This window comes from Panthera leo, chromosome B4 (assembly GCF_018350215.1).
Source record: "Panthera leo isolate Ple1 chromosome B4, P.leo_Ple1_pat1.1, whole genome shotgun sequence".
Lineage (NCBI taxonomy): Eukaryota > Metazoa > Chordata > Mammalia > Carnivora > Felidae > Panthera > Panthera leo.
The window spans coordinates 3,416,263-3,488,351 of NC_056685.1; the positions used below are offsets into that span (position 1 = coordinate 3,416,263).

The 72,089-nt window shown below is 45.4% G+C and overlaps 1 long non-coding RNA gene across 1 annotated transcript; it reads left to right on the forward strand.

Moving 5' to 3' along the window:
- The first annotated feature begins 10,709 nt into the window (after positions 1–10,709).
- On the forward strand, positions 10,710–35,991 carry LOC122223810. Its single transcript, XR_006204493.1, has 4 exons — positions 10,710–11,578; positions 20,382–20,506; positions 22,798–22,898; positions 35,335–35,991. It is a non-coding gene; the product is annotated as an uncharacterized LOC122223810 (long non-coding RNA).
- The last annotated feature ends 36,098 nt before the right edge of the window (positions 35,992–72,089 follow it).

The window sequence follows — 72,089 nt, forward strand, 5'->3', positions numbered from 1 at the left end:
TTTGAGACAGAGAGAGACAGAGCATGAACAGGGGAGGGGCAGAGAGAGAGGGAGACACAGAATCTGAAACAGGCTCCAGGCTCTGAGCTGTCAGCACAGAGCCCGACGCGGGGCTCGAACTCACGGACCGCGAGATCGTGACCTGAGCCGAAGTCGGCCGCCTAACCGACTGAGCCACCCAGGTGCCCCTGTTCTCAGTTTTTAAGAGTCTCTTAATGTTTTGGCTCCCCTCCCTCTCTAACCTTTTTTTTTTCCTTCCCCTCCCCCATGGTCTTCTGGTAAGTTTCTCAGGATCCACATAAGAGTGAAAATATATGGTATCTGTCTTTCTCTGTATGACTTACTTCACTTAGCATCACACTCTCCAGTTCCATCCACGTTGCTACAAAAGGCCAGATTTCATTCTTTCTCATTGCCACGTAGTATTCTATTGTGTATATAAACCACAATTTCTTTATCCATTCATCAGTTGATGGACATTTAGGCTCTTTCCACAGTTTGGCTATTGTTGAAAGTGCTGTTATAAACATTGGGGTACGAGTGCCCCTATGCATCAGCACTCCTGTATCCCTTGGGTTAATTCCTAGCAGTGCTATTGCTGGGTCATAGGGTAATTCTATTTTTACTTTTTTAAAGCACCTCCACACTGTTTTCCAGAGCAGCTGCACCAGTTTGCATTCCCACCAGCAGTGCAAGAGGGTTCCTGTTTCTCCACATCCTCAGCAGCATCTCTAGTCTCCTGATTCGTTCATTTTAGCCACTCTGACCGGCTTGAGGTGGTATCTCAGTGTGGTTTTGATTTGTATTTCCCTGATGAGGAGTGACGTTGAGCATCTTCTCATGTGCCTGTTAGCCATCTGGATGTCTTCTTTAGAGAAGTGTCTATTCATGTTTTCTGCCCATTTCTTCACTGGGTTATTTGTTTTTCGGGTGTGGAGTTTGGTGAGCTCTTTATAGATTTTGGATACTAGCCCTTTGTCCGATATGTCATTTGCAAATATCTTTTCCCATTCCGTCAGTTGCCTTTTAGTTTTGTTGATTGTTTCCTTTGCAGTCCAGAAGCTTTTTATCTTGATGAGGTCCCGATAGTTCATTTTTGCTTTTAATTCCCTTGCCTTTGGAGATGTGTCGAGTAAGAAATTGCTGTGGCTGAGGTCAGAGAGGTTTTTTTCCTGCTTTCTCCTCTAGGGTTTTGATGGTTTCCTGTCTCACATTCAGGTCCTTCATCCATTTTGAGTTTATTTTTGTGAATGGTGTCAGAAAGTGGTCTAGTTTCATCCTTCTGCCTGTTGCCGTCCAGTTCTCCCAGCACCATTTGTTAAAGAGAATGTCTTTTTTCCATCGGATATTCTTTCCTGCTTTGTCAAAGTTTAGTTGGCCATACTTTTGTGCGTCCAATTCTGGAGTCTCTATTCTATTCCATTGGTCTATGTGTCTGTTTTTGGGCCAATACCATGCTGTCTTGATGATGACAGCTTTGTAGTAGAGGCTAAAGCTTGGGATTGCGATGCCTCCTGCTTTGGTCTTCTTCAAAATTACTTTGGCTATTCGGGGTACCTTTTAATTGAAGTGAAATCAGTCAGTTAACTAGTTAGCCACTTGTCAAAGGCAGGCAGAAGTCCTTTGGACCCTTGGCACTTGCTACTTGCAAGAGCAAATTTGCAAGTTATTGACTGAAGACAATGGGGCAGAGATAAGGGTCTCTCCGAATGGTGGAGACACACAGAGGCTCGACTCTGCGTTCTTTGCAGGACTTTCCAGCTGGAGACCACGCACTCTGGTTCTTAAATTACTGCTTTGCACCTTAGTGTACTTAAAGAATCAGTGATGTCTTTGGGACAAAGTTAGCCCGGGGGTATCTAGCTATACCATTTCCCGAGAGCCTGCAAAAGTGTGATTCTAGTAACATGTGGTTATTTGTTACTGCTTGTATTTTTTACCAGCTGACCTAAGTAATCTGGTATTCTTGTCTCCCCCAACAAGAAATAATGCAAATAAAACAAATCTGATATGGAGTCAAATGTTATGACTGGGTTTTCTTTGACCAGATTCCCTGGATGATTGACAAATCGTCAATCCTGCTTTGGCCACACAGAGTTGGTGAAGTGATAAGCGGCCATTCCCAACTATTCTACCATTCGTCGAGAGCCCGCTGGGTGTGGAGAAGGGAAGGAACTCAAGCCAGCATGTTCATTTCTGATTCCTGCTTCACCGGTTTTTACTTAATCTCTCTGTGCCTCAGTTTACTTCTCCAACATATGGTACCTACCTCATAGGGTTCTTGTGAGGATAAAGTGAGTTAATCCACTTCAAGTAATTAGAACAGTGCCTGGAATGCAGTAATTCCTGTATTTGCATTGACTTTTCATCTTTCCAATAATGGCAATAATAAAACTCACCATGTCCGAATTATCTGAGACGGTTTAAACATTAAATTTAAATCATAACACTTGAACGAATTTTCTGTGACGTGCCTGCTTTATTTTTTAATGGCAAAAATTTTATGACTGATGGTATCTTTCTAGCACATGTGAGTGGTTTCAATCATCTTTATTAGTTTAATAGTGCCTTGGAGTGCTTTCATGGCATTTCCACACCTCAGTGATTCCTTGGGAATTTTCTGTAGCCCTCTGGCTTGCACACAGCAGAGTCGCACGGATCGCCTTTAGAATCCCACCCAGTCAGCCATCCACCCTCTTGGGTTAGGCTGGGCAAATGGGATTCAGGGCCCGGTTTGGGGATGATCTCTTCTAGAATGAGAAATGCAGAGCATTCTCGCATTTTATTCGGCTTTAAAAAATATTCCTTCTAAACACAATGTGTCACAAATCCCTCCCCCCATGCTGGTTATTAGGGGGCTCAGAGAAGTGAGGGGCAGATAGTGTCCAGGGACTGAAGGCAATGGTAACACTGGTCTAATAAGCGTTACATTGGATTTCTAGTATGCTCACAATGCGTGTATTGTGTTATTATAATTTTATCAGTACCTATTCAAATGGACCGAGACAATTTAAATGCTGCAATGATGTGCATTTTAATATATTCCTTCATTCAACATGGAAGTGTGCGCTTGAAATGGACTGACCCATGGAGGAAATTCAAATAAAGTGAGATTAATCCAGGAGAGGCACTGAAGGCAGCTAGGGGCAGTTCTCTGCAGGAGAAGCATTGGGCGGAATCCAGGGAGGCCCCTGGAGAGAGCAAGGCAGTGTCTGGCGCTGTCCGGGCAGGTGGGGAGGTGGTGACATGGTCAGGGGTCTGTGTCCTTGCTCGATGGTGCTCAACCCCGAGGCTGGGGGAGGGGGGAGGGCGGCGATCCTAGGGTGAGACTGGAAAGGGGGCATGTGCCTGGCCCACTAAGCAAGGCCAGACTGTGCCTTAGAAGTGATGGAGGGCATCACTGCAGGATTATAAATGAAGAGACTGTGTAACCAGACAGGGAAAACACAGCAAAAATAAATATAACAGCAACAGAAGCAGTTTAGCGAGTGTGAGCGAGCCTCTAGAAGCTTATTGCCGATCTCCGCTCAGCTCATCTCAGAGGAGGCCCCCCTACATCAAGCAGCAGAATCCGTTTGGACCCCCTTGACCCATTTGTTGAACAATAAACCTGGAGCTTCTAAACGAGACTGACACAATGTGTCCTTGAATATGGGGAGGAGGAGGTGGGGGAAGGGACGAAACAAGGCTGTGGGAGTGGGGTCCACTTCAGACAGAAGGAACGGTGAGTGGCTGCGAACTCAAAACCCGATGAGAGATCTCTTCGCACCTGTCCGAGCGGCTGTCACCAGGGAGACAAGAATGACAAGCGTTGGCAAGGATGTGGAGAAAAGGGGACCCTCGAGCACTGTTGGTGGGAATGTAAATGGTGCAGCCACTCTGGAAAACAGTATGAAGTTTCCTCGAAAAATTAAAAATAGAATTGCCATATGATTCAGTAATTCCGCTGCTGAGTATATCTGAAGAAAACAAAACCACTAACTCGATCGGTGCCCCTGTGTTCGCTGCGGCGTTGTTTACAATAGCCAAGATGTGTCCATTGGTAGACGAATGGATAAAGAAGAGGTGGTGTCTCTACACAATGGGATACTATTCAGACGTAAAGAAGAATGAGGTCCTGCCACTGCAACAACATGGATGGAACTTGGGGACATCATGCTGAGTGAAATAAGTCAGACAAATACAGTGTGATCTCTCTTATATGATGTGCAACTGATAATCATATGTCAGTCACATTTTTATTTTTATTTTTTTTAATTTTTTTAACGTTTATTTATTTTTGAGACAGAGAGGGACAGAGCATGAACGGGGGAGGGGCAGAGAGAGAGGGAGACCCAGAACCCAAAGCGGGCTCCAGGATCCGAGCTGTCAGCCCAGAGCCTGACGCGGGGCTGGAACTCACGGACCGCGAGATCGTGACCTGAGCCAAAGTCGGATGCTTAACCGACTGAGCCCCCCAGGCGCCCCTGTCAGTCACTTTTTAAAAATACTAATCCTCTTTTGATTTTTTTCAGCCATTTAAAAAGGTAAATATTATTCTGAGATCGTGGTCATACAAAAATAGGCAGTGGGCTGGAATTATCCTGAGGGCTACAGTTTGCAAACCTTGGATACCACCAGGCAGGGAGAATAGGGCTGTGGTCTTGGCAATGATTCCACCCGTGATGCTCAGCGTTCCCAGAACAGAAGGGTAACACGTACTTGTTCACTGGAAGGGCCAATGAACTGGATGGTTGCTGTGGAAAATGCTGTTGGTTTTAAAATTATTGTTAGTTTTTTTTTTTTAATATTTATTTATTTTTTGAGACAGTGGGAGAGACAGAGTGAGAGTAGAGGAGGGGCAGAGAGTGAGGGAGACACAGAATCTGAAGCAGGCTCCAGGCTGCAAGCTGTCAGCACAGAGCCCGACGCGGGGCTCGAACTCAGACTGCAACATCGTAACCTGAGCCGGGGTCGGACGCTTAACCGACTGGGCCCCCCAGGCGCCCCAATTATTATCAGTTTTGTAATTCCAAAATACTGTTGGTTTTTGAAAGATGAATTTAAGTGTACTTACTGTTCCATAAAACACGCTCTATCCAGGACCAAGACTTCAGCCCTAACTCCTTAATCGGAGTCCTCAGGAACTGACCCTTGAATTCATCCTTAGTCCTCTAACGTGGACCCTCCTCAGCTCCTAATCATATTAGCACAGTCTGGAACCCTGCTCCCTGCAGGGCTGAGTCGGCTGAGCCCAAGAGAAATGGGGGTTTCGGTCAGCGCTCTGGCCAGTCAGACGCTAATGCGGGAAGCTGGCACCACACCAATCCAATTTGGTGCAAAAGCAAACGGAGACTCGAGGTTGGTCGTGCTGGTATCCGACATAGTCAAGGGGAGCTGAGACATACAACACCCCACAATCAAGCGCTGTCCCCAGCTGCACAGCCCATCCAGGAGAGCCCACGGTGCGTCAGCCAATGAGGAGCTGGAGTGCAGACTGATCCCCAGAGAGCCTCTTGGGAGTGCGCTGGATAGCGGGTTTTCTAGACGTTGCTCTAGCCGTTCTATGGAGATTCCAGAGCTATTTTAAGCTCGCTGTTAGAACAACTGAAATGTAGAACAGTGCCGTCAACGCATTACTATTCACTACAAGATACGGAATGATTCCTGGCCGTGCGCCAGGCATTTTGCTAGATGTTGGGAACAGGGTGGTAAGACAGAAGTAATATCTGCCTCCAGGAAGTTTACAATCTGCAAATTATCATTACTTGTATCTGCACCTACATATCATGTCTCTGTATCCGTCTGTATCTTTATCTATCTTTGTGTGCGGGCACAAAGTCATGATGATGATGTGTTATTTAAATTAAGGACTAAGATACAGTAATAACATTGAGTTATTTAAAAGTTCACAAGAGTAAGAATAAAAATATTTACTTTTTGGTATGTATACACAGAACATTTTCGGAGAATAAGTGCGCGCGCAGGCACACACACACACACACACACACACACACACATTAGTCTTGAAGGAAATGCACGGGGATATGGGCCTAGGGGGCCCTTGCCTCACTGCACAGTCCTCAATCTTGCAGTTTGAGGTGCACCTGCGAGGTTAAGGCGCACACAGCGACATGCTCGATGAAATTTTGGGAAAAGGCCCAGAAGTCCGCTTTTTTCACAAGCTTTCTAGAAGATTCTGTGGGAGGTGCTATAGAAGTCACATTTTCGTTTTCATAAGCAAACATTGTCTCCTTAGACTGACTTTGCATACAGAATTGTCTGAATATTTTTATCTAAAGTCATCACTGGGCTTTAAGCTGCATGACACCCAGGGATGGAAATTAGTTTTGATGTCATTTTAAAAATATCTTTCCTCTTATTGTTTCTTTGTTGTGTTTTTTTTTTAAGCGGAATTTTCAGTACAACCGGCAGATTTATTGTTTGCTATAGTGTAATAAGTGTTTTACTCAGTAATTTTAACACACATTATTATCTAATCAGTCCCTTGAGGAGTACTTAGTTTTAGGCATTTTTTCTTCCTTCTCTTTCATTTCTTGAGACATATCTGGGTTAACGAAACACTCAGAATAATCAACTCCGCCATTGAACTAGCCATAGCTGTTGAACTGAACCAAACTGGGATCTGGGGGGTTATTTAAATATGCCAAATAGCTAATTACTGTGAGTTCTGGTTTACAGAAACATTGGCCTATCAGATGTTATTGTTCACTGGAAATTAGTAGGGACTCCTGATTCTTGACATGGAAATATATCTGAGATAATGTCTCACTGTATATGATTTGTTTTTACTTCTATTATTAATTAATTTATTTTTGTATACGATTATTAAGCATGCTTTTCTCCCTGTCGACCTGCCCCTTGCAAACATTTCAATAGAGATTCCCGTTATCCTTAGAGATGTTAGTAATCTGAACAATTTTAAATACTGTTTTCCTTATTATTGAAATTTCTTCTTCCCTACAGGTCACGTATTTTCCTGTTTGGTGCGGTGGGCCTGTGTTAATCAGTAGAGTTCTCAAGTAGCATAAACGCTGGGGCCAGTATTTACTCTTTAGCTCATTTTCTCATAAAGTGATGCTTATGAGATTGATTTCTGTATCTGCTCATCTAACTGTTCGCAGCATAGACGGACTTTAACGTAATTTGAATCCAGAAAGAATGGCAGACAGTTGGGAGAAATGGGTATTTCATTTTTGTAAGTCCATACGGAGGAGAATTTTCTCCTCCACGTGATGCTAGATTTCCCACTGAAATTCGAATACACAGTCTGAGTCTGTCAAATCAGATTCTTCCATCAACCCTTTGACCAGAGTGCTTATGTACTAAGAATATTTAAGTATTGTGAGTTTTAAGTCACTTGAGGACATATCTCTTGAAAACTTCACTAATGACATTCTGCCTACGTGCAAGGCTTCAGCCCAGCCATGGCTATGTCTTCTGTTCCCCCTCATTGCCCCCTGCTTCATCCTCACCAGCTGTCCTGGGTTTGTGTCTGACATTGAATGGGCTGCACAGATAGACTATCAATCCTTTTTAAAAGAGAGTCTTTCATACGATGCAGAATCTTAGGCGTAGAGCTACACTTCATGATGGAATATTTTATTACATTACGATATGTGATGCCACTAAAGTTCTTCAGTAGTAATATCCTAACCAGATTTAGTCATTACAAATGATCAGATATCAAATAGGCTTTTACAAAATTTTATTAGAAATGGGACATGGTGAGCACCTGGGTGGCTCAGTCAGTTAAGCGTCCAACTTCGGCTCAGGTCATGATCTCACGGTCCGTGGGTTCGAGCCCCGTGTCGGGCTCTGTGCCGACAGCTCGGAGCGTGGAGCCTGCTTCGGATTCTGTGTCTCCCCCTCTCTCTGCCCCTCACCCACTCACGCTCTGTCTCTCCGTCTTCAAAAATAAACATTTAAAATTTTTTTTTTAAATTAGAAATGGGACATGGTGAGCGTGTTATTTCCAACATGGACTACTAATTGTTAGGCCAGCCATACGACCAGATAAGTGTTGCATTCATTTCACGGACTTGGGAGTTCTACGGCCCATTCATCTCATGTACTATATTTATTAATATCAATATTTTTTAATCCCTCTAAGAAACTTCATAAGAAGGTGAGATGGTAAAAAGGACGCTTTCACTGACTTAAGTTTTTATAACTCCAAAGTGATTCATAAATTCAGACCATCTCCCCCTGGGTACAAAACTGCACACATTCATTGCTTGGAAGTAAATACTCAAAGACATTGGTTGTTCTCTCTAGTGGTTATTTTTTCAGCCTGGGTTCTAATTTATATAAAACCCAGAGTCCGTAGATGAGCTCCGGGTGCTTCAAAAGGCAAACATACTGTTTTGCTTGGGGTCAGCTTTGTGATTTAATATAGAAATGACTAGATAAGAGTCAGTCCTCTAACATACCGAAATTGGATCATTGCTTCTCTGCAGCTTTGTTCCATCTTGATGTTAAGATATTTGGAAACAGATCAATAATCACCAGATGCCTCAAATCTACTGAAAAAATAATTACACAATAGTTAACTGGTGTCATAGAATGACAGAATGCTATTCCCTAAAATACAGAATGATAGTTATGTTACTATCTTTAACTCAAGACAGAGAGAGGAACCGGGCATCTCTCTCTCTATGTGTATCTGTGTGTGTGAATGCGTGTAACTGTGTATAACTGTAACTATGTATAATTTATATATCATACATAAAGTAGAATAATTTTATGTATGTTTTATATATAGCAAAACATATGTAGTACATATATATTTATATATTAAAGTATCTATTATTAAATGTAATATTAATACGATATGAATATAATAATAAATATATTACATTATATTTATAAACCTTTATCCTCTCTGTTCCATACTAATTGAAACAATTTCAATAAAAAAAATATAAGGCACCCTGAATCTAGAAAAGTGGCCGTGGAGATTCTAGGTAATTTCACTTCAAATTTACTGAATCAAATGATTTGCTGCTGAGTAGAAATGAACTATATCAGTAACCTTTATGAAATAGTGATTTAAGTTTTGGAAAATCTGTTAACTGGAACTCCTTATAGGGGTTAACCTCTCTACTTGTTTTGGGCGGGGGCTGGTGAATCTCTTTCTTCTTTCTTTCTTTCTTTCTTTCTCTCTTTTTAGAAAATTCTCGCTCAGCACTAGTCAAGGGGGAGATGCTAGTGGGGGGCGTCACGGAACAGGGGGAGAAAGTGTGAGCTGAGATTGTGTCACGTACGGTTTCACTGAGGGGCAATAAAACCACAAGAATGTCGCTGTTGACGACCATCACATTCCCTCGGCTTGCTGATCCAGTCTTACTGGCCATGAGGAGTTTTATGTTTTCCACAAGGTCACTGTCTCCCAGCGAGTTTACTCCATTTGCTGGAAGAAAATCATTGAAAGCATAGCACGTGTAATTTAAGTTGTATAACTGTGTACGACATTTCATATACACGTAAAATTACTAATCTGAAAAAAACCATGGGTCAGGTCGTTAATTTTATTTTGGGTCAGAAAGTATATACGTGATGGTTCAAGCGGCAGAGGAGGCTTTGGGAAGGCTCTCTTGCTTCCGTGCATGATGATCGCGTGTTTTTCTTTTGCATCTCTGGGTTGAAATGTTAACGTGGGAGCTTCTCTGGTTTGAATGAGTTTATCACCTGTCTTACTGAAGATAAAGATACTTTGTGTACGTGCCTGACTCTGGAGGAGTAGGACAGGGTACGCCATCAGTGTGATGGAGTAGGGGCATCCCAGAGAGGTTGGGGTGCCCGGGACTTCTCGGCACCCCACGTGAGGAGCACCTCTGGTCTATGGAGTCCTTTCGCGGCCTGGGTAAAATGATATTAAATCCTTACATTATGGGGAACATCTTGGCATGTTAGTCTAGCCCAATAGATGAATTTTAAATGAGATGCAAGAAAAAAAATAAAGTTACTCTGTTTTTGTCATTTTCACCCTTAAAACTAAGTGTTTCCAAGTCTAAGATAAGTTTCTGTAAAAGAGCTGGGGCACCACTTTTGTAGGTTTTCAGAGTAATCCAAATCATTGAAAAACATATTTATCTGGTCATCACTAACTGTTAAAACCTGCCCAGAAGGACATCTATAGGAAACAGCCTCTTTAAGAATCACTTTCGAGGTCCATATATGATTTTTGTTACCGTCTGTAAAAATGGTCATGGCCTTTAAAGATGCCAATGTTTGGTTCTGATGAACTATATCTTCTAGTAGTTACTCAAGGTTAAAGTCAATACTAGCCCGTGGACAGATCAGAGATGAGACGAGGCTCCACATCGACCCACGAAGCTGGGAGGCACATGGCCAGGAGAGGCCCACATGTGACCACAGACATCCAGAGTTCCAGGGACCAGCCGAGTCACAGGAGTGGGGTGGTAAGATTTCGCAGAACTCTTTCCGACAGCGCAGAGTTGAGCACCGAACGGCTCTCGCTTAAGTGATATTTTAACGAACGATTCAGTGACAGACACACATGATTTTACCCCTACAGCCTTCATAAAACAAACAGGACAATGGGTAGGGAAGCAAGTTTCTTCAAAAACAAGCTGTATGCGTTGCGGGTAAGGGAGTGCGATATACCACCCTATCACAATACTTGGCTTCCTCTTTAGAGGCTGACAAAGCTTCTATGTTTTCTTAAGATCTCCCAGAAGCAAACAGACAATGCCGGAGTGGGGGGGAGGGGGGAGGAGGGGAGAGGAGGAAGCTAAACAATGATTTGCTAAATTTGAAAGAAACCCAACTTTTCACATGATACCAAACCTTTCCCGAACGCAACATTCTCTGCCCCGTTCTGTTCTCCAATTTTCCAGCTGGAGCCATCCCGAGCAAGTGGTGTCATCAGCTCAATTAAAAATACTTCCTTCGTCTTGGCTGTACAGTGGCCTGTGGGCTTTCTGCATTTTGGCTGGATTTTACCAAAAGGAGTGACTCAGCCTCTTACAAGCCTTTGCTGTGAGTGTTACTATAGCTGATGGCTACGGAAACCCCTTTCACATGGGCTCTTTCGGGACCAGGAGTTCAGCTAGGTAAACCCCTCAGTGTCTTCGGGAAACAGAACGGTTATTGAAGCTCCAACTATGTCGGTCGGGTTAAACTTTGACCAACTCAGGTGACCGGTCAGTCGAGCTCAAAACCTGGCGGAATACTTCGTATCAGCCGAGACCACACACCCAGATTCCTGGAGCATGTCTGGTGTTTGTAATCAAACATAACCCCAGAATGTTTGCTCTCCTAAGTAGTGGAGACACGTTCTTCTCAGTTGAAAGCTTTGTGTCTTACTCAACAAGGTCTGTATCTGAACTATGTTAAAGGTGCATAGTAAAGGGATGACATCACAGGGCTGCTTTGGTTCTTTGAGCTCTTGTGCTGAGCTGAAGTTGAGCAGTGACAGTGAGTCATGTCGTCTTGTGACCGGCCGGGCACTTTCCCAATCAGAGAGACTGTTGAGATCTTAGACAATAGAACCTGGGGTTGTTTGAAGAGGAGGGATCCACAGGACCCGTATGCTTGGTGACACCAGGCTTGTGTGAGTAACAAAATACGTTCCTATGCCTGCTGAATAGCAAAACGCCAATGATGAGGTAACACTTAGTAAGGCTGACTCATTTCCTCATTTGCAGATGAAAGGGATTGTTTGAGAAATGACTGTCTCACAGGTACAGGTGATGCGTGGTGAGTCTTTTTAAAGCAAGGCTGGCCATGACCTCGGCTCGTCAGTTATCGGGTCTGTTGAAAAGCACATTTTGTTAGGAAATCATGTCAGGGGTTAAAAGCCAGGTCCATTTCAGTCCTTAACGGTGTGAGGGGGGCTGATGTCAGACAATATTCACGAGAAAGAGCTCGTGTAAAGCTTGTACAAATCACGTGTCAAGACGGTTGAAAATTGAAAACAAAAATGTGGACTCAATGCAAGGTTTCTTTTTATCTTCCACCAGACATGTTTTACTGGTGAGGCCGCAGCTATTACCCTGGACATCTGTGTAGGACATCTGTGGGCGGGTGCTGAATGGCCCCCTCCGTAGGTAGGGACGTCCCGATGGTACAGGGGCTGTGGGATTTCCAGCCGTGTCCTGTTGACTTGAGCCCGCTTGGCAGGCACTGCCATCATGGGAAACCGAGAACCCCCCTCCTCCCTGACTCGCTGTAATCTCCTGGGCTTTATAATCAGGCTGCCTTTACAAACACATTCCTCAAAGCTACTTTGGAGCGTACTTATTTTTAAAAATACGAGAAGCCTGTTGGGAGAAAAACATTAGATCAATGCGTTCCTCCCCCAAAGTCATAACTCTTTCCTTCCTGGCGTAGATTTTACTAGGAGGTTACCAAAATGGCAATAAGCTCTCTGAAGAGGATTTTGTTATTTTCATTCATTTGTAACGTGTGACTTGCCCTCGACCGCCTCCTTCCCTACTTGGTGTGCCTTCTTTTGAATTCTCGTGTAATTTCAAAGGTCGTACAACTCTTTTTGTTGTCGGGAAACCACAGATTGTGAAACACGTTAAATGGAGCACATTTAAAAATAACCTCGCCTTTTCTGCCGTTTGGGTAAGGCCGTTTGCTTGTTTGGGGTTGCTAATGGGAATAAGTGACCATGTGTGGAATACCTCCAGCGCCAGCTTGTTTGCTCAGAGGAAAGAATTCATTGAATGGCCATAGACTACATTCCAGAACGTTAGCCAACCACTTTGCAAAAGTGTACTGTTGGGTCACAGCAAAGCTCTCCAGCACTCCTCAAAAAGCAACGGCAAAGGTCCGCCCAGGGGACAGAGATCTCGTTGCAGGACATCCATATGAGCTCTCCTAGCAAGAATTTTTATTAGTGGTTCTTGCCTCCTCTTGGTTTCCTGATAAAAGGCTATTGGAATTTTTAGTCTCTGGGAATCCACGGGACTCTATTTTTTTTTTTTGTTTGTTTTTTTGAAGTTACCTCCTACGTTTTGCGATTAATTCTCCCAAAGAGCTCAAGCTAAATATTGTGATGCAGGGTGGAGGCAGGGATAATTTCAGATACTTCGGGGCCTAGAGTAGATTCGTCGCGTGGTATTTGTCTCCTTCCTCGCGCACAGAACACAATGCGAGGGCTCAGCATTTGGAATCTGAGAATCTGCAGAGCCATCTCGTGGGTCTCCAGAGAGGACGACAACGAACTTGGGGGGTGGGATGCTGCACGTCCCGACTCCCCCCCCCCCCCCGTTTATCTTTTTGAGGAATTGGGCAACTCTACTTTGATCTGCTTTCAGACAAGAGTTCTTTTTAGCACGAGTGGATAAATACATGCATTTCAAGGTTGTTTAGAAGGGAATGTCAAAGCCGACAGAGAAAGAGGCCGACGCACCTCATCTGGCCGTTCACAAGAGGAGTCAGGGCAGGGTGACGAGCCGGTCTGTCGAGGTGGCTCCTCCTCTGGATTCTCAGCACAGAACGGATCCTGTGCTGGTGCCTGGTATGCCCAGGTGGAGTCCGGACCCCGTCCTCTGCCCTCTTTCCCCCGTCCCTTCCTCTTGACCGTCTCTGTGCTATGTGGCCTTACAAGTGGTGGGACTCTGCAGGAAACCCACTTTCTGTGATGGGGACGGCTAAGGCGGCAGGTTCAGTCTCTCCCCGTGAGACCTCCCCGCCCCGGTGATGGTGACCTCTTCTCCCGAGCCAGTAAGCCCGAGATCCCGAGAGCCAACTTTCTTCCCTTCCCAACCCCACCACTCCCCCTTCCAAAGAGCAAATGGGCCTTCTCGGCGGCCCTCAGATTTGTCCACCCCAGCCTGCCCGTCCCCACGGCCACCGTCCTATTTTGGGCCTTCCCTATGTCAGGCCCATCTGTCTTCCCAACGTCTTCTTGCTTGGGCCACACTCCTCCCTCCGGCTCTTGTGAATGCTTCACATGACGGCCAGATGGGTCCTCAAATGCTGCTTCGAAAGTGTCACTTTTCTAATAAAAATCTTTCCCCCTTGTCTCAGGGTATTTGAATCCCGCTGACTCATTTATCTATTAGTTTACTCAATGAATATCAAAGCACTGCTCTTTCATTGTTGACCATGGTGTGCATAGAGCGGCCTGAATACAACCATTTTAACTCGACATACAAAGCCGTTTTAAATGTAAGGGCCAACGATGCCCTTCCTAGATGACGAGGACCAGGAGATACTTAGAGCACACGTCCGCGACACCCGTCAACCATCCTTCCTTCAAACCAGAGTGAGCAGCTGTGTGCCAGGGGCTGTGTCCCCTTGCGAGTGTGTGCTTGCGAGTGCATATTTCAGCAAGGGGCTGAGGGGGAGAATCCCGTCTGTCTTCCACGAGCACATAAGCCTCTGTAGGAGATCTCTCCCGTAGAGCAATCAAGTAATAAAGAACGACAACAAATGAGTTAGCTCATAGCTAACAATACAGTCTCTGGAAATCACATGTGTGTGAAGACAGAGATTATAACTCCCGTCTCTTTCATCTTTTCTGGGGGGTCATTTCGAGTTGTTTGGGTGAAAAACAAAGGCCCATCGAGGGCACGTGAACAAATTCTGGGGCTGGGGCCACCGGAAATCAGACTCCGAGGGTTTTGCACCCTGCAGTGTGACAGTAGTGGCCTCTGAGAAACGTGCACTTCATGCCTCTGAAGGAGACAGCCCAGACTCACTGTCGTGCAACCCGCATGACACTGACCCAGCTCTTCCGTGGCCCCCTCCAGCCCACGGGACTGCTGCAGACTAAATCACGTCCCTCCACAATTTACAGGTTGAAGCCCTAATTCCCAGTGTGACTGTATTTGGAGATGGGCCCTCTAAAAGGGTGTAATTAACATTAAATGAGATTATAAAGGTGGGACCCTGATCCAATATGACTGGAGTCCTTACAAGAAGAGGAAAGAACACCAGAGAGTTCTCTCTCACCCTCCTCCCTGTGAAGACACAATGAGAAGGAGGTGGTCTACAAGCCAAGAAGAGAGCTCTCCCCAGAACCTGGCCATGCTGGCACCTTGATCTTGGACTCTCAGCCTCTAGAGCTCCGGGAGATAAATGTCTGTGGTGTAAGCAGCCCGTCTGTGGGGTTCTGCTCTGGTGGCCCAAGCCAAGACAAGGTGTCTTCAACCACCATTACAAGGAGGGTGCTGGCAATGTTTTTCCCTCTTTGTCTCTGCTCCGTGGTGCTCTGGGATCCCCCACGGCGTGTGTGTTCTTACCTGCCCACCTTGATTAGAAGCCCTGCTGTTAGGACTCCAGGAATGGGTCATGTAATTATTTGTACCCTGGGGGACTAGCCAGATATGTTCTTCACACTATGAAAAGTAATATTTGTTGCCTGATTAACTGGTCTGCCAAATGACTAGCCAAGATGTACCTGGGTGTGCTGAAACAGTTTGTTTTTACTTTGGCTTCAGGATCGGCAACGAAATATTGAGAATATTCTGCACACAATTCTGGCTATTTTGAGATTTGAGAGTTGTTTATTTTCTCCTGGAATGATCCAGAGAGTTAGCTCAGTTCTGCCCTCCAACTGGCGTATAGACATAAAATAGGGCATCAGACACCAATTTCTATGAAAGGCTCACTTTAATTTTCTTTGAACGGGGAGTGTTTTATCAATAAAATTAAAACCCCCATTTCCATTCTCTGGTACTTGACCAGGGAGCTTCATCCTGAAGCCCTTTCTTTAAAATTATCCCATCTTGGGGCGCCTGGGTGGCTCAGTAGGTTGAGCGTCCGACTTCGGCTCAGATCACGATCTCGCGGTTCATGAGTTCGAGCCCCGCGTCGGGCTCTGGGCTGATGGCTCAGAGCCTGGAGCCTGCTTCCGATTCTGTGTCTCCCTCTCTCTCTGCCCCTCCCCCGTTCATGCTCTGTCTCTCTCTGTCCCAAAAATAAATAAACGTTTAAAAAAAAAATTAAAATAAATAAATAAATAAATAAATAAATAAATAAATAAAATTATCCCATCTCTTCTTAGTACAAAAAGGGAAAATACCTTTCCCTTTCACGGTGTTCCTTTCTTCATCCTGCATGAAATTAATTTCAAAGAAAGGAGGTGAACCCTTTGGCGCAATAGCAAGATTTTCAATTAACAGCAATAACCTGGACTGGATCAGAAAATAAAGCCATGTGGGCTGAAGCCACCCAGGATGGACACTTTTTAATTGTTCTCACAGATAGTGCACGTGCGTCGTAAAATAACCCCCAAAACCATTTTCATGTGCATTTCTAACCTAACATGACCCCGTGCGTGGTGCGTGATCCAACTGCTTGATGTGGGGCCACTGAAGCATGAGTTACCTTTCTGTTCAATTTCAAAAGTGATCTTTCATTCAGACCGCGTGTTAGGAATATTTTGCTTATTCGACAGTGATGTTCAGACATTTGTTATCCGCGAAGTTAACCGTTTCTATCTGAGCTTGGCAAATACATTTTTTAAAACGGTTCTGACACTATTTCATTAAATTACAACATCTGGGTCTAACGGCCACACGGCAAGCTAGTTGGGTGATGTCGCATGCCTGAGCCCCACCTCACAGATACCTGGTGCCTTCGGCTCAGGCTCCAGAAGTAAAGGAAGGGAAAGCATTGACTTCACTGCTTCAGTAATTGTAACGACTGTCCCCTTCGTCAGCAAGGCCAAACTGGCACTTGCAAAATGATCAGGACTGTTGATGTTATAAACGTTTTGCTCGGACTGTTTACCTAGTTAATTGCCTGGAAAACCTCTGTGTTGTCAACTTCCCCCTTTCCGAAATTACTCTACATAACTTCATGCCGTTGGGGTAACTTTCAGCTGCAAGTTACAGAGGGTACAATGAACAGAGATATTCACAATTGACCTCGTATTTAGTTCACATAAAGTTAAGTGCCAAGGAGGAGGATCTGGGGCTGACGGAACCTCTCAGTAACATCTTCAAAGATCCAGTATCGTTTTTCAATTTCTGATTCATCATCTCTGCTTTGTAGTTTTTATTCTCATGGTTCTAGGATGCTTGCTGCCTGTCCAGGCAGCTCCAGGTTCAGATTAGGAAAAGGGGGGAGATTGTTGTTCAATAGGCATAAAGTTTCACTTATGTAAGATAAATGAGCTCTGGAGATCTGCTGTACAACGTTATGTCTGTAGTTAGAAATACTGTGTCGTGCGCTGAACAAAGGGAGAGGGTAGATCTCACATTAAGTATTCTTACACCAATAAGAAAGAAAGTGAGAAAGGGAGACGGAGAGAGAAGAAGGAGGAGGAAGAAAGAAAGGGTGAACAGGGGCACTAAGAAACTTAGGAGGTGATAAGTATGTCCATTACCTTGATGGTAATCAATTATATAATTGAGTTATCAATTATTACTCAGTAAAGCTGTTAAAAGAGGAGAAGAGGGGCACCTGGGTGGCGCAGTCGGTTAAGCGTCCGACTTCAGCCAGGTCACGATCTCGCGGTCCGTGAGTTCGAGCCCCGCATCAGGCTCTGGGCTGATGGCTCGGAGCCTGGAGCCTGTTTCCGATTCTGTGTCTCCCTCTCTCTCTGCCCCTCCCCCGTTCATGCTCTGTCTCTCTCTGTCCCAAAAATAAATAAAAAACGTTGAAAAAAAAATTAAAAAAAAAAAAAAAGAGGAGAAGAGTCCAAAGATTTCTCCTGAAGAAACTTTCCTTTTTATCTGTTATCTTTTATCTTTTTTTTCTTTTTTTTTTTTTTAAACACATTTGGAAAGTATAGTCCTCCCAGGAAAGTCTGCCTACCTCTCACGATTGCGAACTTTGCCGTATGTCTGCGCCCCAGTTCAAAGGAGGCTTGGAGTCAGCTTTCTGGTCTGGACAGTGACTTGCATGGTTTCTGGGTAGCAAATCCAGCCCTCTGCCATAGCGTCTTTCATGTATGTGTTACGAGAGGCATCACAGAAAGTCAAGTTGTGGGTTCATCTCATTATTTGTTGACCTCACCCAAACAAAATACCAATAGAGAAAACAATGCCTGATGATTTTTTTTCTAATTTACTAGAACTAAGCATAAAATGAAATAAGCCACGTGGGACTCAAATTCTGTGCTATCTATCACCCACTAGCTGCATGATCTAGGCAAGATGCTTCCTGCCTATCATACTTGGTTTCCACGTTGGTAAAAATGAGATTATGCACTTGGTAGATTTCTGCAGGAACGGCCCAGTGCATTGCTCCTTTGGTATGAATTCCTCTTCTACATTGAACCTAGGCTTCACCCAGATTTTCTTTGGCCAGTCAGACATCAAACTACATGAAACAAGCAAGCAGAACACAACACACAATGGACAAGCTTGTGCAGGGGGCGAGGGCGGTGCGTTGGAGATTCCATTCTGTGAAGACGCTTGGCAGGAAAGACCTTCTGGAAAGACAGGCACAGATCATAGCCGTCCCCACTGAGCCCAACGTCTTTCCAACCTACAAGCTAAACGCAGCTGCGTGTGTAAGCACAGGCTAGACCTGCAGAAGGTCTGAGCAATAGACCCACAGATATGCTGAAGGACTGCAGGCACTGTTGGGTTAGGTCACGAAGCTCCGTGGCAGAACAAGGTTACTGATATTCACCAACTTTCCAATGGGATGATTTGCAAGGATTGCGAGATCCCGGGCACAAAGCAAGCACTCAAAAATACTGGTTGTTACTACTGTTGTTGTCATTGTGATTTTCATCGTACCCCATAGATCTGTGAAAAGGTCTTGTCAATTAGAAAGAAAAAAAACCCCTGCAGATGCCATCTTAACACCTGCAATCTGTTTAGCATCCTGTGCTGTGGGGTTTTCCTTTAAGAAGATTATATCCCGGCTAATCCATTTAAGATAAAGAGACAATGCGTTTGTTACCACAGGCTATAAATAAATAATAAGGAACCCGACTCTATGAAACATGTCAAATAAGTGAACATTCGGAGAATCAGGACATAATGGAGGTTTTCAGGGAACACTTTGTAAAACGTATCTCTCGGTCAGGGTCTTGAATGGAGGGAAATATTTCAAAAACGTGGATGCTAATGATACTGTTAATATCTACCTTTGTTGAGAGCTTCTTGTGTTCCGGATGTGAGACTAAGCACTTCAAAAGCAATTTCAGATTGTATCCTTACCGTAGCCTTATGAGGCGGTTTGATGCTACCCTAGTTTACAGACAGGGGCACAGCATGGGAGAGAAATTAAGAAATTTCCTGATCTAATACTGCCCTTCTGGTCAGTAATGGAGCTGAGATTTGCTGCCACGGTCGCCTGATTCCGGACCTAATGCTCTTTCTCTTTGCGCAGAGGCTGGCAGAGAAATTAAATGTATTTATACTCTTCAGAAAACTCACTTAGAAGTTGGAGGGAGACTTGATTGTTACCATTGCCACAAGTCTACCTTGAAGTATATTCTGAAGGGTCCTGAGTAAATGTATTAGCAGAAAGTAATTTTTGTGAATAAAAGGCATGTATTGTTCTAAAGCAAAAGAATAACAATACAGCAAAATCTTGGATTATGAGTAACTTGTTCTGGGAGCGTTCCACAAGATGAGCAAACATTTCTAATACGTTTTAACCTGATAAACGAGCGATGTCTTGCAATACGAGTCGTATGTGACGCTGAACGTCACGTGATCACAACTGAGTCTACGGCTCTTCCCTCTCTCTCTCTGTCTCTTTGCGGGATTGTGAGTGATCGTCTCCCATGCTCAGATGCTCGGTCTCAGGCCGTGGTGTTTGGCAGAAATCAGTGATTTTTCAGAATGATGGAAGGTGCCCACACCGGCACTGGTATGTTTTTGTCACTTCGGAGCACCTAGGGACAGTCCTTTGCTTTTCCAGACAAGAGTAAGCTTAGGGATGCTCTGCTTCCTTCTAGGTCAGGCTGCCTGCAGATAGAGACCCTTTCCTCTGCTGCCTTATTGCCAGTTACATTCAATACAGTACATGACAGGAGTTTATTAATACTACACTGTAGTCAACACCCATTAGTGATAGTGAAAGTCGTCCTACACAATAATCCTCTCTCTTGTCTCCCTCGTACCAGCCACGAAGGTTTTCAAAGGGACGTGCAGGTTAATTTGTTTATTCTCCTTTATATTTTGTATTTTCTTTATTATTTTGTGTTATTTAACAGTATTGTAATCATTTTTATGTGAATGTTTTTGAGCGATGGAGCAAATCATCTGACTTTCCATTATTTCTTATGGGGAAATTCACTTTGACAGACAAGTGTGTGATTACAAGCATGTTTCTGGAACAAATTATGCTTGCAAACCAAGGTTTTACTGTAGCTAGCATGTATATAGTGTTTACTCTGGGCCAGGAACTGATCCAGTGTTTTATGCATTTGGTAACTTTTTTTTCCCTCCCAACCAACATGTAGGTTCTTTTATTTTCCCCACTTATAGGTAATATAACGAGATTCAGAGACGTGAAGTCACTCTCCAAGGTCACAGAACTTTAAAAATGTTGGGTCAGTGGTGGGAATCCAGGCCCTCAAGCCCCATGCAGCTGAAAGACTGCTCCACACACGGTATGAGCCCTTCTAGACCTGAACTCAAACATCAGAGGAAGGAGAAAGTGAAAAGTCAAAGCTTGTGCATGCCTAGCTTCAGAGACTGGGGGTTTCTTTGTTACTACAGCATGATGTAGCTCGTCCTGACTGATACAAGTGGCCAGTCAGAAGGCATAACATTCCCACTAAAGGAGCTATTCTCATTTTTATTTTATCCCACTATCCCATTTAATCCTGTTTCTTCTTGAACCCAGTCTTCCCACTAAGGTATGTCCTATCAGTTTCATTTTACTGATGAGTAAAATGAAGCTCAGAGAGGTTCAGAAACCTTTCCGATGATCCACTGAAAGCAGCAGAGTTTGGATTTGAAGTCAGTTCTGTCTGATGCCAAAGTCCCTGAAGCCTAAAGTTGTAGAGATCAAGGTGGCCTTTAAAGTTACTTAGTAAAGTTACTTCAAGTCCTAGAAAAGTTTTGGCAATCTAATGTAATTCACATAGCAGGGACAAAATTTCCTCCGCAAAATTCTTCTAGTGTTGCCAAGAACTTATAGCAGAAATAAAATTACATTTGTTAAAAATAATGGTGTTTAAATGCCTGAAATAGAGTCTTTTAAGGCATTAAAACTCATGCAATTTGTATTTAGCCTTTCTAGAAGCCAGTTAAGATGAATACCTGCTTTTGTTTTTAAAAGTGTTTACATGTATAATATACATCCCCCAACCCAGTCCAGTTTTCTTGCTCTTTGGTAAAAACACATTTATTTTTTTTTTAAGTTTTTTTATTTACTTTTGGGAGAAAGAGAGAGAGAGAGAGAGAGAATGAAAGAGAGGAGACAGCAAGTGAATCCTAAGCAAGCTCCGTGCTGTCAACACAGAGCCCAACATGAGACTCGATCCCACCAACCATGAGATCATGACCTGAGCCGAAATCAAGAATGGATGCTTCACCAACTGAGCCCCCCAGGTGCCCCAAAAACACATTTCCAAATGATCCTTAGGAATGATTCTTTTTCCTTTGTTGGGATTTCATGGAGCACAGGGAAGAGGAAAGGCAAAAGAGTGGATCACCGGGGGGACCACCACGCTTCGCATCACACAGATAAGAGCGAAGTTTTGCAAATTACTTCGGCTGGATCCCTGCCACGACTGTCCACTGTTGTAAGGCACGATCCAACCAATGGTTCAGGTCAGAATCCAACTTTGACATGAATTGTCTGAATAACTGCCTCGGCACTCCACTTCCCCCGAACATGTAAAAAGCCACAGAGTGTTTTATTATGTTCAGTTGACCGATCAAAATGGTCATCCCCAAAACTCAGTAACTCCGTGGATAATGTGATACCAGGGACAGTCAATTGAATGCACGGCACGATCGATTTCTCCAAAGGCTAAATTTAGGAGTCTCAGGACAGCTTTTGCCTGCGTCTTCAAACCTGTGGAGATAACTCCAGAGGCCCAGTCTGTGGATGCTTCTTAGTGGTAGCTGGAGATTAATCTGGGGAAGGCTGCTTCTGGTAAAAACAGACAAACAAAACGTTGAAGTATGATTCTCAAGCCACGAGACTGACCATCTTGCGTAATGAACTCCATCTGAATGCATTTCCAAAAGAGGAATTTCCTGATTCTTTTCCATTATATCTTTTTTAATTTTGAACTATGTGCCTATATTAAGATAATGAAAAATTAAGGTTAAATTAAGCACATTTTTGGATTACATGTAGACGGATCTCACACACACACACACACACACACACACACACAAACGCACACAAGTATTTTTATTACTGCAGGAGGAAACACACTTTTGGATGCAAAAAGTCATGTGTGTTTTATTTTACTTATACGCTGCGTTTCTTACTTTCTTGTCAACCCGTTGTACTAGCACACATACTCCCTTATCTCCCGGAAATGTTACCGTTCACTCAATGGGAAATTAATTGCCCCCTGCTCCATGCATGAGGCACGAGTGTTCTGGGGCATAGTGTAGGTCAGAGGCCACTTTCTATCCCTTTAATTGTGTCCTCACGATTGGAGCTAACTGAGGCAAACAACAATGTCACGGGACTTACAGTAAGTCCACGAATCCAGAGATTTCTTCCTTCTGCCCAAGCAGCTTGTCCACCAGCTGCCAACGTCCTGTCTGAGCAGCTGCCCTGTGCCCCCAGCCTGCACCTGTGCCTTGCTCCACACCCCCTGCCCTCAGTGCCCTGCGTTCCTCCTGCTTCCATGAGTCCTACGGGTTTCCTCCCGGCCCTTCACGATTTCCCGCTCACTGTTCCTGGTAATTGGAGCCTTTTGCTTCTTTGCAGATGGGAGAGTGCCCACTGGCATTTACTGGCACAGTGAGGACAGCGCTGCGACATGATCTGCACTTGGCCACTTGTGTGGGATGTGGGGCAATGGCCACCAGGTGATGACTGGGCTCTAGGGACCGCGTGTCCCCTCCAGCCTGACAACTAATAGGCATGGATGCTGTGTACTTTCTGCATTGATATCATTGGACATAGTCGTTTTAACCTCGACCGAGTCTTATTATTTCACACTTTTTGAAATACAATATTAATATAATTTGTTGCTATTCTCTAAGGGACACTTATTATGTGGGGATTCTAGTATGTTTTACCAATGTAGTTGTTATAATGGCCTGCAAGTGCCTTGATTTTAAAACCTTATTTGCCAGGTCTTTTGAGAGCTGGCTATAACCTGAGATTATTCTCATAATGGACTGCTTATATAATGTGCTTCCTAAAAGCCAAGTGGTACTTATCACCTGGTTTTGCATATTGAGCGACATTTCTAGCTTGGTATTAATAATCCAACATTACAATAAAAATAATAATTACAGGGATTTTTTTTGCATATTGAGCGACATTTCTAGCTTGGTATTAATAATCCAACATTACAATAAAAATAATAATTACAGGGATTTTAAAATTCATTACAAATCTCCTTAAGCCCGGGTGAACTCATTAACTCTTAAATGAAAAAAAAAATGGAATTAAAAAAAACAAAGACTTGACTTTATTCTGCCTGATGTGATGACTTTGAGGAAGAAGGAGAAGTAGAAGTGGGTTCTGCGACCCTCAACTCCGGGGTTAGACCTGCTACACTGACTGCTTAAAATAGTCTGGGATCTGGGGCGCCTGGGTGGCTCAGTTGGTTGAGTGTCGGAATCTTGATTTCGGCTCAGGTCAAGGTCCCAGGGTCGTGGGATCGAGCCCCATGTCGGGCGCTGCACTGAACGTGGAGCCTGCTTGGGATTCTCTCTCCCTATCTCTCTCTCTCTCTCTCTCTCTCTCTCTCTCTCTCTGCCCCTCCCCCCCACTCACATGCACTCTCTCTTAAATTAAAAAATATATACTAAAAAAAAATAGAAGCAGACAAGAAGCCTGCCTATCAGCTCTGAGTCAAACTGGTGGCCATAAAGGAGAGCTTTCTGCCTCTGCCCTCCTGAGGGAGGTGAAAGGAAGAGAATAAGAAAGCATCATAGAGGAACCCCCAAATCGCAAACAAAACGTGCAAACAAGCTGGCATTTTTAAGCAGTTCGAGACCTGTCAAGATAGGCTTCCTGTCCCGTTTTTGCCTTCACGATGTTGGCGTCTCGGTCGGCAAAGGCCCTATGGGTGTGAATTCAGTGATTTGCAGGATTTGGGGACATCTCCTCGGCATAACCTTTTCCACGTGTAATGGGTTGGATGGTGTCGAATTCATACACTGAAGTCCTGGTCCCACTACCTGAGAACGTGACCTTATTCGGAGATAGAGTCTTTTCGCGGGAATGAAGTTAACAGTTGTCACTGGGGTGATCCCCACCTGAGCGGTGTCCTTACAAGAAGGGGGTGCCCTCGGAGGGAGAACGCCAAGTCGAGATGAAGTCTGAGGTGGGGGTGAGGCAAAGAACGCCGAAGTTGGCCAGGACGCCACTGGACGCAGGAGAGGGGTCTGGACCAGGCAGGCCCTCCCTCAGAGCCTCAGTAGCAACTAGCCCTGGATCTCAGACCTCTGGGCTCCAGAAGTGCAGGGACAACACATCTGTGTTGTTTTTGTATGGGTCTTTGTTCCGGCCGCCGTAGCAAAGTAAGTCCTTAGGTCTACACAGGAGCTAAGTCATACCCGAGGTAGTCATGTCCCATCCAGAGCTTACAGCGAGCGACCCCATGAAACACTTAGCAATGGTAGGAGACAAATCACGGTCTGAAGGCCACAGGGCAATTCAGAAACCACAAATGCTGTTGGATTCACACGACAGGAGATAAGTAGAGACGGACACCTCCAAGGAGCACCATGCAAGCCGTGGGCATGGTCCAGAGCAAGAAAGCTGAGCCCAGGGTCTCAGAGATGAAAGTTGGCGGCCAAAGCCGAGGCAAAGCATATCGTGTGTCCTCACGGGCGACGGGAAGAGACTTAAACTGGGTAGAAATGAACTCCCACGTAGGCAAGGTGCTTTCATGTTGTGGGGGAGGAGAAGGTCCCTTGTCACACTCAAACTTTCCAGGAGAACGTGCATTCACTCTACACTGTATCCCACTTCAAACATCAAAGAAAAGCAAAAATGCCCAATTTCCTTTTGTTATTTCCATATACCTCTATAATGAGGGTAAAAATGTAAAAGTGCCGTGTAGGAAATACCCAGGGGAGCATCCTTATTGGGGATGACTTTACCATTTACAATCATTAAAGAAAAGTGGATTTCATCCATAAAGATGAGAACATTTATTGCCATTGGTAGAGCTTATCTAAATTCAAATTCCTTTTCAACGCTCGATCCCAAGTCATATGAAAAAAACCATCTAATAATTGACTTAGATTTCCTTTACATATAGCTCTGACCTGTTTTTTTGAGAGCTTTTCCCATCTGCTCATTTTCTATCAATGGACGCGACACTTGCTCATATCTGCTCAGATTATAGTCCGTGCCACCCTCCCAACAGCTCATTCAAATCTTTTACGGTGCAGGATACAACATCACTGTAGTTTTATTTTCCTCTAAGGAAATTCCCAACGTGTAAGTCTAAATATCAACGGTAGTAAGGAAAGCAAATAGGGTAAGACCACAATGGAAATTTGACTCATCCCGAAACTTCACAAGTTGTAATACGCCCCGAAAATAGTTAGTTGTCCCTAATGCTTGGCAAGATTTCTTCTTAGATCTTCTGGGATTGTGAAATACACTGCAAATACTCCACTGTTCTTTAAACGTCTTGGCTTGCTGGGGCCGGTGGGCACCTGAGACGGCATCTGTAGTTGGTCTACAGCATGGCCACCCTTGCATTACTGCCCTGTGTACCTCCGTCTGCACGAGGAAGAAACGGGAGCTTCATCCAGGCCACGTGTGTGAGTGAAGGATATCCGTTGCACTGTTTCACTTACTGAGTTAAAAGTGAAAAGCAGGGAATTCTATTGCCATTTCAGTAATGAAAAACGTAGATAGAAAGGTTGACGTCGTATTTTAAAATGGGCATTGGAGTAAGTGGGTAGAGATTTGATAAAGTAAGAATCCGCTTGTGGTGTGCTCTTGGTTTGGGGGTAGATTCCCACGGTTCATTGCTTCCATACAACACCCAGTGCTCATCCCAACAAGCGCCCTCCTCGGGGCCCAGCCCCCACTTCCCCCTCTCCCCCTCCCCCCCATCAACCCTCAGTGTGTTCTCTGTGTTTAAGAGTCTCTTACGACTTGCCTCCCTCCCTCTCTGTTTGTAACTATTTTTTCCCCTTCCCCTCCCCCATGGTCCTCTGTTACCTTTCTCAAATTCCACCTATGAATGAAAACATATGATATCTGTCTTTCTCTGCCTGCCTTATTTCACTCAGCGTAACACCTTCCAGTTCCATCCACGCTGCTGCAAATGGCCAGATTTCATGCTTTCTCATTGCCAAGTAGTTTTCCATTGAATACATGAACCACATCTTCTTTATCCATTCATTACAGATGGACATTTGGGCTCTTTCCATACTTTGGCTACTGTTGATAGTGCTGCTATAAATAGCAAACTTGACAATAAATTATATTAAAAACTTTTTTTAACATTTATTTATTTTTGAGAGGCAGTGGGAGCAGTGGTTGTGATTTGCATTTCCGTGATGAGGCGGGATGCTGAACAAATTTTTATTTACCACCTGACCGTTTGTCTTTTTTGGGAAAAAAAAAAACGTCTATTCTGCTCCCTTAACTGCTTTTTAATAGGGTCATTTATTTAGCTAGTTATTTACCTATAACTCAGTAGCCTATACCTCAAAAAATATTCTTTATACGCTTTGACTGTTAATGCCTTCCTTCTCCAGCATATTCTTTGCAAATATTTTCTCGCATCCTGTAGGTTGTCTTTTCAGTCATTCTTTTGCTCCGCAGAGGAAACTTTGTGGTTTGATGTAGTCCCACTTGTTTATTTTTGCTTTCGTAGCCTGTCCATTTGGTGTCCTGTCATGCGATGTGTTGAACACGGAGGCTAAGCAACCATCAGCTATTCTGGAGCTCTGTCGGAGGGCTCCAGGCTCTGCTCGATGAACAGCAAGGATGGGAGGCATTGAGGACGGTAGTGCAGGTAACCGTCTGACATTTGACTTTGGGCCAGCAGCGGTTTCCACTTAGTTCCTGCTCCCTGCTGTGGTGCTAATTAGCTCATGGTCGCTAGCTAATGTAGGCATAGCTTATTCCAAAGGAATCAAGCCTTACCTGTAATTCAGAAACAGCCCTTAAACCCAACCACGTTCTTTTCTTATATTTTTGTGAAACACGTTTGTTGCAAGTTGGGTGACATAACTAGACCCAGCTCATATGAATGCTAACTGGCGGCTGTGACTCTAATGTTAACACTCTCAGCAGAGGTTTCTAAACATTTTGGGGACGCAGCCCCCATCAGTGAAAAGTTTTCCATCATAAATATCCAAAGACGTTGTTTTTTTCTTTGTAAGTCGTGGAGATGGAAATCTTCTAATATATCTTAAGCATTTAAAAAGATATACAGAGGGCCCCCCGGATGGCTTGGTTGGTTAAACATCTGACTTTGGCTCAGGTCATGATTTCACAGTTCATGGGTTCGAGCCCCGCATTGGGCTCTGTGCTGACAGCTCAGACCCTGGAGCCTGCTTCTGATTCTGTGTCTCCCTCTCTCTCTGCCCCACCCCTGCTTGCACTCTGTCTCTCAAAAATGAACAAATGTTAAAAAAAAAAAAAAAAAAAAACACAAATACAATGCCCACCTTGGGGCACCTGGGTGGCTCAGTCTGTTAAACGTCCCACTTCGGCTCAGATCATGATCTCACGGTTCGTGGGTTCTAGCCCTGCATCAGGCTCTGTGCTGACAGCTGGGAGCCTGGAGCCTGCTTCAGATTCTGTGTCTCCCTCTCTCTCTGCACCTCTTCTGCTCTCACTCTGTCTCTCTCTGTCTCAAAAATAAACAAACATTAAAAAAAATTAAAAAGTTATACCGACACATCAAATTAAAACACGAATCAGATAAGCATATACGTGAAGGGATATTCACACCCATGAGCACGTATCCATGCAGGTGCACACCCCGATTATGAGACCCCGGAGCAAATAGGAGAGCCGAGGGCTTCAGTGAGCGGCTCAGGGGGGAAAATGAAACAGTTCTTCCCTCTTGAAGACTCCAGCCTGAGTGAGGATGTTTCTTCCCCTACCGAAGTAAAGCCACACTGGATAAGAGTAACTTTTAAATATTCATTAGTATGATTCATTGTAATGTTTATGACTTTGAAATCACAAAGGATGAATTATTTTCTTCTAGGTAGAGCACAGCTACAAGATGTTTGCCATAATCACAGAGGGGAAGTAATGGATTTTGTATTAGGGCACATCAGTGAGATTGCGGGCATATATTCATGCATAAATCTCTGAGGGGAGAAGATGGGGAGCAAGGTTTATCGATGACCTACCGCATGCCAGGCACGCTTCTAGATGGCTTAAACATGTTCAGAGAGATAGGGCTGTGCCACTTTCACATGAAATGTTTGGTACATAGCACGTGCTATTATTGTCTGTCTCACATAATTGCCAAAACGACGCACACCGTTAGGCACCAATATCCTTACTGTGTACAAGTGGGTCACCTAAGGATAAGAGATGTTTAACAACTTGGCCATGGCCACCCAGCAAAAGGTGGGGGAGGCCTTTCTGATTCCACAGCTACTTACCCTGGGTCTTCGTCTTTGGTTTTGTTGTTGTTGTTTTGTTTTGGTTTGGTTTTTGGGTGTTTTCTTCCCCACTGCTGCCAACTGGTTTTGTCACATCATATGGTGGATGTCATTCCTGTGGCCACACCCGCAGAACGGATCCCTTGAATCCCTTGTTGTTCCAGTGGGACAACCACGAAGCAGGCACTACAATTACATCCAAGCATCCAAAGCACGCTTTAAAATACATTACTTCTATTTCCCTACTTTTGTTGTGTGGGCAACAATGTGCTTAGGACGATTGCCTTTCAAGATCCTCTACCTGTCTTCTGTCCTCGGCAATCTGTATTAGTTCTCTATCGATGTATACAATCACCCCTAAGATGTAGTCAAATATACCAGCTACCTTTGTTTTCCAGGCAGAGGTCTCTCTCTTTACCAGGTTGTCAATATACTGTGTACATTATACTAGAGTTTTCCCTTTTATCACGTTTCCAAGGTCTTTTCTGTGTTATGGAAGAAACTTGAAAAATGTAATTTAATCGAATGAGCATGTAACCTTCCATGAAGTGGTTAGACCAGTTTAACAATTGCCTTCTGGTTGTTGTTTCTTTCTTTCTTTCTTTCTTTCTTTCTTTCTTTCTTTCTTTCTTTCTTTCATCTTTCTTTCTACCATGAAGAACAGAGCAAGGATAATATACCACTATGGACTGAACTGTGTCCCCTCAAAATTCACATCCTGAAGGCCTAGCCAACAGTGTGTCTGTATTTGGGATGAGTTAGGTTAAGTGAGGTGGGAGAGTGGGGCCCTGATAGGATAGGAGGAGACAGCAGAGAGCTCCCTCCCCTGCACCCAGTGAAACCAGGAAAGAGAGCTCTCACCAGACACTGGGTCTGTGCTCCGAGGGGATCTTGTTCTGACACCTCCAGCCTCCAGAGCTGCGAGGAATGAATGCCTGTTGTTTATAAACCACCTCATCTGTGGTGTTTTCTTACTACAGGCTGAGCCCTTGTGCATAACCACCCCCCCCCCATATCCTACCCTACATCTGCTCATGTTTTTGCTTCAATGTCCCATCAGACCTCACTTAAAAGCGTAAGTTCAAAGATAAAATAATTAAGAATTCAGGACACAGTAGCAGAGTATGGACAAGCCCGAGCCCTCCCGAGCTGGGGGGTCCCCTGTGATTTCACCGACCTCCTGCCCGCAGACCCGACCCTGGCCCTCACCAGCTTGCGGGTGTCCACGGCGCAAACAGGTGGGTGTTGCTCACTCTCATTCGTCCCCGCCAGGAAGTGCTCCTGGCACGCGGTGGATGTTCAGTCCGCGTCTGATGTTTATAATGTGTAATGTGATGTGTATAACACGTATCTGACTCTCAGCTCGACTTTAAAGAGGCTCTTTGATTAAAAACACTGTTTTAGTGGTTTGTTTCATAATTCTTTATTTATTGAGAAAGTAACCAGAGAATCACAGAAGTATAAAGCTGGAAGGAACTTTCTGTCTGGCAGTTTGGAAGGTCGCTTTTGCTTTCTACTTTTTGTGAGCAGCAGAGGCGATCCTGCGAGGGGCAGTTTGAAGGGGGCAGCTTGTTGGGCGAAGCGGAACCCTGACCCCCCCCCCCCGCCCGCCAACCACCACCACTCTGACCTCCCCAGGCCTCTCCTTCCTCAAAACATAATTCGCAAACCAGTGATCTGGTCCAAAGTGCTTATCTAAAATCTTCATTTATCTGTTGCCCTCTTAGGTATCTTCAAACATGACAGTGTTCCAAATTAAAACAAACAAAAACAGCATTGTCCACGGGCTTAAAAAATGCCAGGTTACACAGTCATGTTTGCACACGGATATTAGTTTGCTCACACCTCAAGGATCGGGAACTGGCAGCTGAGGAGAGAACGCGGCCCTGAGCCCCAGGACTGTTATATCCGACTCCTTCTGACCTTTCCGGGGCGATGGTGGTGGGCAGCTCACGGGATCACGACATCCCAGGGGGACCTGGCGGGTCTCGGGCTTTGCCCCAGTGAAAACAGCCTGTACCTTCCCCCCCATCCCTTGTTGGTGGTTTCACTTGTGTTACTATAGCACTCCTGTTACCCTGGCCCTTGCCTGTTAAAGGAGATCAGATCAGTTCGTGATCCAGTGAACTCCTTGAATCACGGCCAGGGGGTCAGGCGTCCTGTGGCCTCCTGTTGTTTCTAGTGTATTGCATTGTTGTGAGACGTGCTGATCTTTTTATAACTTGAGGGACCCACTCATGCCACTGTGGTGGAGTATTTCCTGGGGCCTGGCAGTCTAATCAATGTCAGGGGAATTGCAGAGGTAAGACGTGGTCATTAGCTTCCATTAGGACGCAAGGTAGCAGGAAATCCGTCACAAATGGAGGAGGAGTGTCTTCCAATTATGGTTTCAAAAGGTCCTCTCATTTAAAAAAACCTAATTTTCCATTAATTAAAAATTTTTTTTTGTGGGTTAAATATTATGTACAGGGCTTTAAAAAGTATTCTTTTCAGACCTCAAAATGTAATAAGTTAAACATACCCTTTCTGCATTTTTTCCCCATTTTAACATTTTTAGGAAAAGGAATTTGGCTTCTGAAACGCTATCAGAGTAAAGTTGAGTCAAAAATCAAAAACAGTTTTCAATGAATGTTATCGGTAAGTATAAATAGGTTACCAAAAAAATTTAAAAAAAAGATTATCATCTGGACAGTTAATGGAAAAAGAGAAGCTACCAGAAGATTCTAGAAAACACGGTGAAGGTTTTGAAAAGAGCGTAGAAGTCTTACCAGGAGACAGAAAATATATAACTGTGCTTGTTTTACCAAAAAAAAAAAAAATAATAATAATAAATAGAATTTCTCCTCCCTCCACCTCCTCACTCTATTCTTCTTAGAATTCATATGTTAAGTTTACATGGTTCCCCTTTCTGGTATCTTTATTTACAACACTGTCACTGTTTCCATAGTTATGCAGAATGTCTGTTTCCATAGCAACACTCTTGGTTTCCTAAACAAATAGTATCGCAGTGTTAATCTTGTTTCAGTGTTATTGTACTATGTTATTAGATACAAAATTCAAAAAATAATTTAAGCAGGGTTTGGAACTAGGTGGGCTGGGTTTATTGCTTGGTGCTTTCGATATTAAATTTCAATTTCATATTAAAATGCACATCCATTTGAAAAATCGTGGGGATTTTGCATAGTAAACACGATACCAATTTTATTCAGTAGTTATAAAACACCATAATTCAATAAGCGGCTGTTCTGATACCACAGCAGGGCACAGGGAGACGTTTACCATCTTCGGATTAAAGTGACGGTTTTTCAGTTGGCCTGGACGATTTAGCTTCCCCAAATCTCTAAAGTCGTTTATAACCTGCCCACAGCAATATTTCCCTTTGCCATTTTTGCATTTTAAGTAATTTCTGCGCGTTTTGCCTTTTATTTTGCCGCCCCCGAGGAGACGCTGTGAAATAGACTTCAAGGGAATTTTATTACTTCCTTTCTCTCCAACTGAAAAAAAAAGAGAGGGAGAGAAATTAGTGTTTTTGTGCTTTTGTCTTTAAATTTGCTTAGTCTTACCCTTCGATTCTTCTCTGGGGAGCAAATCGTTCGGACTCGTTCTGCAGTGGGGCTGTGTCTCAGCCCCAGCACCCCACAGGCGGGTTTAGGGAGCAGCGGGGGAGACTGCCAACGTGTGGGACAGACAAGGCCAGGGTGGGGATGTTGCTTTTATGTAACAGGAGCCAGAGGAGCCCTCCCACAGTCCCCCAGCGCTGCCATTTCCTGTCAGCTGTTTGGAGGAGGCCTGCTCCTCGGTGCCAGCCTGGGTCTCCTTGCCCCAGTCCCACTTAACCAGGCCCGCCTCTCACTCTCCCTCTGAGCACCCCTTCCTTTAAGAAGGTCTTTAAAGGACTTTCCCTTCCCGGTGTTAGCGGTGTTAGCGGGAGAAGGAATTGATATGCAAGGGCAGGTCATGATTTGCAAATGGGAAATAGTTTGTTTTGCTTTCTGGAGTCCATGAGGAACCAGAGGTGAGGTCGGAAAGCGGCCCTGGGGGCCAGGCCGGGGCATCTCACTCAGCTCGGGTGTCTCCGTGTCTCCTGGGCTGTGTGGCCCGTGGTCCCTGTTCCCAGGCTTCTCCGAGCCCTGCCTTCCTCACCTCTAAAATACCACCCACCCACCCTGCAGCCTGGTGGGGAGATTAGAGACACTGTAAAGAAACAGCATAGTAACTTGCTAAGTGCTAGCCTTGTCACCCGGGACTGATTTCCCCTTCTTTTTTTTTTTTTTTTTTTTGCTAATTTGAAGTTGGGGCTCAGAGACAGCCTGATTCCTCTGTAGGGCCACAGGCAGAGGTGCAGGTGGACAGAGCACTGGCCATGCGGCTCTCTCAGCTTTGTCCCCCCAGCCTCCCTGCAGCACACAGCTTGGGGTCTTGAGCTCAGAGGAGGTGAACTTTCAGACTCCAAGGAGCTGCCTCATCGTAGGTGTGGGAGGGTCTCCTCGATGAGCAGCAGACTCGTAGTACGGAATGTCCCAGAGAAGGGGTCCTTCCTGACCTCCGTCCCCCCACCCTAGCGTCCCTCAGCCTGCTGGCACAGCAGTCACCTGGGGACCTTGCTGAGATGCGGATTTTTGTTCAGCACATCTGGGTGGGGCTTCTGTGGGGCTGACAAGCTCTCAGGTAACACACAGCCTGCTGGTCCAGGGGACTCGAACGAGAAGGATCTAAACTCCCCGCAGCAGAGATTTTCTCAGATTTGTTAGGATCCCAGTTAGGGGCCAGTTCCCATAACACTGGGCCCTCAAGCTACTTTGGCTGGGGCACATTTGGGGTTCTTTTCCTAGGACAGGATCCAAGCCATCCATTCTCATTGAACTTGGCTTCATTGTAAGACTGAGGGACCGGGCTGCCTGGAATCTTCTGGGTCCTTTCCAGTGATCGAATGTGGCACATTTCCTTCCTTTAGAAGTGGAACGAACCAGGGAAGATGCAAAATTGCATCAAAACCGTTTGTCACCTGCCAAATTCTGTTCAGCTGATTTGAATCTTCCATGAGCCTAAGGATCCAGATGACTCAGTTGTATTAAGGAAAATGTACGACATCTATCAGAGTTGATTATCACAAATAGTTTAATACCCTGATTAGGAATTCAGGGATTTATTTATGAATGAGTTTAGAAGCTGGCTGTCTTATGCAATCATCAACAATTACGATATGCTTAACGTTTCAGAATTCTCTGAGAAAGTGCCTTCTCATTGCTTTTTGTTATGCTGGCGGTACAACAAGCTAAGTTTTCTTGGATAGTGTTGTGTTCGGTTTCTGTTCTCTTGTCCTTCAGAGCCCTGTTGGCGTTTTACTTGTTGTATGTTAATAGCAATGTTTCTTGAAAATGAACCTTTTCGTGGCATTTCGGTCTTCTCTGAGATTATATTTTTAAAGGAAATTGTATCTGAAAGGTCTAAAAAACACCCACCAGGGCTTTCTAGGGGATTTTATCACTTGTGTTTTCTTTGCTTATGATCTCATTGTCGAGGACCGTATACGCTTCTAAGAAGCAGGGGGTTGTGGTTTCTAATAAATAGATGCAAACAGAATTATTTTCATTTTTATTCATATGCCAAATATATTCACTCAACTGGCATTGACCTCATAATAAATCATGACGAATCCATTTGCCCTTCTCAAAAATAACAATACAATTGTAACAAAACCAATTCCCTTCGGAAAAGAAGGCAGCCCGTTTCCTCACAGTGCCTGGCTTGCCCTGGAAAATACTCCCAATTGTCAATGAAAAACTCACATAAACATATAAAAACTGTGGATGAAAACAGTATCATACTCACACAGTGAGGGGCAGAGGGCTCATGGAAATTAAGCACTTACTACCTGGCACATATCAAATGTTCAATAAGTATTAATTATTGCCATTATCCCTGACTTTTTAAAAAACATTTTTTAATGTTTATTTATTTTTGAGAGAGATAGAGAGAGACCAAGTGCAAGCAAGGGAGGGGCAGAGAGAGGGAGACACAGAATCCGAAGCAGGCTCCAGGCTCTGAGCTGTCAGCACAGAGCCCGTCGCGGGGCTCAAACTCATGAACCCGTGAGATCCTGACCTGAGCCAAAGTCAGACGCTCAACCGACTGAGCCACCCAGGTGCCCCCGTTATCCCTGACTCTTATCTCACTGTTTATAACCTCATCTCATTGTTTGTAACAAGCAGGATTGTGGCAGCCCACACTGTCCCCAACTCTGTGCATATGTTAAGATGTGAATGCATATATGTATATATAATTTTTTTCTATGAAGGAGGACTCTTTCAGAGATAATCATTTCAGATAGTTGTGGAAAACTTGACACAAGACAGTGGAAGGAAATAATGCAAAAATTCTCTGAAAGTCTACCATTACTATAATTTGAACATCCAACTCAAACAGATTTCTTAGGGTTGTCTGATCAGAGAGACTGTCCTATGGAAAATCTTGATTTATAAAGAAACTTTTTCAAATAAAAGAGTAGCGTATCTCAATGGAGAAAAAAGAACCTATGCTCGTAACACACACACGTACGAACGAATGTATATTCTTCGATGAGAAAGGCATATAAGCTTTTCCTCTAAGTGTATTGATTAAAAATTAATCTTACCCAGCTGTATGACTGCTTCTGCTATAAAGCACTAACATTAAAGTACTGTTTTCGCAGAACGAAGAGGGAGGAAAACTGAACAAACTGTTGGAGGTGAAGTCAACCTACCATTCTAAAGCACCAGAGTCAAGCATTCCATCGGATGGATGGTTTTCACTTACGGTGGGCCATTAAGTCATTCTCTTAGGGTCGTTCTGGGTAATCGCGAAGGGGCGTGTACAGGAAATTCTCCATTATTTTGTGGGGCTTTTCCATAGTTTATTTATGAAGGTGATGCTCACAGTATTTTCCCTGCATAAAGACACATCATGATAGACACCAGCTTTGTTAAAAATGCACAGCAGCAGTGGAAGGAGAACCTGGGGACCCTCATTGGAAGGAATAACAGCTGAAGGCATCCAGGAAAATGATTATGGACACTAACTCAGCTGTCAGGTACCTGGGTTCAAATCTGGGCTCCACCCTTCATGTCTGACTTGGAGAAAATTCCCTAGCTTCTCTGTGCCTCAGTTATTTACTGATCTTTGCAATCAGGATGTAATAGTACCTATTCCAAAAGGCTATTGTAGGAATGAGCATTACAGCATACACAGTGATTCGAGCAGTGCCTTATGCACAGTAATCAATACATGTTAGTGATTAGTGGAAAGTGAATCATGTCTCCTATAACTGCCATTAAGACCATTAATCATACTTCAGCGCAGGTCATGATCTCACGGCTTATGAGTTCGAGCCCCGCGTCTGGCTCTGTGCTGACAGCTCAGAGCCCGGAGCCTGCTTTGTATTCTGTGTGTGTGTGTGTGTGTCTCTCTCTCTGCCCTTCCGCCGCTCATGTTCTGTCTCTCTCTGTCTCTCATAAATGAATAAATGTTAAAAAAAATTTTTTTAAAGGCCATTAGTCATATACAACAGTTTTATGACTTGCTTCCTATTTTGCCAAAGCTGATTCTAAACTTATTACGGTTTGATCCTGTAATGTTGGCAAACATTTAGCCAGCCTGAAGCTTCTAAGTCATGTGAGGATCTCAAATTCTAGAAAGAACCTAGTAATCAGTCGGGCAGGTACTATTTGTTCAGAAAGGTTGTAAAGGTCAAGAGTTTTAAGATAAAGTCCAGATGGCTTGGATATTCAATAATTCTTAAACTCGGGGATTAACTATATCAACAGAATTACAGTAATAACTCATTACCCAATGGTTTTAGCCCAGTTGACCACCATAAACACCACAGACGGGTGACTTAACACACTTATTTTATCATAGTCCTGGAGCCTGGAGTCAAAAATCAGGGCATGGGCTGATTCTCTGTCTGGTGAGGACCTGCGTCTTGCTTCACAGATGGCGTCTTCTGTGTCCTCATGTGACTTTTCTTCCGCAAGTGCTTGAGAAGGGCTGGCATGAACACGTGTCTACTTTCCTCTTCGTACGAGGCCACTAATCCTATCGGAACAGGGCCCTGCTCATATAACCTCATTGAACTTGGCTTCCGTAAAGACCCAATCTCCAAATATCCCAAATATCGCAGGTTAGGGCTTCACCAAACGAATTTTGGGGAGAGACAAACATTCAGTCCCTAGCGCCAGTCCGTAGGTGTGTTTCTTGTGCAGGCATCTTGTAAATCTAGAATCACACGAGAGCGCTTCTGTCCAATGCTCCTTCTCAGGACACACCTTCCGGTCCGTGGCCCCTCGGTGTCCCCACCCACACCTCCCCGTCTGTGGTCCTGCTATCTTGTACATGGAGTCTGCATGCTCTCCGTGGCTTTTGTTTGCTCTTCTGTCTGAGAACTTTTATTTTATTTTATTTTATTTTATTTTATTTTATTTTAATACTTAAAACAATTTTTTTTTAATGTTTGTTTATTTTTAGAGAAAGAAAGGGAGACACAGAATCCAAAGCTTGTTCCAGGCCCTGAGCTGTCGGCACAGAGCCCGATGTGAGGCTCGAACCCACAAACTGTGAGATCACGACTTGGGCCGAAGTCAGACACTTACTGGCCTGAGCCACCCAGGCGCCCCTCTTTCTTGGTTTTGAGGGCCCCGCTCATTCCCTTCCTCCTGGAGAGGGAACCGCTCTCTGAGCAGCAGTGTGTGAGTTTGGTGTCAGCCTTTGTCTAACGTCGCCAGTCTCCTTGAGGTCGTGAGGCCGACAAGTGCCAAGCTGTGGGGACACTAGTCCCGTGCGGTTTGGACGCCAAGGGAAGCTGACGAGGAGACAGAGGCTTGTGAACAACAAGAGCTGCGCCAAGCAGGGGTGACTGAGGCAGGCGGGCAGCGGGGAGGAGAACCACAATGCCGTTCCTGCAGAGGGCTCAGCCGATCCCCTGGGCTGCTGCCTAGGAGCTGTTCCCAAACTTAGGGGGCACAACGTTGTGGCCGGCACGGGCCAGACACTGGATCCGGGCCGCCCTCGCGGGCCGGCTATAATCTGGGGCCTATTGGCTCCCCGAGCAGGGCCATTCCTGGAAGGGCTCGGCTGTGAACCCTGCACTGGGTGGGGGGGGAAGCCGGGCGGCGGTGGGGCAGGGGGCCCGGCCCCCCTCTCCACGGGAACTCGATCGGCCAGTTCCGAACATTCTGCTGTGGACTTCAGCGGTGGGTCAGGGCTTTGGCACCGTACTTTGCGAAGCTGTTGATCAAGGACAATCGTGAGAGAAAACTGTGCAAGAAGCCTGGGGCCCGCTTCTCCAACCATGGCTTCTCTGAACGGGAAAAATAGTTCTCAAGGTCACTCTGAAGGGTCCACTTGGAGGCAGAGAGCATTCCAGTTATTTGGAGACAGCAAGCATCTACCACGAAGAGCTGGGAACTACAGGGAAGGCGGCTACCGGGACAATTGAGAGGAAAAAGTAGAACTAAGGTCCCATTCCTGGGGCCGAGGGAAGGAGGCAAAGAGCCCGGAGCAAGGGGCTCCCGGAGCCCGGACCCGGGTCTCTGCGAGGGCAAGTGTGGGACCGCAGCTGGTGTCAGGCAGAGGGGAGGCGGTAAGGGTGGTTCTCGGTGCTGGAAGACCACTCTGGGGCCAGCGGCTGCTGGAGGGAAGGCTCCCCGCTGGCCCAGAGGACCAGCATGGCTAGTGTCACAGCAGTAGAGGCAGGAGGCACAAGAGGCCAGGGGCCGCCACAGGAAGGGTGGGGGCGGGGACTCTGTCTTCCCCAAGCCCGGGCTCCAGCTGGCGCCCCTCCGGGCAGGCGGGCTCGGCATCACCCAGTCCAGGGCCGGCAGAGCGGAGCTGAGACGCGAGGCGGATGTGGTGAACATTTTCCTGGGGCGCGAAGTCAGCAGACACACGGCTTCGTCCTCCCTGAATAAAAATCCTGAGCACCAGTCACTGTGCACGCTTTGAATCCCGCGGCTGCCTTCTGATACAGTGACTGATGGTGTATTAGATGTCCCTGATGTTGAATAAGAAATAGACTGTTCTTTTCACATGAATGGCAGTTTATTAACACTGTTTTGACTGAGGGGTGTCACCTTGGTCTGTGGGTTAGAAAAATTGACAAGGGGTTGAAATTTGAGGATGCGTGAGATGGTTTTAGATGGATTTTCTTCGATTCGCAGTAAGTATTTGATTTTATTTTAAGTTGACTTATTTGTTTTGAGAGACAGAACACAAGTGAGAGTAGGGTAGGGGCAGAGAGAGAGAGAGAGAGGGAGAGAGAATCCCAAGCACTGTCAGTGCTGAGCCCAACGGGCGGCTTGAACTCATGAACCCGTGAGATCATGACCTGAGCTAAAATCAAGAGTTGGACTCAACCCACTGAGCCAGTCAGAAGCCCCCTGGGAAGGGTTTGATTTTGAATTTTTTTTTTTTAACATTTTATTTATTTTTGAGACAGGGAGAGACAGAGCATGAACAGGGGAGGGTCAGAGAGAGAGGGCGACACAGAATCTGAAACAGGCTCCAGGCTCTGAGCAGTCAGCACAGAGCCCGACGCGGGGCTCGAACTCACATACCGCGAGATCATGACCTGAGCCGAAGTCGGCCGCTTAACTGACTGAGCCACCCAGGCGCCCCGGGTTTGATTTTGTAAGATGATGGTCTTGCAAGGAAATCCCTGATATTTTTCAACAAAAATGGGTGAAATTTTGAAATGTGGTTCCAATATGCCTCCAAATCAGATAAAGATCGGAGAGCGTTGTGACGCGGGGAAATTCCAAATAATTGGGTCCTGGAAGGAGCGGAGAAGGAAGGAGCCAGAAACGGAAAGTGCGGCAAGGGAGCGCCTAAGGAAGCTAACAGCAGCGTCCTACCTGGTGGTTCGCCAGGGCCTGGGACGTGCTTGATGGTGGCCGGTGGGGGTGCGGCAGGTGGGAGCTTGGAGCCCAGGGAGGTAGGGGGCCTTTGAGGAGTTCTACTTAAAGAGGGGTAACCGCAGACGGACAGAGGTACAGGGTGAGTTGACGAAGGACAAAACCCACAAGCAAACGCCCTCCCTTTTCTGCCATCGGCACGCAACACACAGGTCACACAGTGCAGGCCTTCTGGCGAAGAACCTTGAGACCGCTCGTCTTGGAAAACAGAGACCGACCCTTCGTGCCTGTAGTTCGTGGGGCGCTTCCGAAGAAAGACGTCTTGTGCTCCTCGCCTCGCCTTGTGGAGTTCTCTTTATGGACATAATCATTGCACACCACCTTTTCAAATCCTACAAGCCCCACAGCAGCCCCCACACAGACCCAGAGCCACAGGCCGGGTCCCCGAGCAGCTCAGGCACACCTCACCACGAGCTGGGCCCTCGGGACGGGAACCCGGAGGGCACGCTGAGACTGTGCACCCTGCGCTTATCACCCCCTTCTTTCCTCCTCTCCTTGCAGCCTGCCAGGCCCCTGCTCGCCTGAGTCAGGGTGTTCCAGCCGCCCGCAGGGACTGAGTCCTTTTCAGGCTCAGGAGGACCGCTTGGGACGGTCACCCCCAACCAGGGGCAGAGCCTGATTTTCGCCCTGTGGCTGCCTCCCAGTCTTCTCCTGGAGCATACTTTTCCTCCTAGAGGAGGAAGCCTTTCTGATTTACCCGCCCCTGTGCAGGAGAAGCTGGCTGGGTTCCCGGAGGCCCCACCAAACCCCCAACCTGCCACAGGACCCTGTGCTAACTATCATTTGACAGCTTGTACTGGACCAGGAAGCCCAGTGGTCTGCATCCTCTTAGACATCAACTCTTTGCAGAAAACGGTCTTGGACCCCTTTTCCTTTTCCTTGAAATACGCGCTGATTGTTTTCTGTCGTATGTATCTTTATGCACCTCTGTGGTGGCATTTTCCAAAAATTATGGGTGCTTTTGTCTTTCAGTGATTTCAGTGACCCGAGATTCCTTTCTCTTACTGCTCAGGACAGCTGCTGCCTGGATGTGCCTGCCCTCAGGTGCCAGCGCGGTCACTTCTGTAATTGCTTTGAAAGTGAGGAACTTCCAGAGACCCAGAGAAAGAATTTGACCCCGGGGTCTGAATGGGTAATGGGGTGATGTTTGGGTTAACTGGTGGGTGGAGCAGACCCTGTAATCTTAAGGGACCTCCCGGGGAGGTTTTTCACTGCAGGACCCAGTCAGCAAAACGTTTGCTGAAGACTCACACAGATAGCGATCTGGCTCTGAAGAAGGCATTTTCTAACTTTCCAAGGGATTTCTCCCTGTAGCATGGCTCACACAGGATTTCCCCTCCCCCAGGCCCCCGAGAGTGTGTGTGTGTGTGTGTGTGTGTGTGTGTGTGTGGGTGTGTGGGTGGGTTTTTCCCATTACCGTGTCATGATTTCTGGTCCTCTCTTTAAGCCTCCACTTTCAGATGAACAGCCCAGGGCACAGATAAATAGGTCAGTTATTACTGACGTCACAGGGAACTCCAAGCTGCAATGAACCGTGCTTGCGTTGGGGAGGGGACATAGAGAGCAGTGTGACCAAAAATGTAAGCAGCCTAATCTCACTTTAATAACAAAGTCCAGCAACAGGCGAGGAGGAATCGGAGTAAAGTTCCTCCTCGAACTACATAATTAGGGAAATGAAATGACTCACTTGTACCAGTTAATGTACAATGAACTATATGGGGCCAGAGGGGACTCAGCAACTCTTCTGCTTATCACTAAATTCCAGGACGCCTTCCCTTATTGTGGGGGCATGCCCATCCTCACCCCTACCTGGATGAGCCAGACAGGCGGTGAAACACTTTACCTTATCCTTTGGGTAGTCCTAACGACTAGACATTTGTCATATCGTCAGAGGGGTTTGCCCTGTTTCCCATTTTGTTTTATCCATCGTCCCAAATTTCCAGACATTTTCGGAGACTTTTGCGAACTCAAGGCAGGCAGGTGAAGTAATAGATTAAAACAGATCCATCCTTCCCAGGACGGAGAATTTTCTGGCAAAACTGGGGCCCGCATATCCGTGTCTGGGGTCAGTTATTGTCACGGAGCTTCTGGGATCGGCGTGGATGAACTTCCAAAGCCCGAGGTGTCACCAGACTCATACCTGTCTCCTCAAACTCTTGGAAAGATTTCCGGCGCCCCCAGCTCTGTTCCCGGTGCCACTGATTCATTCATTCAACAAACGAATGACAATATTCATCTGCTAGTCAGTAAGGATCCAGCTGTGGTTTTATTCAGTCCTCAAGGAATTAACAAAATAGGCAGCTGCTTGTAGACAGTCAGAGAGGCAGGCAGGGTATGGGTCCCTGTGGGCAAGGTCACGGGTGGCCTGCTTTGCAGGCTCTGTGCTTATCGTCGTGCTTGGCACGTCGACCGCTCTGTAAATATGTGTGACTTAAGTACGTGAGCAAATTGGAGCGGCAAGATAGGGAGCTATTTTCCAGGGCACTTATCTCATGGCACAGTCACTCTGCTGTGAGATCAGAGGTACTAAGATGCTCTCACTGCGCACGACGACATTGATGAACCAAGCAGCGTTGGGGTCGGAGGGCTTAGGGTGGACGAAGGAATGGAATCCAGGGACTATGGGTGGAAAAGTAGACATAGACTGTACATGTGTGTCTGCAGTCTAAAATGCTGCATTTCTTTTGATACGAGGAATACAAATGCAAATTTCCTCTTCATTGTCGTGTCCATAGCTGATCTCGCTGAAGCTATGCAAGAAAATTGCTAGTTTAGTGGTAGTGGTAGGGTCAGTCGAATTAGTTTAGTTTTTTTGTTTTTATTTATTTATTTTTAAAAAAGTTTTAATGTTTATTTTTAAGAGACGGAGACAGTGGGGTGAGCGGGAGAAGGGCAGAGAGAGAGAGAGAGGGAGAAACAGAATCAGAAGCAGGCTCCAGGCTCCGAGCCGTCAGCACAGAGCCCGACACGGGGCTCGAACCCACAAACCGTGAGATCATGACCTGAGCCGAAGCCGGACGCTTAACTGACTGAGCCACCCAGGTGCCCCAGCTTTTTTTTTAATTTTTACTTTCAGTTTTTAGTTCAATTTCTGCTAGTTAACATACAGTGTGATATTAGTTTCGGGTGTACAAAATGACAAGATTTCATTCTTTGATATGGCTTAGTAACATTCTGTTGTATATATATACACCATGTCTTCTTTATCCATTCGTCAAACGATGGATGCTTGGGCTCTTTCCATATTTCAGTTATTGTAAATAATGTTGCAAATGAATAGGAGTACATTTATCATTCTGAATTCGTGTTTTCCTATTCTTTGGGTAAATACCCAGTAGTGTGATTTCTGTATCATAGGGTAGTTCTATTTTTAACTTTTTGAGGAACCTCCATACTGTTTTTCACAGTGACTGCATCAATTTACATTCTACCAGAAGTTCAAGGGGGTTCTTTTTTTCTCCACATCCTCACCAACACCTGTTGTTTCTCTATGGTTGATTTTAGCCATTCTGACAGGTGTGAGGTGATAACTCATTGTAGTTTTAATTTGCATTTCCCTGATAATAAGTGATGCTGAGTGTCTTTTCATGTGCTTGTTGGCCATGCGTACATCTTCTTTGGAGAAATGTGTTTGTGTCTTCTACCCAATTTTTAATTGGATTCTTTTTGTGGTTGAATTGTATAAGTTCTTTATGTATCTTGGATACTAACCCTTTACTGGATATGTCATTTGAAAATATCTTCTCCCGTTCTGTAAGTTGCCTTTCAGTTTTGTTTCCTTCACTGTGCAGAAGGTTTTCATTTTGATGAAGAACCAATAGTTCATTTTTGCTTTTGTTTCCCTTACTACAGGAGACATATCTGGAAAGAAGCTACTGTGGCTGATGCCAGAGAGGTTACTGCCTGTGCTGTCTTCTAGCATTTTTATGTTTTCAGATCTCACATTTAGGTCTTTCATCCATTTTGAATTTATTTTTGTGTATGGTGTAAGAAAGTGGTCCACCATCATTCTTTTGCATGTGGCTGTCCAGTTTTCCCAACACTGTTTGATGAAGATACTGTCTTTTTCCCATTGGATATTCTTTCTTGTTTTGTCAAAGATCAATTGACCATATAATTGTGGGTTTCTTTCTGTGTTTTCTATTCTGTTCTATTTGTCTCTGTGTCTATTTTTGTGCCAGTACCATACCGTTTTGATTACTATTGCTTTGTAGGATAACTTGAAGTTTGAAATTGTGATGCCTCCAGGCCTGCTTTTCTTCCTGAAGATTGCTTTGGCTTCGAGGTCTTTGTGGTTCCATACAAGGTTTAAGATTGTTTATTCTAACTCTGTGAAAAATACTGTTGGTATCTTGATAGGGATTGGCTTAAATCTGTAGATTGCTTTGGCTCATATAGACATTTTAACAATATTTGTTCTTCCAACCCATGAGCACGGGATATCTTTCCATTTCTTTGTGTCGTCTTCAATTTCTTTCATCAGTGTTTTATAACTTTCAGAGTACAGCTCTTTTACCTCTTGTGAGGTATATTCCTACCTACCTTATTATTTTCGACACACTTGTAAATGGGATTTTAAAAAAATTTCTCTTTCCGCTGCTTCATTTTTGGTGTATAGAAATGCAACAGATTTCTGCACATCGATTTTGCATCCTGTGACTTTACTGATTGAATCAATTATTTTGAACCAATCAAAATATACATATTTTTATCATGATGCAAAAAATACCATTAAGACTGTACCTAATAAAAAGTTGAGACTAACAGTTTCTAATTGGTTATTGGTCCCCCTACACAACATACACCCCCTAGTTCTAAGTCCAATTTTAAATTAAAACAGGTTGATAAATTCAATTTTTCTGTAATATTATTCAGCTCTAGATTCCCAGCTTGTTTGGCAGCCACTGGCTTGAGGAATTAAGATTCTCATCTAGTGAACAAACTAATGAGAATTTCTTTCCAAGATGAAAGCCAGTCTTTGTTCTCAGGACGCTGCTTTTTTTTTTTTTTTTAAATGATGGTGTTTATTTTTGTACATATTGTTCTTTTTGTGTGTTATCTAAGATGTCATAAAAATATTGCTGTAAAAGCTCCTAGACCGATTTGAACTCCTGGCTTCACATTTCTCTCAAAGGGCAGGGTGACATTTCCTGAGCTCAGCTTGGGTCTACTGGTCTACTTGGGACCAGCGTTTGCCACCGAGCTACCTTGTCCCTGGCCATCCGTCATGAGCACCCTATTTGTCATCAAGGGCCCTCTGGCCAGAGGGGGATGTTTTGGTTTCATCTCCATGTATGTTGGGTTGGCATCAGGAATGTTCAGCATCAGGGGGGAAAAAAAAGAAAGAAAGAAAAGGTCAGTTTCACATGAGGCCAGATGATCTCAGCCGTCATTTCCCACAAATGACCTGGCCATGACTTTAGCTTTCACTTTCTTATGAGTGCTCTCTTTGACAGTGTCCACATTCCACATTAGCTAATTAACAATTCCAGTGAATTTTGACATCAATACGATAGCTACTCAACCTCCAGCCCCTCCACTTCCTGCCTCTCGTCTTCTCTCTTTGGAAGGGGGTGCGATTGGCAAAGGGATCCAATGGCACATGTGTTTCCTGGGCCCCCATTTTCATCTATGGGGTACTTGGGGGCAAAAATACGAGCCAACATTTAAAAAATGGGAAGATTTTATAACATATCTAGATTTCCATCTTCTCCCCCCAAATGAGGGAAATCCAGCAAGATTAGACTGAAATTTCCCTGAGACAGCGCTGCTTTCATTAAGGGATGCCTGCCCCCATTTTCCCAAGGTCTGTAGCACACCCTCCAGATCCCCCGCTGAAGCCAAGTGCTTCTTGCTAATCATTATTCTGCTTTTGTGTCTGTTTTTCTTACTCTCAACCGGCATTTCTTCTTCCGTGGCCTTCTTGGCCCACGTAGGCATTTTTATTTGCAACCTCTATTCTATATAGCATTTTAGTCATAAAAATCTTAGCTCTGGGAGTTTTGGTAGACATAATCCAATTAAATGGCAAATAGTAGTTTATTAACAGCATTGATTTCCCTTAACCCTGTCACAGTTAAATAGGATTCCTTCCCCCATCTTCTCCTAGGAGCAGGCTGGGATTGTTGGCATAGCCTTTCATACCCGACAGAAGAACTTGCTGGAAGTCACTATCTCCACATTAGGCAGATGATATGTACATGCGACTTCATAGTTTACAATGGATTTTCCCCAGGTATGAACTTATTTAAATCTCAGGACAGCTCTGAAAGGGAGATTTATCATCTCTAGTTTGTACATGGGATACGGTTTATAGATGTGGCCCGAGGCCACACGGTGAGTAACTGATAGACTTAAGTGCAGTCCAGGGCTCCCGGCTTCGAGTCCCCTCTTTCATAAAAGATGCTATCTCCTTGGGTAAGTTCTGGGCTTTACAATTTGAAATCTCTTCCATTATTGTCAATTCAAATAAACATATGGGCAGATCTGTCCCACCCACTGGAGTTTTCCAGCTGAATGTCTTTGAAGACCAAAACTGAATATTTAAAAACAAGGCAGGGAGAGAAACTGCCAGTGAGTGCTTGCTGGGTTTGGAGACTGTTATGATTTTCAAAGGACTGACTGGATTTTTGTATAACCTATTCCACATTTATTCCACTGTCTCCAGCGTGCTATCCCGTGTATTTTGACGGGCAAATCACTACTTGATGCTGTGAGATGAAGGTTACTTTCCAGTTTTCATGTTTGGAATGAGTAACAGAAAGTGTCATTTAAATCTTTTTCTGCTGAGCTCTGGACTTGGTCGCTAACAGGTGGTGCGAACAAGCTGATGCCACTGCCTTTCTTCGGCCGCGCCAGGTACTGATGAAGAATTGGTTCCTGGAATGTGGAGTCCCTGCATGTGTGTCCCTGACACCTGTTTGGTTGTCCTGCTGTGCTCCAGGGCTCAAGGACCCCAAGGGAACTCTTAATACCCGCCTCTAGCACCACCGCCCTCGACGGACGGGCGGTCCCTTAGAGTGGGTGTGATGTACTAAAATCTTCCAGCAACATCTAGGCCCTCCCATCTTCAGGAGGGCTCAAGAGCTTTCCTCGTGGGTCTTTCTTACCAACACCCTCTGCCCTGCTGTGTTCTCTCTCAGTTGCTTGTGGCAAAGACATTCCCCTTCCTTTTGACGTTTCAGAAATGACATTTGATATGTTAACCAACATTGTCATTTTTGCTAAAGCAATTTGCAAAAGGGGTGCTTCTTTTCAGTTCCTGCTTTTCCCAGGGATTATCGCTCATGCATCAGAGGGCTTTCTCGTCTCACATGAAGACTACTTGTCTGTAACACAACATAAACAAGAATGGCAATGCTCTCAGGTTTTGTTTCGTTTTTTAAAGGATTGTTTTATTCCAACATGTGTATATTGATGAGTCTCAAATATTTAAAACATATGGTTTGCAAAATTTATTTACAGCAGAGGGGGGAAACTTGATTCGTGGGATTCCCTTCCTATTTTGTGACCTAGTTCATTTCTGGATAATGGTTTTGGATAGAGTCATAAAAATGGGGTGGCTTGATTAATGCTTGCATATTTCTTCTTGAAAACTGAATTGATGCCAACCGATTGTCCTGCAGAAGAGAACGGGCCATCCATCTGGACTTCCTGTTTGAGTCCTATCTTCGTTCTGGCAAGAGTCCTCTCTAGCCTACAAACACGGATCTCCCCAGCCCCGTGGCGCATTCTGGCGGCCGGCTGTTCCTTCCTCAGAAATCAGCACGTTAGGGTTGTTGTATAACTCCTTTGCAGGGGCCAAACCTCCTCCAGCTGTCTTTCCATTGGGATATTACTGTCCCTAAAAATTAAAAGTTTGGAAGGAATTACTGTAAGACACTCTGAAACCATGAGGAAGGGTTGGTTGTAAGCCATATTCACTGGTTTTCAAATCTAGACTAAAGGTGAAGTGATTCACTTACAGGGCCTTTAAAAAAAATCTATTTATTTATTTATTCCTCATGATAAGGGTGCTCTTTAATCCATATCTCCTATTCCCCCGTCCTCCCACCCACCTTCTCTCTGGGAACCATCAGTTTGTTCTCTGTAGTCAAGAGGCCGTTTCTTGGTTTGTGTCTCTCTCTCTTTTTTATTTCTTTTGCTCATCTGTTTTGTTTCTTTAACTCCACACGCAAGTGAAGTCACATGGCATTTGTCTTTCTCTGACTTATTTCTCTTAACATTATACTCTCTAGCTCCATCCATGTCATTGCAAATGGCAAGATTTCATTATTTTTTATGGGAGAGTAATATTCCATTGTACATACATACGCATCTTCTTTATCCATTCGTCAATGATGGGGACTTGGGTTGCTTCCATGATCTGGCCATTATTGGTAATGCTGTTATAAATGCTGTTATAAAACATAAGGCATATAAAACATAAGACAAAATGCGTATAGTCGATTGAATGAATGTTTTTGTATATTTTGGGGAAATACCCAGTAGTGTAATTGCTGGGTCGTAGGGTAGTTCTATTTTTAACTTTTTGAGGAAGCTCCACACTGTTTTCCAGAGTGGCTGCACCGGTTTGCATTCCCACCAACAGTGCATGGGTTTCCCCTTTTTCTGCATTCTCACCAACATCTGTTTTTTCTTGTGTTGTTGATATTAGCCATTGTGACAGGTGTGAGGAGAAATCTCGTTGTAGCTTTGATTTGCATTTCCCTGATGATGAGTGACGTTGAACATCTTTTCATGTGTCTGCCAGCCACGTGTATGTCTTCGTTGGAGAAATATCAGTGCATGCCTTCTGCCCATTTTTAATTAGACTGTTTTTTGGGTGTTGAGTTGTATCAGTTCTTTATATATTTTGGATACTAACCCTTTATCAGATATGTCATTTCCAAATATCTTCTCCCATTCAGTAGATTTTCTTTTAGTTTTGTTGATTATTTCCTTCACCATGCAGGAAGATTTTTATTTTCATGAAGTCTCAATAGTTCATTTTTCCTTTATTTCTCTTGCCTCTGGAGACAGCTAGAAAAATGTTGCTGTGGCCAATGTCAGAGAAATTGCTGCTGTGCTCTCTTCAAAGAATTTTATAGTTGCAAGGCTCACATTTAGGTTTTTAACCCATTTGAGTTGCCATTTGTGCATGGTGAAAGAAAATGGCCCATTTTCATTCTTTTGGTTTTCTAGTTTTCCCAACACCATTTGTAGGAAAGACTGCCTTCTTCCCATTGGATAGTCTTTCCTGCTTTGTTGAAGATTAATTAACCCTATTATTGTGGGTTTATTTCTGTGTTTTCTCTTCTCATCCATTGATCTCTGTGTCTATTTTTATGCCAGTACCATACTGTTTTAATTACTACAGCTTTGTAATATAACTTGAAATCTGGAATCGCAATACCTCCAGTTTTGTTTTTCAAGATTGCTTTTGCTATTGGAGGTCTTTTGTGGTTCCATACAAATTTTGGGACTGTTTGTTGCCGTTATACTTTTCTAGGGACTTTTCACAACTGCAGTAAATTAGATAAAATAGCATTTTCGTAAAAAAAAAAAAAAGTGTGTTCACGGATGATCCACTGGAACAGAAATTGCTGAAAGGGAAATTTAAATTACATAATTTGCTGCTGCATGCTGACATTCTAAAGATAAATGAAAAGGAAATCAAGGGACCTGCACATGGTATCCATTGGGGTTGTCCATCAACAACCTTCCCAGTGTCCCTCGGTTCCTTTGGACACTTGACCCATTTCTCCATTGCTGCTTTCTCCCTTTGTTTTACCTCATTTCTTACTTTCTATCATTCCCTCCTCTTTTTTCTCTCATATCCTTCTCTTTAAAGCCATAAGATTGAGGAAACCACCCCAGCTGGAACCTGGAGAGGAGGCCGGACTGGGGTCAGGGAGGTAAGCAGGTGGGGCCACAGCCCCTCCTGTTGATTCTGAAAGGGATGATGTCTCCCTCGTAAGCAACAGAAGATGCAGAAGCGATACAGCATGGCATCTGGGGCTAGGACAGAAAAGATAAGGAATTTTCTACCCGTTCTCTGGAATATCTGCATTGAAAAACCACATGGGGAGGCCCTAAGCTAGCAATGCCCAACCAAGCCTTTTTCAGATTTGTGACCCCAAAACTAAGTGAACCAGATGAGATACTTACTTAAAATAAGTGTTTTTATTTGTTTTGAAAGTGAGAGAAGAAAAAAAATGCACAAGTGAGGGAGGGGCAGAGAGACAGAGGGAGAAAGAGAGAGAGAGAGAGAGAGAGCGAGAGAATCCCAAGCAGGCTCTGCACTGTCAGCACAGAGCCCGACATGGAGCTTGATCCCATGACTGCGAGCTCATGACCTGAGCTGAAACCAAGAGTCAGATGCTCAACTGACTGAACCTCCCAGGTGCCCTTGAAATGCTTACCTTCAACTCCTGAGTATTGGGGTAATTGGCTACACAGAAATGGATAACCAGAAAAATGAGTTTGATGAATTGGCTAAGAATCAAGAGGCTTGGGGACCTGGGGGTGGATTTTCTGATATGGCTTGGTTTGGGATACTTTTCTCGCCATGAGTTTTATTTCTTATCTGTAAGCAGATGAAAAAAAAAAATCCATTGCTATATCTTCTTACAAGTTTGTCATAATTTACTTCAAAGGAGATAATGTACCTTTGAGAAAAGTAAAAATTATTGGGCAATACAACGGTATTAGAAATTTTTACAAGAGAAAGAAGGGAGTGAAATAGAAGTATTTAGGGAGATGATCCCAGGAGAAAACTGAATGAAAATAAACCTGGGCACGTGTGATGCAGGAAGGAGCATTCCATATGAATACCCTCTTTCCACTGCAGTTTACCTCCAGCTATATTGTCATTACTCCTGTTATTATTAGCATTAACTTTATTCCCGAGAGGCAATGAAACGGCTCTCCCTCCAGCCTGTCTGGGTCTCATCTTGGCTGTGTGGTTTACTAGCATGTGATGGTAAGTAAATTAGCCAATAAATCTGTTCTATGATAAATGCTAGCTGTCCATGATGTTCCTCCTATAAGGTTTTCAGCAATTATCCCTCTCTGCCGTCACATACCAGTCTTTGACTATCTTAGCCTTATTCGTCCGCTAGGGCATGGCTTAGACATCGTACTTTTGGGGGACGGTCCCAGGATGGGACTCTCCCCAGAGGTCCCACTTGGATGTGACTTGTGCCCTGCTGATTCTTCTGCAAAGTCATTCTGACGTGTGTCCACGGCTGGCTTTCTTGTCGCCCTGGCTAGAGTCTGATCCTCAGGGAGAAGACATGTCCTTTGTTTCCATCTGCCAGAATCTAGTGCAAATAAGGCACAGAGAAGGGGAAAAAAAAGATGGGTGAGTCCCTAAATGAGTGAATTATGCATTTGCTTTAAGCCACAAATAATGCAAGTTTGGAACGTTTCGGAGGCAAGGTGCTTCTAAAACTTCGTGTCACGTAAATGATCCTTTCCCGACGAGTGATGCGGTGGTTGGCTTGATTTGCTATAGGCTTAAAAAAGAAATGGTAAGGGTCTGGAATTTTAATGGAAGTTCTGTGGTATTTTTCGAGGCTTCTGCATCTCTAGGTAGAAGAATCTGGTCATTTAAATCTTCTGTGTTTTGTGAAAGGGAAACTGGGCCAAGGTGGATTTTCCAGGAAGCTAGAGAAGCTTCAGGCCTCCGCAATGACAACGTGGTCAGACCTTGAGACTATTTTTCCAAAGGGCCGTAACCATACCGGTTGGGACCACTGCTCCTTCTCCCTTCCAGGTCCCCTGTGCAGCTCTGTGGTTTCTGCTGGTGGTGAGAAGCTACAGGAATTTTTGAGACGGGACTGAGGGGAAGTTAAGTCGGGAATATGCCGTTTTGACGGCAGTTTGGAAAGCCATTTTAGAAAGTTTCAATGAAGCAAGAAATTCCAGACTTCTGATTTTGTGAATCTAAGAGGTACTTTTTCTAGTCATCTAGTCAAAAGGACTGGGGGGGGGGGGGCAATTGAGATGAAAATCAATAGAATATGAAACCAAAACAATAAATATGAGCAGTGACTCGGTAGAAATGATTCCCACGCTGAGAAGTAAGTTGTTTAACTTTTTTTTTTTTTTTATCATGTTGAAATGGTAACATATAAACAGAAGAGGTACGTTTCTAACAGAAGTGCCAAGTACTGAGTTACAATTAATTCCTGGGCAGGAAAACCTAAGACGCCATTTTTACAGTTTGTAGATGAAAGAAGTCAATAGAGGTTTCTCAAGTTTGACAAGAAATCTAAAACATTTACTGATATCATCAACAAGGAGTTGTAAAGCTGGGAGGGAGTCTTTCAAGTATGACTGATAAAAAAAAAAAAAAAACTACTTCTGTTTTGCTGAAGGGAAGATTGAATTATCTTTCTTGTAGGTTAGGAAGATTATGTCACAAAACGATTGCCATGATGAGGCAATCAAAGAATAGGTAGGGGACAAAAAAAAAAGTGAGGAAGTGTGTTAGATATGTCAGGAAGCGAATTAATCAAATATTATGGATTCTCCTGGAATTTGTGATGTTGGTGGCATTTGTCAACTTTACAACATCTATCATTTATTTCGATTTCTCTTTCCAACTACACCCTCACTTTTATATCTGTATTTTGCATTACTTTTTTCTTTGATTTTTTAAAAAATGTTTATTTATTTTTGAGAGAGAGACAGAGTGCGAGCAGGGGAGGGGCGGAGCGAGAAGGAGACACAGAATCCAAAGCAGGTTCCAGGCTCCGAGCTGTCAGCATAGAGCCCGATAAGGGGCTTGAACCCATGAACCATGAGATCATGACCTGAGCTGAAGTCCGACGCTTAACCGACTAAGTCACTCAGGTGCCCCCCCCTTCTTTTAATTTCTTGTAATGTTTGTTTATTTTTGATAGACAGAGATAACACAACACAGGGAGGAGAAGAGAGAAAGGGAGACACAGAATCTGAAGCAGGTTCCAGACTCTGAGCTGTTAGCACAGAGCTGGATGTGGGGCTCGAACCCAGAGACTGTGAGATCATGCCCTGAGCTGAAGTCGGACGCTCAATCAACTCAGCCACCCAGGCACCCCTGTATTTTGTATTCTTGTCCATAAAGTGGAACCCTTTAACTGTATGGCCATCAGGGCCTACAAACCACAGAACTGCCCCAATCTAACTTTAAAAAAAGATTTTTTTAATGTTTATTTATTTTTGAAGGGAAGGGGGAGAGGGGCAGAGAGAGAGGGAGACACAGAATCAGAAGCAGGCTCCAGGCTCCGAGCTGTCAGCACAGAGCCTGACGCGGGGCTCGAACCCATGGGCCGTGAGATCATGACCTGAGCTGAAGTCAACTGTTTAACTGACTGAGCCACCAGGCACACCCTGATCTGTTTTACTGGTTGCCCGATTTCAGACTTCTGAGGTCTGTACTTTGCGTTTGCGTGCATTGTCTCATATCCACAAACTTGAGAGATTTTACATCACTCCACAGTCTTCTAGTTAATTGATTGCTAATTTTCATTTAAACCCGTGTGAAAAAACTTTCATCTCTCTTCCAAAGGAGATTTCCATTTTTATTAGTGTCGACTAAATTTCTTTTAGCAGTTAACAGTGGTTGAGGAAGAAAGAAGAAAATGTGACATATGGAAATTGGTTGGCACGTATTTTAAATGATGTGAATACTCCCGGAACTTGAATATTGACCCAACTGGATGGCCGACAGACTAACAAAGAATTCAAGTTATGGAACCTACTATATTGCTTTGCCTGTCTGCCTGCTTAGTTAGCAGTCATCAGTTTGGTACGCTTGAGGCAAAGAGTCCTGGGTCTGGGGAACCTAGGAGATTTTTTGTAAAGACCAGTCTTCCTTGGGAAGGGGTTTAAACTTTGGGGAGAAATGAGTGGTGAGATTTGAAGTGATTTTGTAGGCACTCATCTTTTCATAGGGTTCAGGTACAAATTCCTGAAGAATACGGTGGCTGCTGCTGCTGGTGAGCCCAGTTCCCATTCTGGAAGAAAACTCACGAATAGGTGTCTGTGTGATCAATAGCGTTTTCACACTGGAAGTTGTTTGAAAGAGGAGAACTGTGTTAACCCGTTTGCTCAAGCACCTTCTGGAGAAAGTATGGCTTACTCATGGTTAGGGAATGTAGATCTCACTTACTTTGAGAAGGGCAATGGAGCTGGATTCTTGCACAACTTTTCCTTCCTCCTAACTTTCCTTGACCTGCTGTAACATGGAATCAGATGGCCCTTCCCTCCTCTTGACTTGCTTTCTTCCCTTATCTTGTGTTTATCACGCCTTTCCCACCTACCCTGCCTTTACTCCCCCATGGTCCTAAATTCCCTGTAAGACTGACAATCTCTCCATTTTTTGTCACTATCCGGGTGTCTCCTGAAATCCACTTCTGTATGTCCAGTAACCCCCTTGACATTTCCGCCACAGAGAGACATCTTCAAATTCACTCATCAAAACCAAAGTCCAGATTTTATTTCACCAGCCCCCAACCTGCTTTTTGGATTTCCTGGGCTTTGTGGTTTATTGGCTACTCTTGAGTTGGGTGGGTACCAAAACTTTGAACAAGATGGTTGTACGCTGTTTTGTAATAAATGTATAGTGAGGCATCGTAGCTTTACTTTCATTGTTGTTTTGTTGTGCTGTTGTTTCTTTCTTTCCGGTTTGAGGATGTATTAAGATACTCCAAGCATATGTTGAGCATAGTGGGCTCCTTTCTCCGGGTCTAGGAGTGTGTACATTATAAAATCATCATAAGCTCAAGTTTATCCAACAAGCCATGAGTGTCTTCAGAGACTTTCTGAAGTGGAAACACACTTCCCAGTCAGTGTTGGTGAAAGGCAGGGGCCATTAGGGGTCATTGGGCAAGGAGAGGGAGGGCCTGAGCCTTTTCTAAAAACCCTCTTCGTGGAAAGTCCCTTCTCTTGTAATTTCCCCTGGTCCCTGACCGTGGTTCATAGCAAAACAGAAGTAGAGAGAAATTCTTAAATGCAATATCATGCTGCATCAGACACCTTTTGTAATGACCCTTCCCTGGTATCCAGTTAACTTCTGAGTATTTAAAAGGCAGGGGTGGATTTTTGCTCCTTTAAAATAATTAATAACTCTTCGCAGTAAATACTTTTCTCCTGGATTTCTTAGCAGTGGATGAATGGGCTCCAGCTTCTGATTCAGCTTTTACTGACAATTCCAGCTTAATAGAAAATAGTTTTTAAAGAACATTGAATTCAAATAGCATGTGACTCATGGGCAGAAATAAGGGATTTTAATAAGGGGGAGGGCAGATGCCAGAGAAGGATGGAGTCACTGTGGCCCGGTGTGATCGGGGGAGGATTTTCCCGCAGAAGTGGGACTAGAATCGGGTCTGGATGGATGGCAGAGGAGCTGGATTTCTGGAGAGAAGAGAAAATCGTATCGGGAAGTACACATGTGCGCACAGCCATGCAGACCGGCCACGGTGCTGGCATTCGTGGACAGCAGGATGATCTGTGTGTCAGGATTTGTGTGGGTGCTGGCAGGGGCTGAGATTGGTGGGTCACAAAGATGAGCCCAGTTTAGAAGGAGTTACGTCATTTATTAATTCAAGAAATATTTGTTAAATGATGGCTGCTTGGCGGCTAGTGGCGGTGTAGTGGCGAGCAAATCAGATAAAGTCCCTGCCTCCATATACGATATTGGAAGCAGTAAGTGCCAGTGAAAACACACAGCCCCAATACTAAATAACAGGGTACAGAGGGAGGGAGGTGAGCATATCTCAGAGGAGAGGCAGGAAGGATTCTCTAGGGAGGTAACCTCTCTGTTTGTATGTTACGGGGCTCAATGACGGCTGGGCAGTGAAGGGTTTGTAGGGTCTTGGGTGGAAGCAGGAATACCGGCTAGCGGCCACAATCACAGGGGCTACTGAAGACGTGGTGTAGGCTTGTTCCCCAATGACGGCAGCGGTGGGCCAGTGAGAAACGCTCCCATTCCGCATACGTGTGGAAGAGTGTCTCGATGGTTCTTGCCAGTGAGTGTGGAGTCAGAGAAGAGGGCCGTCAACGTTGACTGGTTTTCTGCCCTGAACAGGCGGGTGCAGGCGTGCTACCTGCCGACATGAGAAGCGGCATTGTTGGCAGATGTGAAAGTCTAGTTATGGACACGTGCTCTCTTAACTCCCTACGAGATATCAAGCAAAGACGACATGTGTTTAGATACAAGTAAATAAAACACGTTGAGCGTTGGGTGAAAATAAGACCCTGTGACAAATGGACCAGAACTCAGACCAATAACTGAAGTTGGAAGTAATCTGTGTGGCTTCATCAGATTAAAGGACGGTTGAGAAGTGGGTATTAGTGTCCTGCCCTACGCAAAACATCATTTAGGCACCATGGGTCTCAAACAGGTAGCTCTGCAACTCAGCCTGGGAGAGGCAAAGGTGAAAACAGTGCCTTGGGTCATTGAGTGGAATGCGGTCTTCGTTTAGGAATTTGTGCCGTATTTGAAGAATGGTATTATTTACCCAAATATTCAGAGATCTGCCACGATTTCATCCTGGGGAGTTCTACGGTGACTCATAGAGACTGGAGCTAAGGGTCAATTATTCTCCCAGATCCAGCTGGTTTTCTCTCTACCTGCCTAGAATCTGTGTCATCATGAAACACGAGCTGCTAAGGAATGTATGAGTCATGACCTGCGACCGGGTTCAAACCGAGTCAGAGAGAGACAATGGGAGGGTCTGGTCCCATGTGCAGCAGGTGGATGTATGGGGACCAGAAGAGCACCTCTATGGGGTGCTGGGTGAAGGCACGTTTTCATTTGAGAAAACACTCCTACAGTAGCTGAGGCATGCATGTGAGACAAGCAAGCCAGGAACCATCCATTTCCAGAGACAGCGTGGATTCTTTTTTCCTTTACAACGTCGACCACCAGAATGTGTGTTCAGGTTGCATGATTTTTGCTTGGAAAGAACTCAGTGGTTAGCAACAGAAGCAGCATTATAGGGAAGTACCTGTAAAGCTCCGAAGTGATTCTCTTAGGGCAACGGTGAGCACTCAGCCGTGACCTGAAGGTCACCCGCCCCAGGGTCCTTGGGTGGCTGCTCTGGTCACACAGTCCACTGCATGTGTGTTTGTGTGTGCGTTCAAACACAAATATGCCTAGACTAAGTATTGTTGATGTCGATCGGGGTTCTGGGAGGAAACAAAATTCAGGCTACATGGCTCAAATGAGATCTTAGTTAAGAAACAACTCACGTCATACATCTTAACCGCACACATATTGCATGTAACTAATATCTCAATAAAGCTGGGGAAAGAAAGAAATGTATTTGCGGTAGGCAAACTTCCTGACGGCCAAAATAAACGCCGCCCACGTGCACCTCTGTAATCACTTCTCCTGGTCGGTGGCCGAGCTTAGTGACCGACTTCCAACCAATGGAACACAGCAAAGGTGTTAGGGTCCCACTTACGAGATTAGGTTACAAAAGTTGTGGTTTCTGTCTTGCTGGTATCTCCCTTGCCTTCTGCACTGATGCCTTGATGAATTGAGCCTCCATGATGGGGAGGCCCACTGTTCAAGGAACTGAGGGCAGTCTCCCCCCACCGGCCTTTGAGGAATAGAGTTATACAAACAACCACTGGGTCATGGCTCTTTCCCTGGCTGGGCTTCCTGGTGACCACAGCCTGGCCCCCACTGGGTTGCAGCCTGATGGGACTACATTGTAGAAGGTCCCGTTAAGCTGTGCCTGGATCCTTGACCCAAAGAAACTGTGAGATAATAAACGTGTGTTGTTCCAAGGCACTAAGCCGTGGTGTAATTGGTTATGTGGCAATAGATCATTAATAATTCCAGTTTTATTGGGGGCATACTTCTATTCATAATCAACATACAGGACATTCCCATGACCCCCTAGAATATCCCCCTGTCCCTTTCCCGAGCCTCTGGTAACCATCACTCAATGATTGTTGAGGAGGAGGATATTCGTCTAGGTTTATAATCTAAGATTTTACTTGTGCATCAATTTTACTATCATGATTAAAGTGTAGAGTGCCGAGGCCCATCTCTTTCATTCACCTTTTGATTAATGAGTGTGGAAAGTTTTCCTCTGCACCATTAGGGATGGGACGTGAAAAGTTCTGAGCTCTCACTGTCACCCCAAGTCTCTAAATCTTTGCTGAAGATTGTGTAGTCCTTCGGGCTGGGCAAGGAGAAGACGGCTGACAGAGGATATGTTTCCCAATTATTTCATCTTCCGGGCTCTTCCAACGTTCCTCTGATTCCCATTATTTGGTCTTTTTTTTTTTTTTAACATTGCTGGGAATAACTGATGAATAAGGATGAGAGATGATGATATACGCTCTGGGATTATAAGTAGCAAAGTATTCTGAGGTACAGGAAAAATCAGGTCACTGAGACTTAGAATGTGTCTTATGGTGATGACGAACTTACACGAGAATCCAATGGAGCTGTATGGTAATTAAAAGATTAAAGGTCTTATTCTATTTTTAAAAATTAGTGTATTTTGTCTTTGGTTTTTGGAAGACTTCTAAGAGGGGATAAAAGTCTTGAGATCCATTTAAACCATGTTTTAAAACCTCACAAGCTAAAACTGGGTCCAATGACTCCTGTTGGTGAATGTGAATGGGGCAGGGTGAGACCTGAGACCAGAGGTGGTAGGGAGCCGTTTCCACCCGGTGACAGGAGGGACAAAAGGAAGAGTTCAGTGTAGAGAAGGAGCCCCTGCAATTGGCAGAACCAGAGAAGAGGTCACTGGAATCTGTGAGTTCAGGAGGAACCCAGCTGTTGCCATGGGCATTGTGTCACAGCAGGGGAGAGACACCAGATGCCTCCCTTCTCACTCTCAGCCAGCACTTGGTGCCTTGCCTTGGCCAGACGGAACCAGCTGGCACCTTCCGGGGCTGTAAGGGCATGACAGGCAGAAGGTGGATCTAGTGACTTCTTTTCAATCTATCTCGGGCAGTTTTCCACGTTAGCACGTGTCAATACACCTCATTCTTATAAATTGCCGTAAGGGATGAAGCATAGATGAGCCCTACCAGGGAGGACCTCATAAAGGGGGTGGCATTTCCCCTGAGGCTTGAAGCATTTAGCTCCTGTTGGTCTGTATGGAGCGGAAGTAGCAGTCTGAGCTGTGATGAACTCTGAAGAGGGGCAAGACAGCCACATTCAGGTTTTACTGGGCAGAAGAGGTAATCAGAGGTGAACACAGACCCAGGCTTTGGAAGGCTTGGCACACCTCTTCAAAAATCTTAGTTTTTAATCAGGAAAGGTTCATCCTCTAAGAGGCTTCTTTAATGCCTGGCACAAAATAGATACTCAATAAATACTTATATTAAGTTAAGCTTGTTGAGGAAGAGAATTAATCAACGAAATCTGCATTTTTTTGTTTGTTTTATTAGATATGCAGTTTCTTTAGCTACATGTTAACAGTGAAGAAATGGGGACATCTGAGGCAGTTATCTAGACAATTTCAAGACTGATAACCTGCTATTTAGGAAATCATTCTTTTAGGTCTAAATGAGCTATGTTGAGTAGAGTCAATTAAATCATCGCTCAAGTCCATTTTGCCTCTTTAATTAAACAAAGGCTGAACGCATACTATGCCATTTGGCATAGTTTATCTTTTTGTTCAAAATGGTAATTAGTTTGTCTTTGAAAGACCAGCTTGACTTAAAATTATAGTCTTCATATAGAAGTATTAATATTAATTTTTCACACTCACAGAAATGATTTCCATAGCATTAATTACAACACTTGTGTAATGGTGCTCTCTCTTTTTTATTTTTTTTACATAATTCTCCAGTGATTTATTCTTTCATCTTTGACTTCAGCCATAATAGGAAAATGGTTTGAGGAGAGTAGCATTGGAGGGGAGGGAGCACTTCTGCAATTGGGTATTGGCATGGTTTTTCATGCCCGCTTTTTGTCAACTGCCTATAAAGCTGTAGAAGAAAAATTATGCTTCAATATACAGTTTTCATTATGCTTCAGATACTTCTAATATCCCCTACTAAATGCCATAATTCCACAACGCGTCTTGTCACCTGGCATATGCAGACATGGAATTATTTGGACATTATCACATAGTTACATCAAAATGCCAAGCAGAAAAAAAAAATGGCATCTGATATTCACCCAGGGCTTAGACCAGAAATTTGTGTTTGATGTGAAAGCATTAATAATTTGATCACAGAAGAACATTTTTCAGTCGTGCTCACAGATTGCTAGTAAAAAATGATTCTTCCCTTGTGGACATGCTGTACATCACACGCCCTCCAGCTGCTGATGGAATCTTGCACGAAGGGTGCGAGCCCGCACGTTATCTGTGGAGGGAGAGGAGACACCCTCAGGTGATAAAGAGCCTGTGTGTCTTTGGGAGCTTAAAAAAGTTGTTTCAAACCTCAGGTTATTGAAGTTCAGACCGACTGGCTCAAAAGACCTTGGGGCGACCACCACACATCTACCTGCATTAGGTTCTTTCCTGCCCAGCTTCAAAATCAGGACTTAAAATTTGTTTTGTGGTGATCTCACGGTTCATGGGTTTGAGCCCCAAGTCTGGCTTTGTGCTGACAGTGCGGAGGCTGCTTGGGGTTCTCTCTCTCTCTCTCTCTCTCTCTCCCTGTCTCTCTGCCACTCCCCTGCTGCCACCCCCCACCCCCGTCTCTCTCTTTCTCTCTCAAAATAAATAAATAAACTTAAAAAATTTATTTTGTGGTGTGTGGGCTTACACCTGTACACCTACGTTCAAAATGAACTCTTGACTTTGAGGGTCTAATCTTTTATCATTTGGGGACCATCCATTCTCCACTTGACCCCCCACACCTCCAAATGGCATAGCTCCTCATCACCTTCTCCTCCATTTATCTGGCAGGAGTTACAGGGAGGGAGGGCAGAAGGGAGGAGGGGCAGGTTCCATAGGTGATGTTGTGGGTTCTTGGTGCCTCCTCTCTCCTGGCCAACTATGAGAGCTATCTGCAAGTTTAGGAGATAAGACACAAGACAAGTTCTTACATGTCCCAGTCCCTGAGAGGGCACATCCTTCTTTCTTTGGGTGAGAGGACAAACACAGGTGGGGACCTCGAGAACCGTCTCTGTTTTCCCTACTGACTCCCTTGGCTTCCAATTAGTTAGCAGGTGATATATCTGGGGCAGGACTTTCCAAGATGGGATGGCTAGGACAGTGGGTGGGACATGGTGGACATGGGGACAGAGCACCTGTCTGTGGGTTTCTCTTAATCGAGAGTTGTCCGTGCTTCCTCCTTATTTCCTCACCTTCCCAGCGAGATGGCCCCACTCAGCAGCAAGATGGCCCCATTCAACATGGCCACCGGGACTTTTCTCAAGCTGCTCTCAGCTTCAGGAAGGTGGTTGCTCACCCCCTACCACCCTGTCACACCCACTGGCAGGTCATTGTTTGGGTCCTTTCTGTGAAAAAGAAGGAGATGGATTCATTGTCTCCTGCTCCTCTTTCCAAGAGTCTTCAAGACCCAGCTTACCAGCCCACAGGGAATTCTCCAGTTGTGGGGAGAAAGGATGGGTTCCCCCCTTCCCAGCAGTGGCAGTCCCCATGGGGTGGGGTGGGGATCTCGTGGGGTCCTCTGCCCTCCCTCTCTGTGCTTCCTGGGTATTTGTTTGCCCTCACAGGACTTAGTTCATTTCAATTGTCTGAGAAAATGTTTCCCCTACCAGACAGGGGAAGCTGCCAGCTTAAGGATTTTGAATTATTTACCTCCGTGTCTCTAGCCCCAGCATACCGCCTGCCATTTTAGTAGTTAGAGGGCAGTGTTCTTGGAGAAAAAAAAAAATTGGTACACAGTAAAATTGGATTTTTACAGTGGGATGAACACAAATGTACTCTGGATGATATGCAAACGGCCCAAGTCCAAGAAAAGAAAGGGTTCGTGAGGCACAAATACTGGAAGAGAAGAGAAGAGACAGCCCAGGTTTTCCAGAGAAGGCCACAGAAACACAGACTGACCCGGAGGCCCGGAGAGCGAGGGCCAGGCAGGTGGAGGTCACAGAGCGAAACCTGTTCACCACTACCCCTCTCTACAGAGAGCTGAGCAGGAGGAAAGAGGTAAGATAAGACCAGAGCGTAAGGAAGAATCTTGTAGAGAGCGGTCTGTGCCAGAGAGGGGGGCCAGTCAGTTCCAGAAGGATGGGAGTTTGCACTTAAGCGTCGTTCACAGCTCACTCAAGCACTTGAGTTCCGTGATTGTGTGTCCTAGCTAAGAGTTCCATACACAACGGACGAAAGAGTGATAGTTAGTAATCTCTATACTAACTAACATTTATTGTGTATCTATTACGAACCGGGCAACAGCTCAGTTAATCCAGTTGTCAGGACACCCACTCCAGTGTGGGCTGTTGTTATGAGCCCATCTTACAAACGGGGCACTAGAGGAAGAGCAAGGTTAAATCACGCGTCCAAGGTGACGCTGACGGCCGGTTCTTGCAGGGATGACACGGGGTTCGGGAGCAGGCGCAAGGCTGAGGATAGAGCAGAGAAGGAAACAGCAGCTGGCCAAGAATCACTTGGTGTAGGCAGGTTTGCATCGACCCGTCTGCCGAAGTGTGGCTGCTAAATGTAGTCACTGGAAGTGACTCACTGCTGACCGATTGGATAAGAAGGGTAAGTATCAGATAGCGTTATTTCATAATCAAAATATTTCACTGGAGTGCCTGCTGGTAGCCGACATCTCAACTCCTCTTCTGTCTTGTTCAAGATCAAGTATCCTCTAGCTCATTTCACTGAGCTTCCGCCTTTGTGATATCAAGCCCATAATGGCGTCTCCCTCCGAGGAACGACGGACGAGGTCGCGTGTAAAATGAACGACAGTGCTGGGGCCGTACTCTCTGCCCAGTAAACGTCAGCTGCTATTACCCGTGGCAAATCAGCGAGTATATTCTGTACCGTTAGCGTGTTCTTGGGCTCTCATCCTGTGTTACGTCCTTAGAGAAAAGGTGCCAGACAGATTTTCCACTTCTCCGTATTTCACCAGCGAACCACCGATATGTTCACTTGCTTTCCGTGCAAAACCAAGACGGGCCTTAGAGGCAGACACTCCTCTAGGATACAGGTCACCGTCCAAAAGGATTTCGATCCATTAGAAAGCTCTTCTGGAAAGCGCTGTTGGAAATAATCAGAGCTTACGGGTTTATCACGTAGACGTAGAGTCTAAGGAGAGTCAGCTCCAAGTGTGGACAAGTGTCTCTTGTGTCCAGCTGCAGACGGAAGGACCAGCATGCGCTCTGTTATGTGAAGCCTGGCACAGCCACCATGCAGGGCACTGTTGCTTGGTCCCTCCGGAAGAGGAAGGAGAGGCTCGGGGAGGCGGTCGTGCTCAGGGCCTGCTGGCTGCAGGGCCATGAGAGGGCGGGACTTGAGTCCACCTCCAGCTCTCGCTGGGAGCCCGGAGTTGGCCCCCCGTCGGCCACATGCTTGTAGGTGATGGGCAGGATCGGGGGCGCGGGCGTTAGGTCCCCGTCGTCCCGCTGGCAGGTTCCAGAATCTGTCTTCGTCTCTAGCGACACCCTGTTGAGAAGACGTGTTGCTTTCTCTTCTTGGCAGGTTTCAAAGACCCACAATGGCTGAAGCTCCGCGAAGACGTGTTCAAGACTTTGAAGCAAGCTTTTCGTAAACGGCCGCCTGGGAAGGCTGATTGGAGGCCTAGCTTCAAACCTCAGAACAGGCAGGACGTGCTGCGGCTGCACGAGGCGCCTGGGCTCCCGGGCGTTGGGATGTACTTCAGGAGGCCTCTCTCTTGAGCAGTTCTGGTGAGTTCCCAGGTGTCCCAACTCGGCCCTAACCCCGGCCAGGGCCGCCCTCTGGAATGCCGTCATTCCCCTTGCCCCGCACACGTTGGGTTTCGTCTCCAACGAGAGAAAATCCTGGAAATCCGGTATTGTGTGGCCCCTTTTCTCACTAACCTATCCAGGCTTTTCAGAAATCTCTCCGCTCCATTCTAAACAGGAAGTTTCAGCAGGCAGTGGTACAAATGGCATTGCATTGTGTGGGATGTCACCTATTGTTATCGGAACAAAGACGTCCTGAAATCGGGACAAAGCCTTCAAATCCGCCAGGGTCCCGGAGCCTTCAATAGCCGGGCATTGTGTCTGGAGGGTGATTGAGTGAATTGGGTCACTCCAAGAATATACCTAAGCTTCCGAAACTCTGCTATTATCATTAGGGCTGCTGGGACGGGGCTGCACACGGCGTATGCAAATAGTACGATAGTAGCTGTTCTCTCTGCTCTGCATCAATGCAAAGCAGAGATTTCTCAATAGATGTGGTTACCTGCACGGGCGTACATAAGCGGGGGGAAACGTCTGTGGAGTGATCCGTCACTCACTCGATCCTTCTACCGTGAACGTGTTAGGAAAAGCAAAATAGCCTTTAACCAAAAGTGCACGTAAAGTTTCTCTTTCGAAACACTGTGCGTGAGCCATGTGATTCTCCAGCTTTTAAGACCTAATGACTGTAAGAGCGTAGACATTTCATATTCCGTTGGAAAGAAATCCCGCGTTACAGGAGACCGACTGGCGTCACCAGGAGAGGGACAGTGAGGTCCCTCTCACGTAGCCGCCAGTGCTTGCACCCACGGCTTCGCCTCGCGAAGAAGTTCCGAGCGGGGGTTTTGGTACAACGAACTGTGTTTATAAATCGAAACTGACCCCCATTGAGACAGGATTGCATGGAGCAGTGTTTTTCTTGATCTCAACAGCGAAACTGCTAAAGCAGGTCTCAAAAATGTTATCCGAGGCTGTGGATACAACAAAAACAAGGCGATCACGATATGTTCTCTTCCCTCTTCGTCTCTGTATGAAACAGCACACTCAGCCGTGTCTTTCACCTGAACACACCCTCCCCCTGCACTCTGGCTCCCCCCTCTCTGGCACCTGTGGAATAGCCACCGCAACACGTGCGAATTATTTGTTGGGCTGATGGTGCCTTGACATTCGAGTCCCATAGAGGAAATCATCTACCTCTAATCCTCTCAACTTTATTTTTAACCGGCACGGCTAGACAGTTCTTCCTTCTGTCTTTCCCTCTTATCTCGAGAAGATCTGCCTTTTCTCCACTAACGTACTACTCTGCTTCTGAGCCCACACGTTCCCGTTTCACTTGTTGCCTTCGGAGAGCTCTTCTGTCTTTGTCTACGTCTCGCTCCCATCCATAGGATGTTCCCCAGTGGGCTCCAAATTGATAGCATCTTCTGGCATTGCTCTAGACAGGGATACGCTGGGGCTCCATAAAAGTGTCCCTTTCTCTGCAGACCATACTGACCCATCTCTGTGTTTGGATGAAGCACCACTTGAACCAGGCACCTGAAATTCTAGAAGTTGTGAGTACAGGAGCATAGATGCCACCTGAGGTTAACAGTCAACGTAGCAGCTTCACTCTAGAAATGCAGGGATCTCATCTGCTATTTCTGCTATTAAAAAGCAAACGGCGGGGACGCCTGGGCGGCTCAGTTGGTTAAGCATCTGACTTTGGCTCAGGTCATGATCTCACGGTTCGTGAGTTTGAGCCCTGCTTCGGGCTGTCTGCTGTCAGCACAGAGCTTGCTTTGGATCCTCTGTCTCTCCTTGTCTCTCTGCCCCTCCCCAGCTTGTTCTTTCTTTCTCTCTCTCTCTCTCTGAAAATAAATAAACTCAAAAAAAAGCGAACTGCCAAGATGATCAGTCTGATTAAAACATTAATACTATAATAATGCCCATTGACTTTTTGACAAATCAGTCTGCTTCTGGTGTTTCAATTAAACTGAATAATGATTTAATTAGAAGACCCCCCCCACAAGAACTCAAAGTTATTCTAAAAATAGGGTCTTAATTTTCTGTATTATGAATTTAAGAAATGATAAATGGACAGTAAGCAGTTTGCATGATTGATATTGACCCTTTGTAAAAGCAGCCTGTGTGTTTTGTTTTCCTGTGATTTCTACAACATACTGTTTGAAAAAAAATCACAGGGCACTAGTTGGGAATCTCCAAGTTGTCCATGACAGGAATGCATCTCAGTCTGGATGAAACAAAAGGGAAACACGTGGGCGCATGTGACCAGAAGCCCGAGGAGTGACCAGTCTTCAGGCAGAGCCAGACCCAGGAGTTCGAGAATATTAGCGGAGCTTCGTTTCTTGCAATTCCGCTTCATATAATGCTGGCTTCGTTTGAGATACGTTTTCCCCATCTGGTGGAAAGGAAGGTCTCCTTAGGATTTCAGGATTTCAGGATCTCAGAAAAAGGTACTTCCTGCTTCCTTGCCAATCCCCACCCGTCTCAGGGCTTGTGCTGGCCCCGTGAGGGTTGAATGCTGACCTGGGGACAGATAGGTGTGACTTGAACGGCCACCCTGGATCACAGGCTGATCCTTATGAATCAGGGATATTGTCCCTCCTTGGACTGTGGCCAATGGGGAAGAAGCCACGCACGCTGATGGTTGCTTTTAAAGATGTAGGTTAGGACCTGGTCACTGGTAGAACTGGAGGCTCGTGTTGTGCTGTACTCGTCTGGTACCTTGGAGCCCATGGAACTTGATGTTAACCTTAGTGCTGCTGTTCATTCATGAGAAGGTCTTAGAACTGATGTTCCAGAACATGCACGGATAGCACGGACTCAGCACAGTGCATACAGTGTATCTGGTGAGTGCAGATCCCGGCCAGACCTTGCTGACTTTCTATGTTTATTAAGGATTTTATGGGATTTTATTATGATCTCTTGGTCTTATCCAAAGTAGAAAGAGAAAAGCTGAGAGAATTGGTCAGGGCCCAGAATACTCAACTTCGTAATCACCTGCTATAGGTTCCTGAGGGGTATATGGAAAGGGGATCCTCCAGAAATGTGTTGTTCTTATTTCTGGTTGGAGCTTCAGACTGAAACCCCAATGTACCCTCTCGATGAGCTGTCTTGGGACTCGTGTGAACGTGTAAAGACTCTTGGGCACATTTTCCTAGGCGCTATTCTATTCTTGGTCTGTGGGAGTAGTAACCTGATGTTGGTAACCTCTCACGAGGAAGAGAAAGGAAGACCTTTTGCCCAATATAGGCGTCTTGGTCTCCTCTGGCCGAAGGCTCAGAATCTATTATCATCCAGCCTCTAGTTACATCCTTTTTCTTAACTATCCAACATCATGGCTCCTCCTCTTTCTGAGGTGGACAAGCAGGGCGAGCAGACGAAGTTCTGACTAGAGCTCGGATGGAGCCACTAACAGGACCCGTGTCAGGTGCGGCAAAGGCTGGAAGGACAGACATGGAGCGTGGTGACAGCAGACTGGATTTAAGAAGCGTGCATATCTCCAGCATCGGCAAGTCCGGTTGGCCGTCTGCAAAATCGAAGTCTCAGCTGCTGCGGCCTGGCTGAACAAGCCATCGGCGGCCTGCCTTTGGGAAGTAACATGTCCCTTCTGACTCGTGGGTCAGAGTAAAAAGAATTAACGTAGGATCAGTTTCCAACGTACAAATCAATAGTGCGCTAAAGGTCACATTATAAATATGTTTACGTGTCTATGGGAAAACAAGAAAAACTCTTCCCAAATTCCAAGGTTATAAATGGTGTGTAGGTCCCTAGGCCACCGTTCGTGATAGAATTATCCTGCACGACGTTGATTATCAGCCCAAAATATTGTTGCGAATACACAGTATTTCTTCTGGGGTATGATTTAAAGACCAAATACAAGGATGTGTTTCGTTTGATGTCAGATCAGGTAGAGCAAAGCCCCATCCCTGTGGCTTGCTCTGGCTGTTGAATCATCCCTCCCACTGGTGAGATGTCCGTCAGAACCTCCCTCTGTTGCACACGCAAAAGGCCGTTGGCTTCAGAATCCAGTAGAGGAGTCTATCCAGCCCCTTTGAAGTACCCAACATAAATATGGGTCACAGCAAACATGGGAGCACAAGGAGTTGTAAGTATCTGGGTGTGGAGCTCACACAGAGGAACGAGAAGAGCCTTCGGTTATAGAATTTGGAATCCAGGAGAGCCTCGTGCTTGAGGACTCACACCATGGCAGGCGAGCCATTAGCAAACTTAAGTTGAGGGAGCTTAACGTGATTGCTTCAAATGTCATATTAGTTTTTTCTAAGAAAGAACACATTACCAGAACAGCAAAATTCCCGACCTGCTTCCATTGCGTCATCCTAAATTATTCCCGCGAATGGACCTTCATTTTGAGAAAAAGCATGGTGTGATACGATGTGCTTTGGGGATTGGACCCAGAAGAAAAGTCTCTGGACTCTTCAGAGCTGGGAGTGTTGATACGACACCCAGTGAGTGGGTGCTTCTCAACAAGATACGCTCCTCATTTAAACCCCCAAAACGCGTCAACGACATCCTTTCCCCTGTGTGAGTATCTCCCGGACCCCACTTTTTAAAGCCCTTGTGGGCAAGAAGAAAACTTAACTGGAAAAGCTGTATCTCTATGTTGCTTTGTCAGCAGGTGCAGCAGCCTGCTTCACCTGGCGATGCACTTGGCCTCCTGTTTCCCTTCCCGTGTTTGTAAAGTGGTGGGGGTGCGGAAGGAGGGCAGACATGATTATAAGCTTCGGAGCATTTAGCACACAAACTATAAAATTACCAGGTAATAAAGGTGCTAGAAACCTATTAAAGTGATTTGCCGTAATTCCCCGTGATTCCCGTAAGAGGTGGGATCTGACTAATTAGTCCGAAAGCTCCAAGCGCATCACAGTCCCCTGGTGAGGACTCCAGGCCTCTGCCCCCCAACTCAGACTGTCATAAAGGAGGTCTGCACAGAAGAAACTGCTTTCGCGTTGGTGGAAATAACAGTGATGCCGATCTAGAAAGTGTGAACAACGTGTTAAAATACTGGCTTAAACTTTTAAACGTGTAGAGCGTGTGTGGATCAAAGTCCATTCTCCACCTTGATATAGTTATCTAGCGATCAAAGTCCAAAAAGTGCCATAAGTTGATTATTTTAAAATAAATTGTTCTTATTTTTAATATGGAGATATATAAGGAAAAGAGTGGGCATTGACTCCACCACCAAGAAAACTTCTGCTGACATTTTTAACAATGAGAAAGAAATGAACTTCATGGGCAACATTAAAGCAGGATGGGCAGCTATAAAATAAAATAAGCTTTTCTATTTATTTAATATTCTCTATCCTGAAAAGTAACCGCTGTTTACCCTTTATAACTTCTGCTTTTACATTTTTTTAATGCTTATGTATTTTTGAGAGAGAGAGAGAGAGAGAGAGAGAGAGAGAGAAAGAGAGAGAGAGGCAGAGCACGAGCCAGGGGAGGGGCAGACAGAGAGGGAGACACAAAATCCAAAGCAGACTCCAGGCTCTGAGCTGTCAGCCCAGAGCCCGACGTGGGGCTTGAACTCACAGACCGCAAGATCGTGACCTGAGCCAAAGTCGGATGCTTAACTACTGAGCCACCCAGGCGCCCCTACCCCTTGTTTACTATCTTTCCCGCAAGATAATGCACCCACACACACGCACACACACTCGATGCGGTATTTAAATCCACCAATGCCTCACTGTACCTGTCCACCCACAGATACCTTGCTGGGTACCCATCACCCCGGGCCTTGCCTAGGGGTCATTAGCAGTGGCCACAGTGACCCACGAGGTGCGTTTGGGCTTTCTTGTACCCACTTATTTGCCATGTGACAGAGTTTTTTCTCACTTGAGCCCCGACTCCTTTGTGCTCTCTGACGAGTCTCTGACCTCGCTCAGGAGACTCAAGCACTTCTGTGAAAAGTCTGAGAGGAACGACCCAAGTAAACAGCAACAAAGAAAAGCAGTGTTGAATGCATATTTGTATCTTAAACTACTTCAATAGTTTCCATGATAAACTAAAAACTTGACTGTACCTGGCATCCGGTGTATATTTACATATTGGAGACATTTCACGGTGACACAGATCCTCAGTGTCTGGTCACTCTATTCTGAGTATTGCCAAGATGCCACACTGACTACAGAAAAGGATGCTGGCAGAAAAGTAGCAGCCACAGAGTATAAATATAACAAATGCCTAGCCAGCCGTCACAATAAAGGGCTTTTTGTAGCCTGTAGATGTCCAAATAGATGTAGAAATGCCTGCTTGGTCCCAGTGCCTTCACCAGAAGTAGCTGGCGGGAGGGAGGGGAGACACGGAGGAGGGGGTCAGTGTGAGCAGAGAAAGTACGTTTTGAAAAACCCATGTTCCCTTTTTTTGGGGGGGGGTGCCTCTTCTTAGATACTGGTGATGCCTGTGCCCTGCTAGATTCCACAGTGAGGCTTCTATGTGCTTGAGCTCTCCAGGAGGGGCTATGCCAACTCTGAGTTACAGCCAGACGCATCCATGTTGCGAGAGGTTTACAAACGTCCTTCCTTCCTGGGCAGGAGAAACGCATTCGCTTAGTCCCGGAGAGAATCAGCTTTCCCCCGACCCTGCTACATTTCATCCTCGTCAGTGGACTTTGGTCGAGCACCGCTCTGTGCTCAGCGCCCTGCGAGGCCCAAAAGGGATGGGCTGAGTGGGTCTGTGCGCCCAGGGCATCCACACTCGGGGAGGAAAAGGCACTTGAACAATGGCCAAGAAGGAAAAGTTCGGTGACAGTAAGGGGGACGTGAGTGCTGCACCGTAGAGGTGCTAGTGAAATCCTCGGGGAGTGAAAGGCAGATGTTCCTTCCAGGGGAGGATCGGGAAGGACTTCTCTGAATCTACAGCCTTTGGAGGCAGGGAAAGGCGACAGAACTCAAAGGGAGCGGACAGACCGAGCACCGAGGCCAGGGCAAGTCTGACGCCAGCCGGGACCTCCCGCCGGGATTCCGGTGCGTCCCAGCCCCTGAGGGTTCTAGCCTTGGCGGGGATTGTGGGGACGGCATCTCCGTCCTGGGGACGTCTGCCACCAGGCCCTGCGTGGGGAGTGGACTTTGAGGAGACAGCCCTTTCCCACACTGCGATTCTGGCCTTGGGACCTCTGGTTTCCTCACCGGCACAATAAGGAAGACACCAGAGTTGCCTCCCGGGGCTGCTGCTTTTCCAATTTATGTGTCCCATGTATATAGTGGTTGCTCAATAAATGCCCATTGTCCTCGCCATGATCGTGTCACCAAGAATGGCAGGCCTAGGTTTGAGTCTGGTCGCTGCGGACTAGCTGCTCTCCGTGGGGGCATTTCTGATATTTTAGGGAGAAATACGCCCTCATGGTGGGGCACGGGTGTGTAACTATGATGTGCTTCGCAAGGGGACCAGCGCCTCTACGTGGCAGATACCCCAGTAAAAGTTAGATCTCACCATTCTGCCATGAAGCAAGACCCGAGGCATTCTACACCGGACTGACTGGGGGCTTTGGAGATTCGCGCCAGCCCAGGGCACATCCCCTCCGTCTACGTTTTGTGACGTGGGCAACGGGTTCCCACCTTCGGGTCTTGCCCGCCGCCCCACCTGGGCCCCTCCTGCTTCCTGTTGTCTCAGCACCGGCTCGCGGAGAGGTCCCAGAGCGCCCCATTGTAGAGATGACACCACCGGCCACCGCTCTCTGCCCACGGGCCGAGTCTGCAGGAAAAGAAAGGGAGGCCCGCTGGCTGGGAAGTCTGAAGATTAAGTCAAAAGTGCATATCAGGCCAAAAGTTATTCTTAAGACAGCTCGTAAAGCATCTGGCCTCACAGTGTCCCCTTCACTTTTGTGAATCGCACAAGCTGTGACCTTTGAAAACACCCAGCTTTGCAAATCCGGCTGTAATATATAATTTTCCCATAAAACGCAGTAAAGCATAACTGAAAATGTAACTGACCCCTTCACGTCATCAACGCTCTCCTGAAAAAGAAGAAAGTAATTTATAAAGCCGTTAAAATGCGATCCGGCCACAGCACTGCCGAAGGCGTCCCTAAAGCCCTGTCACTGGTTTCTGCGCGCACCGCGAGGTGGGTCCTGCCAGGGAGCACGTCGAAGCCACTGCGGAGATCAATAGCCCGGTAGGCAACGACGGGCAGAGAGAGAGAGAAAGCAAGTGGACGAGGGGCAGAGAGAGAGAGAGAGAGAAAGCAAGTGGACGAGGGGCAGAGAGAGAGAGAGAGAGAGAAAGCAAGTGGATGAGGGGCAGAGAGAGAGAGAGAGAGAAAGCAAGTGGACGAGGGGCAGAGAGAGAGAGAAAGCAAGTGGACGAGGGGCAGAGAGAGAGAGAGAGAGAGAGAGAAAGCAAATGGACAAGGGGCAGAGAGAGAGAGAGAGAGAAAGCAAGTGGACGAGGGGCAGAGAGAGAGAGAGAGAGAAAGCAAGTGGACGAGGGGCAGAGAGAGAGAGAGAGAAAGCAAGTGGACAAGGGGCAGAGAGAGAGAGAGAAAGCAAGTGGACGAGGGGCAGAGAGAGAGAGAGAGAGAAAGCAAGTGGACGAGGGACAGAGAGAAAGAGAGAGAGAGAGAGAGCAAGTGGACGAGGGGCAGAGAGAGAGAGAGAGAGAGAGAATCCTAAGCAGGCTGTGAGCTGTGGGCACAGAGTCCCAACCATGAGATCACGAACCTTGAGGTCACGACCTGAGCCGTGATCACAACATCAAGAGTCGG